Source organism: Pseudochaenichthys georgianus, chromosome 14, assembly GCF_902827115.2.
Source record: "Pseudochaenichthys georgianus chromosome 14, fPseGeo1.2, whole genome shotgun sequence".
NCBI classification, from domain to species: Eukaryota; Metazoa; Chordata; class Actinopteri; order Perciformes; family Channichthyidae; genus Pseudochaenichthys; species Pseudochaenichthys georgianus.
Window position 1 is genome coordinate 33,604,131 of NC_047516.1, and position 72,089 is coordinate 33,676,219.

At 41.5% G+C, this 72,089-nt stretch overlaps 1 long non-coding RNA gene across 1 annotated transcript; it reads right to left on the minus strand.

Annotated features, from left to right (window-relative positions):
* Positions 1 to 4,097: 4,097 nt before the first annotated feature.
* Positions 4,098 to 54,892, minus strand: LOC117458192 (uncharacterized). The gene is made up of 4 exons (XR_004553416.2): positions 54,421 to 54,892; positions 20,467 to 20,515; positions 20,311 to 20,394; positions 4,098 to 6,374 (listed from the first exon to the last, which is right to left on the minus strand). It is a non-coding gene; the product is annotated as an uncharacterized lncRNA (long non-coding RNA).
* Positions 54,893 to 72,089: the final 17,197 nt, after the last annotated feature.

Sequence of the window (72,089 nt, forward strand, 5' to 3'; positions counted from 1 at the left end):
AGAATGAGAGTACGAACTACAAACTAAGATGCTTGTTGGAAGATGTTGAAATAATAAGAGGGAAAGTTAATATTAACGTATTGAATTTGTTGTCTTTACAATGTAGTGATTAAGTAGGCCGACTTAGTGCATACAGCCATGCTAGCTCTAAGCTAATACTGTCATCAGCATGCTAACAGTGACAATGCTAACATGCTAATGTTTTTTTCAAGTTTAGCATGTTAGCATGGTAACATTTGCTTAACACAAAACTGTAAGTTGGAAGTCACAAGTCACTGGAAGTCTTTGTTTATATGTGGAGTGCCATGTAATCCTAAGTGGCTTGGGACATTTCCTTTGTGTAACACAGGAAGAAAATGTATTCAAATGCATTAAAACAAAGCCCTATGTATAAATAAATATATTGCAATGATCAAACACTAAGTACATACATTATTCTTGTGCTTGTGGATATTACAAAAGCAAAGCGTGATCACAGTTGCATATATTCATCTGTTGACACACACACACACACACACACACACACACACACACACACACACACACACACACACACACACACACACACACACACACACACACACACACACACACACACACACACACACACACACACACATGTTTTTTTGGGATGTGAACAAATGCTCACAAACATACTTTCAGCCAAAATCTGTTGCTATATTATGTGTGTTTTCAAGCCTAATTTGCAATATATGAGAAGCCTGTGTTTTTGTTCCCAGTGTGCGGTTCCCACAGGCCTCTGACAGAGGCACAGTCAGCAGGTTGTGGTAACATGTACAAGCATGATGTTTGCTTTACTCATCATCAATCAAAACCAGTCAGTGTTCCTAGAAACCGTTAGACTCCCAGGCCTCTTTGGGCTTTCAAAGCCGTGATAAAACCGTCACAAGATTTCAAAAACGCTTGGAAGCTCCATCCAAAATACAATACGGCACCGGATCTGAGAAGGAGCGGGTATTATTATATGGAAAGTGTATATCAAGTTAGAGCAGGTTATTTCCTCCTGAGATGCTCTGTAAGTTGACATTTGGTGAGTGACGGCAGTACATTTATTATTTTCTTAAAAGGCAAGAACAACATATCTTTATTGTAAGACTCAAAGCTCTAAAACATGCATACAAAAACAATGCTGGAAAGTACATCTACCCAAGTACTGTACTTAAGTACATTTTCGAGGTACTTTTTCTTTACATTACATTCCATTTAGCTGACGCTTTTATCCAAAGCGACTTACAATCAGTGCGTTCGACCAACAAGATACAACCTTGAAGAAAAAAGAATCATATAGTACATCAGGTTTCATAGAGCTAAAACATTTCAAGTGCTACTCAACTGGCTTTAGATAAGCCAGTCCTTTATTAGTATAGAAGTGCTTTGTTTAGCTGAGTATTTCCATGTTATGCTACTTTATACTTCTACTGTACTGCAATTTGTAAGCAAATGTACTTTTTAGGCTGCAGGTTAATATTATTAATACAAAAGCCAAATCATCTAATGGATTTTGATGTTCTTCTATGAATTAAGATACCAGCAAGTGTTAAAAGTCATAAAAAACAGTTTACTGCCTATACACGCTAGGGGATTACATGAAATGATACTAATGTGTAAATCATTTGGACAGTAAAATATAAATTCCTTACATCATTTGCTTTGATATAAGTGATGATTTCTTTGACTGTTACTTCAGACTTGATCATAACATGTATTATATCTAATATATAATACATTGGAGACATTATATTGGGGATTTTGGTTCAACCTTATTGAATTGTGATCTGCTGTGCTAAAACAAGAGTGTAATCAATCATCAAAAATCTAAACAGGCCTTTTCCTCACAGCTTTCATCATACATGCACAAGTTTCAAAATAAAAGTATTGAATCTTCTCAAATGTTATATTCATTATTACCACTTTATTATCACCTGCACTTCAATATTCTTCAACATTCTTTATTATTATTATTATTATCCTATTTTAAATGTCATCTAAATGTTTTGATATTTTAATAAAGGTAAACATTATTCATATTTGTATGTAGTATATTTAAAAGATGGTACCCCTGAATGACTTTCCTAATATCATCAACTGGCTAGAGAAAACCCTCATGCTGCATGTACAGAGCCTCTGGTGAACTACGTCCGTTAGCCAGGGACAAATGTTGTAACAGCATTTCAATCTAATTGGCCAGAAAATGATTTAGAATAATATCTCAGTGAGTATCAGCTCAGTTTCTTACAGCTGAATGTAATCCTAAGGACACTCAAATCATAAGTGAATTGAAATAAAACATAACACGCTTTACTCATCAAGTATATTTACCTTGCACAATGGTAATAGAGTAAGAAAAGTAGATTAGACATATTGAGCATTTGTCATGAAATTTACCAGAAAACATTTTGTTTTACACTTTACTTTCTTTCTCCTCTGCTGGGTAATCCCCAATATATCAATATTCATACATGATTTCTGCACTGATATATTTAGTTGGACTCAGGTGAGTGCTCAGAGACTGTGAGTCTTATTATTCATTATAAATATTCCCTAATGTGTGACTTTTTTCATTTCCTGACTTTAGTGAAACTACGATCCAGTTACACACATTTAGCCTGCATGTCAATGTTTATTGTATGCCTACCAACAGATATGAGAATTAACACTTAGAGGGATGGTAAATGCTGACACTTATAACAAAAGCTATAGAATGTCTGACAACAGCTCTAACACACTTAGTCATGGCTAACAATAAAGCATGTAATCCAGTTACAGCTATTGCCAGGTGGATTTTTATTTTGAAAATGCACTTTACAGATGAAATCCCTGCAGTGTTTTAAATATTAGTCTACTGACAGATAATATCTGCTTTGAAAAATCATTTCCTAGCGTTCCTCTGTATGCGCCGCTTTAGCATGCGATGTTTGTGTGTTCTTAGTGTGGAGTTCATGCAAAGTGTGGCTGCTCACGGTCACGGCTGGTGCATGATGGGAGCTGATGCGCCTTGCAGCCAGCAGTGGCCCTGTGGCTGAGCTCTGTGCTCTGTTGGTGGATGGTGGGGTTAATGGTTATCTGTACTGGGCGGGGGTAGATGCCCAGGGTTTTAACGCATTCTGTGTGTCGGAGAATTAGGATGCCGCCTCTGCTTCAGAGCGGGAGCTGTCTGCCACTTTCCCAGCAGCCCCTGGGCCGCTGACAGGGAGATGGATGATATCTGCAGCCTGCACTGCTCCCCCAACACACACACACACACACACACACACACACACACACACACACACACACACACACACACACACACACACACACACACACACACACACACACACACACACACACACACACACACACACACACACACACACACACACACTTACCGAATGTGTGAGTATTTGTCAAATACACCTCGCTGTGTTGCCTCTGGCTACAAATCCAATATCCTACATATCAAGAGAAATGAAACCCTCACATGTGAAAACAATGAAAATGTTTGGGGGGGAAATTGCAGGATTTCTTCATTATTTGCTCACACAGAATAGACCATTATAATTCTAAATAACCAAACACAGAACATATTTAATGGAGACCTTTATTGAAATCACAGCAATCACAAAATGAGAAACATATACAAATATGACATTTACTGTTAAGAGAAAATACATACATTCATGGCTTTTGGAAACTGCACCAACCAATGAAATGACAGGATATTTGAACAATAAACATACCTGCAGACGTGTACTACTAACATTCCTCCACCAGCAGCAGATGCTGTTCAAACACAACAAACACTTCCACTGGCTCCGGGAAGGAGGCGGGACTTGAATGAGAACATATGGGTGTATTACAGCAGGGTAAACGGGGGTGTGTGTGGGGGTGTAGTCAAAGAAGACCAACCCTTGCCTTCCTTACTTGTCTTGTCTCCATCACCCTCACCCTCTCTCCTGCTCTCTTCCTCTCTGCTGATGTTCCTCTGACTCAATCCACAGGCCGTGTCACCTGAGCAACAGCCTGCATATAACGAGAAGCTGGATAGGGGGGTTGGGGGGTTCTTGACTCTGCTCTGACTCTGCTCTGAACCCCCCCCCCCCCCCCCCACATTGTTACATCAACAATGTGTGAGGCATTTCTAAACGTGAGGGATTACCGGCAGGATTACAATGTGACAGAACAACTGAAAAGAGTATATAGTGTTTGTTGTAAAAGGATCAGATTTTATTTATGTTATGTAAACTCTACTGTTCTGTAGGCTAATACTTTAAGTGTGAATCTATACTATAATTTTTGATGGCAAATATCTTGTTTTTTTCTTTTCTAAATTACATTGTTCTGGTGTCTTACATAATAAACTTAAGTAAAAAAACATGTTATGGATATTTCCTTTCTCTTTTATTTATTTGGATTGCATTTGATATTACCAAGAGAAATGGAAAGTAACCAGATTACATTACTTGATCTGAAAACTGAAACATAGACTTTAATTAAATGTATTATGTCAACCGATTTCCCATAGCTGAATTAGGTTAGTTGAAAACAAATATTACATTTAAATGTAATTAAAGTCAATGTTTCAGTTTTTTCAGTGTACATTTTTGTACAGGTAAATAGTCATTGTAACAGATTACTTTGTTAAAGGTACCCTCCCAACCCTGGAGAGGAGATGGTACAACGTAAGGGTAGAGTGGTGTTAGAGGAGAGGGGAGGAGGGAGGGAGAGGGAGGGGGAGAGGGAGGAGGAGAATAGCAGCACTGGAGCGGGTGTTAAGGAGGAACATCCATCACTGTTTTAAGTGAGTGCAGTGGGACGGAGCAGAGTGAAAGGTCGTCTCTGCTCCCTCTGCTCAGCGGGCTCCGGGCAGCCTGCGGGTCACGAGCGGGCCGTCTGTCTCTCGCTGCAGCTGGAAGAGTGCACGCAAAACAGGGCGGTCGCACAACAACAACGCTTCACACGGGACATCAGCATCAGGATTCCTTTCTTTGTCAGGGAAATGTACGACAACAGCAAGAGTGCAGGTTCATTCAAAAGAGTAGACTTACACATTATATTAAAAAAAGTAGGCACATGTTATTAGTAATATAAACACAATAAGTCAAACACAAAGAAATAACAGAAAATAACAGATCGAAGTAGCAGTGTAGTTAAAAAAAGACCATATCAAAATATAGAGTAGCTGGTACTGTTTACAGATTAAAAAATACATTTAAAGAAAAATTAGAGCGTGCATTGCACAGGATATTTATTGCACATGATATTGCACACATTTTTATGAATGAAAGTCGAGACTAACATTTTAAATAAAGAGCACACATCAAATAAGCACACATCCAATGAGGCAGCGTTATAAAAGTAAGCAGGTTTGGGGAGTAACAGATTACGTAATCAGGGTACAACAAAATGTAATCCCTTAAAGTTATATTCAAATAATGAGATGACTGTTATTTTTCCAAAAATTGGGATTACTAACAGGATTACAATAATTCCTTACATTTATTATAGCGCATTATCAATGACTCAAAGCGATGTCACTAACAAGTTCAAAAGAGCATCTGGCGTTCGTTGTAAAGGATCAGGTGTTCTCTCTTCTCTGTCAGCTGGTCCGTAGGATATTACTTTCAGTGTGAATCTATACGCCCCCTGCCTGAATCTGCTTTATGCTTTTCACTTTCTTTGCTTCATTTGTTCTGTTTTTAATTCAGCAGGTTCATATGTTCGTAAACTAGTGTGTGTGAGCTTAACTGTGTGTGTTAAACTAAAACGGAGCATTTCCTGTCAGCTCAGACTTGATTTCTGCTTCTTTAAACTGTAGTGTGTGCTCAGCGTTGGTGTATGGCTGCTGCCTGGATATGCTGAATGATAAATACATAAGATCTCCCAGCAGAGGAAACTTTCATACTAAATAAAAAAAAAAAAAAAAAAACATCTTATTGATATTTATTTTCTCTTGTATTTATTTGCATTGCATACATCCAAAATCAACAGAATTACTTTCATTTTGTATACACAGATTAGGTTACTAATCCAAAGACCATGGAGGCTTTTAAAAAAGGCCTCAACACCCATCTGTTCAATAGAACCTTTTATCTTATTTATTACTACCCTATTATTTTTTTTATTGTTTGTTTTTACTGCTTTTTATTCATTCAACCGTGTTGTGTACTGTTTTTATTTTTGTTCCATGCTAAATGCTTGTAGCACTTCGGGATCTGAACTCAGATATGAAGTGCGTTTAAAATATTATTATTATTACTGATTACACATTTTACTACAGGTAACTATTAATTGTAACAGAATTTTTTGAACATTTTGTTAAACAAGTTGTGACAAATCTTACCTTTGAGTGTGGAGAGAGACAGACAGGGCTCCTACACAAGAGGAGATAATGATAGCAGTTTAGTTTATGTACTGAAGTGTTTCATATTAGAAAATACAGGAGGGATCACCATGTCACTGGAAACCATTATAGAACAACTGTAGCAGAAGGTCTACGTGAAACATCAACTCTCTAGTGGTGATTCCTGTAAAACACACCGTGATCATTGAAGTGTCCACCTGCCGGGCTGAGAGGACACACTCGAGGACTCAGCAGGAATGTGGTCATGACCCATTTGATGGACACAAAGCAAATCAGCAGAATGTGGCGAGGTGAGCTGAACATACTGTGTGTGTGTGTGTGTGTGTGTGTGTGTGTGTGTGTGTGTGTGTGTGTGTGTGTGTGTGTGTGTGTGTGTGTGTGTGTGTGTGTGTGTGTGTGTGTGTGTGTGTGTGTGTGTGTGCTACAGCGACCACTAACATCTAGCCAACATGGTGTGAACAAAGAGGTTGAGTAAAGTGTAAATAATACTCGTAGACCAACAAAATGAGAACGGAGGAAATTGTATTTGGTCCCCCATCTGATTCTCACAAAGTCCCCCAGACTGAACAACTAAAGCCGGTAGTGTCATATAAACACTTGGGTGTAATGATCTGCTTTGATGGAAAGACCACATTAAGTGCATTCATTCATTATTTTCCATGCCTTAGGTCTTTTAGGGAAAGTAGACACGTTTTTCTTCAGTTTTGTTTACATCTGTGATTATCAGTGTTCTACAATATTGCACAAGTATTTGTCAACTGCTGAAAAGTAAAAACGGCTATAGTAAATGAAAATCTGCTCAAAGGTTGTAGGTACACCCTTTGAAAAACTCTATAAATCAACATGCTATAATAATATACTGAGGCTTGCGAGCAACATTGTCTCTGACCACCACCATGTCCTGAACAGAGAATATGACAAGTTGCTGTCAAATTAGAGACACAGGGTCCCACGATTTAATTAAGTTAGAGCATGTGTCAATCCTTAAATTAAAAGCCGAGCTGGGAAATATCCCAGGTCCTAAACACATTTACTTCCGTGACTGTAATGTGTCATGTTAAATGTCTGTTTCCGTGTTAATGTTGCGAATGGAGCTCCTGTGATGCAAGAAACCTTTTATGATAAAGCTCTATCATATGATAACAAGAGGCCATCAAATGTTTACAACATAACTGACTTCAGCACTAATGCAGCAGCAGGATGGAAGTAGACACTCTGATAGCTGCCAGAGCCACTGCAGTCCAACTGTCCAGTGTCCGAGGGGTTAACAGCGTCTGTTCTGCCTGTGGCGACAAAGCTACGCCGGCTATAGGTCACATTTAAGTCCCAGCCCCTGGACGGCCAGACTGCAAGACAGAGCGTAATTATCCCAGCCAGTTACAGTTCAACAACTCCATCAAGCTATTAGCCAGATACCAGGTTTCCCTGGCAACGCCTCCGAAGTGATTCACAGACCAGAGAGAGAGAGAAGGGGATATAAGACCAAACCTGGAGAGGACTGACCATCACACACACACACACACACACACACACACACACACACACACACACACACACACACACACACACACACACACACACACACACACACACACACACACACACACACACACACACACACACACACACACACACACACACACACACACACACACACACACACACACACACACACACACACACGCATTGGGAAGGAGTTAGCATTTAGCTTTTCCGGGCTTCCTCATCTCGAAGTCAATGGTTTTCCTGAACGTGTTTTTGGTTAGATGAAATAAGGTCTGTGGTTAAGACAAGCAGAAGAGGTTTTGACATCAGTAAATACCTTACTGGTGCATGTCTGAAGTTTTTAAGTATCACAAAAAGGGCAGTATTTGACCAAATGAGACGAGTCCTAATCACGCCGAACATTAGCCACCTTTAGCTTAGCGAAGGTGAACTGAAGTCATGTGACCATGCTGTTTGTTTATAGACTGATGTTATCTTTTTACTTCTGGTGATTGCATTTACGCTTAAAAAAAATCATAAACGTGGTTTTAATATTTAGTAATTATGTGTCATAAATGTGTGTTTGCCACTTGTCTTATTTTCCACACTATTCTAAAATCTAACATATCATTTATTTAGTTCAGGGAACACTTGCTCTGCTAACTCCCAGTCCCCCTACAGAGAGACGACCCCTGCACCTCTCGCTTCCAGTGGGTCGGATGAGAAGAAAAGACTAAGTTGTTTGCTTTTGATGCACGGGATAATTACATTAGGTCAAGCACAGTGTATACCTTTGATTTAATAATCAATCAATAATTGAGTTAGCGTGTGTGTGTGTGTGTGTGTGTGTGTGTGTGTGTGTGGGGGGGGGGGGCTTAGCGTATACAATATGTGCATGCATGCTTTGCTTAGGTGTGTGTGTTCAGGTGACTGTCTGGCCTCCTGGCGCAGTGTCTGGAAACTCACCTGCCCCCCCCCACTCCATTCCACGCTGCTCGGCTATCAGGCATACCTGAAGCCCCCCCCCCCCACCACCCCCCATATTCCCCTCCCCCCCATCCTGCTGTGATCCACTGAACACTAAGCTGCTTCAGCAGACAATGCAACATGACATTAAAAATAAAACAAGCTAATTCAATCAGATCCGTGCCATTCCCACGTAAGCTCCAGCCCACATCCAGATTCAGAGGATCAGCGTTAATCTGTCCTCCTATCTGGGGTCGACGTGGCGGCGCGGAGTGTTACATGACCACCTCTGAACAATGGAGTGGAATCTCTCACACACACTCGGGTCCATCAGCTGGAGCCTTTGGTTTGTCTATTCACGGTCTGAATCAATCTTTGCTGCAGGAACCTGACGAGTAGAAACCGCATCGTGAATTTGGTTTATTAAGCTCAAGTGAGGATAAAACGTATCACTCCATATTTTATAATACAATAAGGTATACTTTTCACAAGGTCCCGGTAACAAAAAGTCAATCTGAAGGTCGGCTTGGTGATTAGTTTTTATAAACTTGTTTTTCTCGCCATTATTATTTTCATTTGTGTAAAATAATTTGAGTGGCTTTGTCTGAACATACAGTAGTACATACATGGTTGTATTGAAAGACATCATCAGCTGCTATTACACCTGCTGTTAAGTCATTTGACCTTGACAACCACTTACAGATGTTCTAAGAAAGCATCTTATTATATTGAAATTTGATGACACTTAAATAAAAAATGACAAGCGCCGCTGTTGTTTAAAACAAAGCCATTCTGATGTCAAATAAATGTACATTTAACACTCATTACCAACACGTCACTAACTGTGCAGCTTGCAGGAGCTTCCTGGTTGGTTCCTTGTTGCATCAGACACAGTGTGAAGTGTGGATGATGCATTTAGTAGACTTTGGTGTGACTTTGAAGAAAGTTCCTATTCACCGTTCAGCGGACTCACCAACTAGCCGGCAGCTGATGTTAACGGGGTGATATTTATTGGGTCCCTGGCGGAAACATGCTGCTTTGTTTCTGTTCGGGAAGCCGAGAGGATTCCATCAGCTACCGTGTTCCAGACTCTGCCAGACAGACCCTAATAAAACTGTCTGGCTGTTTCTGGGCAGCGCTCCGCTCAGGCTGTGCTGCGTCTGACTGCTCAGCACTTGTCGCACTGTGCCTGGCTGTTTGGTATTCAGGGGGCTCCTTCAGCTGTTGCTGGGGCTCTGTGGCACAGGCACTGATTAGTTGGCATCAGCATTGTTCACTTAGAAACCAAATGGGGGGACGAGAATAACAACAAAAAACATAATTAGGGAGAGAGGGAGACTGGAGACACGGGGGGGGAGAGGAGAGTATTCGAAAGAAAATCAATTGTTTTGAGCTGCATCTGTAATATGGGTCACTTTGGAGAAATAAGGTTTTCAGACAGGCGCGCTGTCTTGGGAACAACTGACAGTTTAAAAACCAGGTCAGGCTGTTATGGTGAGTGAAGTCCCAGCATTGCATCACATAAGGAAACAGAACACTTCCCTTAAAGGGCCTCATTTATTTAAATGGGACTCCTATAGTCATGTTATTATGGAGACAAGTGCAGTTTTTCATTTTCTATTCAATGTTCAATCTTGTCATTGCCACCGGCCTGTGGTGTTGAATTACAATGTCCTTGACATTACATTGCTTTTAGCTGACGCTTTTATCCACAGCGACTTACAATAAGTGCGTTCGACCAACAAGACACAACCTTGAAGAAAACAGAAACATATAGTACATCAGGTTTCATAGAGCCAATCATTTCAAGTGCTACTCAACTGGACTTCACTTTAAATATGTATTTACAACATCGTGGCTGAAACATCTCGTGACAATGAAACATTACAACTGAAATACGTTAAGTGGAACTGATGATCACTTTAAAAGTGGTTTGATTTTTATTCAACATTAATAAATATGACATTTATGATTTGTCCTTTTTTCTTATTTTAACAATGCTTAATTTTCTGGAAATTATGTAAATGTCAATACTTTAAATAAAGAAAAATTAAGCTTGTAAATTCTAGTTTATATTTGGATTAAATAGTTTACAAAAATGTTATCAAATGATAATACATGTTTGGCCATTTTTACCTGAGGATCCCGTATATTTGTAAATGATAAGGTTAAAACTTTGAAACATTAATTTAGATAACTCTTCTGGGAAATTCTGAAAGATCAGATGCTTCATTTTTATATGGATTTTAATAAACAATATGATTACGCACAATAATTTCTTGCACTTTCTGACAGTTTGCAGAGAAATGCTAAAACTCGTTAAGGAGTACTACTAAAATCTATTTTGTGTGAGTGTATGTGTGTGTGAGTATTAAAAAACACATAAATGCGCAAGCTCTGGTCGGGGTTTGAATGAAATGAACAGACTACTGAAAGCTGAATTGGTAAAGTGTGTATCAGTCGTTAGTTTAAGATGTGGAACAAGCGGCGGAGTGATGCAGAACACAAAGACTGTGTTGGTAATGGAGGATCAGATATAGTGGGGGTCCCTGATGCGGACAGGGGTTCATCAGGCGGGGTGTGGTGGTCTAATCAGATCATCTGGAGCTACAATGGTATTTAAACAAAGACGTTGACACAAAGACAGATTACATGTCGTCGACGGCACCGTGCAGCGAGGGATTCGGTTTTATGGCGATGGCACTGTTGAGGTCGTTAACGTCATTCTCGCTTCATCTCTTCGGAAAAGTCAAACATGCACATCCTTTAATATACAGTTCTGTCAGCTCGAGAGGAAAGAACCATTCGCTCTTCATTCCCTCCACTGTGTCCTTAGCGTCGTCTCTACCATCGGTACATTTTAAATCATTGATGCCTCATTTTTCGGAATTTTGGTAGAAAGTCGATTGTGCCCTCCGCCCACGTCCCAAGAGCCTAACCCGTGGTTTTTTATTAAAAGAGCTCACAAGTTAGGGTCTCAGGGAGCAGGTGAAGTACGACAGGGTCTGCTGAGGAGCCGCAGTCAGCTGCAGGGCACCGAGCGCCACCTTTCCCTCCCTCCCTCCCACACACACACACACACACACACACACACACACACACACACACACACACACACACACACACACACACACACACACACACACACACACACACACACACACACACACACACACACACACACACACACACACACACACACACACACACACACACACACACACACACACACACACACACACACACACACACACAACTCCTGCCCAGAGGCATCCACGTCCACGAAGTGTCTGTATTTAATGAGAGATGGGCTCCATCTAAAATACATCAGTGTATTGGACACAAAAAGGTCTCCATGTTCCTCCACTGCAGATCACTTGTGTTCTCTAGAAGGCTGAGCTTGGCTGTGCAAAGGAAAGCATGCAAAGGTAGAAACACACACGTGCTGACACACACTAAATGCCACGGCAACAGCAAAAGAGATAAAAAAGGCAGATGAAGCCGTTAGTTTGTTGAAGGAAGCCGGACTTAAATGGTCTTCACGGCAGCACCCAGACAGAAGCAGAGGCTCAGACAGACCGGGCTGCTCTGAGCCCACTAGCCTTTGTGCTGAAGAGAAAAAAGAAGCCACACAGCCAGGCTCGCCTCTTTGTCCTAAACAGCACCGGCCGATCATCAGTCTGTATTTGTCTCTCCCAGGAAGGCTGGACCCGACTGTTGGAAGCCGAGCGTCCCTTTGCATTGAGCGGAGGACTCAAAGAACTCCATCAGCTTCTGGCTTTACACCGCACGATACGCTCGGTATCTTCAGCGTGGAGGAGAACACAGGTAAAGTCCTCAGTGACTGCACCGCCCTGGACTCCAGACCACACCGCCCTACACTCCAAACGGCTAACATGAGATGACTTGTCTCAGGCAACAAGCCGCAGTCAGACATATTAAAGCCTTCTTCCAACAGAAACATAATGAATTGCCATAAAATGCCAAAACTGCAGTAAATACAAATGTATATCGGTTATATTCTAATACAACGTGTTTGCCTCTCATGTCCCCAAACACACCACTGCCCCCACCCCACCTCCTCAGCCCCCCAGCCTGCCACCCGACTCACAACTCCTCCCCCTCAGACATTAAACAAAAAAATGGATAGATGTCTCTGACTGTCTCCTCTCTGGGGAACGCCGGGCAAAGTGGAGGCTTCCGGAACGCTCCGCACGACCCGACGTGTTGCCTCGCACGCTCGCTCCTCTGTCTGCCCCCCCCCCGACTACGGCTTTTGTTATCTGCCTCTGAGCTGTAGAAGGAGAAGAAGAGGAAGAAGAACAGAGGGGAAAGCGGCAGAAGAAGAAGGGGGTGCAAGAAAGATGGGGGGGGGGGGGGAAGAGTTGTCCGCGGGAGGTTGCAGCCAGACGCAGGTCACTGAGGTGGGACGCTACCCCCCCCCACCCCCACCAGCACAGCATCTTACCCCCCACCACCACTCCTCCTCCTCCTCCTCCTCCTCCTCCTCCTCCTCCTCCTCCTCCTCCAGACACCAGGACCATCAGCCAAGTCTTGACACTGTCATCTACTTTTATATGTGTCCTCTATCGCCACAGGTCCAACACGATGAAAGAAGAAGAAAAACAAAAGCCAAAAATATTCACTGCCGCCGCAACCCGCTACCTTTTCCTCTCACCATCCCCCCTCCCACATTTGACCCTTCCACCCCAAGCCCTACCTCTCCAGCATCTACTGCCCTCTACCAATTGTCCCACCCCCCCCTCGTCCCCTCCCATCACACCAGGTCTGTACCTGTCTGCTTGTCTCTCTGCCTGTTACTCCCTGTCTGCAGCTGCTTGCCCAAAGTGAGATACTGCAGCAGGAGTCTGCAGCGACAGCCCTCTCTCTCTCTCTCTCTCCCTCCCTCTCTCTCTCTCTCTCACACACACACCCTCCATCCAGCCTTTGCCGGTGAACACGGTCCTCCCTGTGCTGATCAATTTCTTCTCTTTTCCAGCCGCGTACACACACACACACACACACACACACACACACACACACACACACACACACACACACACACACACACACACACACACACACACACACACACACACACACACACACACACACACACACACACACACACACACACACACACACACACACACGATGCAGCGTGTGGAGGACGCACCGCAGCCATCCCACTGCCTGTAGCAGGAATTCTGCTCACATGCAAACGCTGATCAACATATAGAGCATGTGATACAAAATACAAACAGTCATCTGACACACACAAATAGTGACTCACACACACACACTGGCTGCACACACACAAAAAGACAGATGCCCGATGCAGGAGAGCGAAAGCAGGACACAGGATGACGCTACAGCGGCTCGGCGCTGTGTGGTCACTGCAAGCATGAACACAAACTGTCACTGTCACAACAGTGTGAGCGAGGCTCGAGACAGTCAGCCACACATCAGTCCGAGTCCGAAGCGAGTGCCTGTTAATGTGTCAAAGATATTATATTTTCTAATTGTCAATTGACATGTATAGTTCTAAACACACATAGCACACACAGGGGCCTTTACATAGAGAAACCATGTAACCATAACGTGGACTACCATCTGAATACTTTAATATACAATTATACACACATCTTCTCTGATATAAGGTCTCATGCACATGAAAAAACATCTTGTAGGATCACATTTGCGTTAAATATAGTTCATTTAAAGTTAATTAACGTTAAAGGGATGACATTTGTTTTGTTCTTTCACAGCAGAATATCCACTTTTTCTACGTACTGCAAATGGGATAAATGTTTTTTTGTAGTGTGCAATATTAATTCGACTGTGGGGCAAGGCTGTAGAAGAGAATAAACAAAGAAGACGTTTCTTGTGTCTGTCTGAACGAGGGCTGCCCTTGACAGCTTGTTCTAATCTCAGAGTTTAATCACCCTCAACACCCCGGATAGATTAGGGTTATGACCCCGTGTGACACGTAGGGGGCAGGGAGAGAGATCTGCAAATGTTATCATTGATTGATTATGCCCTTTAATCTAAATGGAAATGGCCGCTTTTTTTATTCTGCTGCTCCACCAGAAAAAAGACTGCATTTGAAAATGTCTTCCGGTACCTTTCTTCACTACGGAACACGCGGAGAAGAACGGCGAGCCGAGCACCGACGACTTGAAGAAGTAAATCCTGCAGCCAATGTCAAAACCGTGGCCAGGTTGAAGTCTATGGGGGATGGTGGGTCCTGGAAGGTTGGCTCGGTGATGGCGGTGGTGACGCAGAGGCGGGGGGGTATGCAGTATGCTAAAGCCAGTGGGGCCAGCAGGCGGCCATATAGGTGATCAATCAGCTCCATTACAGCCGTGCCACTGCAGAGTCTGGAGCTGTCGCTGCGTCCCACCCATCACCCCTCCACACACACACACACACACACACACACACACACACACACACACACACACACACACACACACACACACACACACACACACACACACACACACACACACACACACACACACACACACACACACACACACACACACACACACACACAGTGTCTAGACTGCAGATACAACCTATTGGTGTGATGAAATTGGTCCAGATGAGCAAATGGCGCATAGGAGATAGGCAATCCAGTATCTCACTCTTTCAACAAAAGCTGTGTAACTTATTACGGTGGGGTTTGACGTTGTTCACAGAGTATCTCAATGTACTCGCCTTGAATTGTCGCAAGACGTTTTCAAAGCACCCATGAAATAGGTCGTGCTCACTTGTGATTGATAAACAAAATGCACAATGATCCATGAGACGTTACGCAGCAATGATACCGTTCCTTTATGAGCTCAAATATCGTTATTCAGCCGAGAGATGCAAATCTGCGCCACAGATGCCGGGCCAGCGTTAGACAGGTATCGGAACAATGGACTTCTCTCGGTCCGCGCAAGCAGCACCGAACGGGAACATGGAGCAGCAGGAGTAGGGGGTGAAGGTGGACAGCGAAGGAGGAGGAGGGACGGGGAGCGGGACATGTGTGATGCACAGCGCCTTGCCAGCCAGTCAGCCAGCCAGCGGGACATTAATGACGATCATGTCTTGTCTCACTAGCTGTCGGCCAGTCAGCAGATCCTAACCTTGTCCCTGCCCTTCTCAAATCAATGCCATTGATCTGTCCCAGGGGTCAAGGGGCAAGAGCGTATCAATAGGGGGAGAGTGGCTGATGCAGCAGGCGGAGACGGGCTGACACCAGACAGATCGATGACACCCCCCGTCTGCCATCGGTGTGTTATGATTATTCATTTGCCATTAACCCCCAGCACATTAAGGGAATATGTTTCCTTTGGAATGAATAGGGCTTGGGGCTGCTCGCTTTTATAGGGAAGGGAGGTTTTATGAGTTAGGAAGCTAAAGTAGCAGTCTGGCCGGAACGACAGTGTTTCTGGTCTCAGACGATTTGTTACCAAGGGTTCCGCCTGTGAGTGACGTCAACAACGAGAGGCCAATGGCTGCACGCACAGCAGATACAGGCGCACGAGGCTATTGGCTGATTTGACATGTTTTTTGTGAAAGATTGCTTCACTTCCTGTGATGGATTTGGATGGATCTCGGACACTTGAGGAAGTTTATGACCCTTGACTGCTGGGTCGATTCCTTTTAAATATGGCTCCCCAGATGTCTCAAAGAAATTAAAGGTGTAATCCGCAATGTGATCACAAACAATGGATCCACTGCACTGACACTGAAATAAAGTGGCTTCAGGGACAGGTTTTTGTTGCTGCATTAGGCTGAGGAGTTTACTTCAGCTGGAGATATAAGCAGTTTTGAATCTTCTCCATCCACTTTTTGCCTTCGCTATAAGAGACAGTAGACTAACTAATGCTGATTCAACAGACCATAGAATGAAGAAAAAAGAGAGGAAACAATTCATTGATAGCGTTTCGTTGTGTCCCTGAGACACTTCACCCCACATTGATCCTGTGGTGATTGTCCACAGTATTCAGTATGTAAGTCGCTTTGTAATGTAATGTTCAAATAAGAAAGTAATGAGATGAGGCAGATTTCATTTAAGAACTTTAGACCATAGATAGCTTTTATTGCTGTTCAAAATAATCAAAGTTTAGGTTTATTGTGTGCCTGTTTTCGTTTGCGCACTGTGACAGTGTTGCACTACAAAATCTCATTGTATATTTTTGTATAATCACAATAAAGGTTTTCTATTCTATTAATGGTTAACTGCTTTTTCTGTTTGTCCGTCGAAAAAATATAAAGGTGACTCATCAAATGATTGTCAAGCCTAATTACGGCACTTCCTGCTACACAAAAAGTGGACTCCAGCTGCCACATTCAATGAAGATAATTCTTATTTTCTTAATGCTTAAAGTCGGCTGAAGAACCTTGAGACTCTTGGCAAACGGACTTCTCAAAGGGGTTGTTGTAGCACTGGAGACAGAACTTGAGCCACCCCTATCTAATCCTATCATTTATTTGTTTAACCATCCCATAAATAAAGGCGCAGCTGGAACCAATTACTTTTAGTTGAGCTGCTGGACAGGGGAGTGCTGAGGCAGCACCGCTCTCCTCCGCACATCTGGAGGAACCATTGGGGCTCAGAGGTGAGGAGAGAGGAGGGAAATCAAGGTTCCTAAAATAAACACTCCATGTCAATTTGTGAAAGCGTAGGTAAAAAACCTAGCAACCATTTTAAATAAACGATGTATTTGTTGAAAACACTTGGAAATTGTGGAAGCAATATATTTTACAGGGACGACCTTCCCTTGTCTGATCGCTCGCTGTTGTATAATCCCTGCTGTTTTTTCCTTTACACAGACAAAGCCCCATGTCTACTGTTTTATTTTCTCTTCAAGTTTTATTTAGTTTTGCTTATTTTTTTGTACTTGTAATTGAACGTTAGCTTGTCTGGTACGTTGACCCTATTGTTGGGTCACTAAACAAAGTTAAACTGTTAACTGACCAAAATGATATACAAATGCTTTGTGACCACAAACAAAAAATAAAAAATGACATATATTTCTGATTATTTGAAGAATTTCGAGCCACCAACTCTTCATCACCAGCAACACTGTTTATGTTGGGTCAAATGATGAGGCGTGAGCTTCCTGACATCAGAGATAAAAGGAGTGCTTGGGTTTCCAGGGATTTACCGGGCTCAGATTCCCTCACAGAAACTTGTTTGACGACAATGACGATGCGAGGCCGAGCCGCTTCAATAGAGGTGTAAGTATCTCTCCAGATTGAATTACTTTCCTGATCTAAAGAAATGACTGTTTCCACTTGATCCCATTCCGTTTGTGCTCTGATAGGAAACACAAATGGGGTTTTCCAGGGCTGTTCACAGGTCCAAGATGATTTCAGGAAATGAAATTCGAAGACTGGTTTGTTAGTCCCATGATGTACGGCATTGGGTGTGTGACCTACATTCCTCACTAACCCTCAGTTGGTTATTATTATAACTTTGAGTTCTTTAGCCAAAGGGAAGAGCAAATCGTCTAGAGATAATTGTATGATTATAGGATTCAGATGGATTTTTAAAGTACAACAACACATCTGGCTCATATGAATACAATGGCAATTTCAAATACCCAAACCCAATTAGAAATAATGATAAAGTTTGCCGAATAGATGTCCACTTAAAGAACAAAAGCTGTGCCATCTCACAAAACAATGCAACCTACTCAAATCCTTTTTTGTTTTTTAAAATAGCGTTGTCTTGAAATGTGTTGCCACTTTTCTGCTGTGTGCTGCTTTGGAGTCATTTTACAAGCCATGGCTCTGTGCCGGAAAAATATGAAGTTGGATGCATTCAGCCGAGTGCACAAGTCTACCAGAAACAGAGGGTGTTTCTCAATGTCGAGGAAGGCTGCTCCAGAGCCACTATTTCAAGCATACTACGTCATCGAGTGCCGCCGAAGGACTGTTCCAATGTCCAGCATACTTGGAATTCTACCGAGGCCGGCGTACTTCGTAGCGAGAAATGTCGAGGCTACACATGTGTCTTATAATCCCCACAATGCTTTGTGCACGGACCAATTTCCAAATCTTTGGCGGAAATCGCGCTCCATTTAAGGCGGGGCCTCGCATATGACGCACACCTGTTAGCCTGTTGCGCAATTCTTCGTTTTCCAAGGCTAGGAAGGATTCTTGCCTCGCTTCTGAAGCAAGTGACTCGGAAGACATGTGCTTCCAAGCAAGCGTCCTCGACATTGAGAAACACCCAGAGACTTCAGAGTCACTGAGTCAAGCCCAAACCTGAGACTAAACCTCCGAACGACAAAAGCGAATTGTTTTGAACTTGAACAGTATATCATATAAGGCCCAGAGACAACATATAAATATCATAACACATATTGCTGAGTTCTCCTGGGGCAACCAGCCTTAAATATGTTTGTTATGTCAATAAAACCAAATCCTGGGGAAATGTACCTCAAGCATCATGATGTTTGGTGCACAGCTCACTGGACTGAAGCTGCCACACTGGCACTGTATTACAGGCCAAAGATGGAGCAACGTTTAACATAGACAGTATAAAAACCCCAGTTATAAGATTGTAACACTCTTTTTACACTGAATTTCACCGTTACAGAAGCAGCAAAAGAACATTTTAGTAACTCAAAATGTACAGCGTGGCTTCAGCAATCATCGTAATTGGGCCTATTTAACAATCTATAATGTTATTAACATGACTTTTGTCGTATGTCATGCAGACAGAGGAAAACAGTAGACTGCATCTAGTTTTGTTTGTGTGTGTCCTGCAGTTAAAGGAACACCATGATGCAATCGATGTTGCGTGGTTACTCCCACTAACCATAATGCATTATGTCTAAAAATACAGCATTCGTCAAGTTAACGCTCATTGAAGGTTTCGAGCCGCAGCAGGCTGAAGGTCAGCTATGAAATCAGATCCTTCCATGGATCCCATTAATACAAAGACCATTAACACGGCATTGAGTCTTTTTAAAATGCAATGCCGTTAACAATCTGCATTATAAACAAAGGACTGATGTCATACGTGTACTCCAAGGAAAGCTAGAAGGTTGTACAGTTAACTCCCAGGATGTAATTCTAAACCATACAACCTACTACCTCAACCCGGATGCACACATTTTCACCTAGGGTTCCCCTTTTTTATTTACTATTCATTGTATATCATTCTTTAGTCATAAGGACTCTTTGTTGTTCTTATCTAACACAAAGCATATAAATATAAATATACAATGTACACTTCATATCATAAATGGGACCTACGTTGTAAAGCGAAACATTCAAAAAAGGGTTTAAAGGCGACGTTCACACCACGATGACAAAGACCCACAGAGGCGAGCTTGTGCTGTCAGATTCGCCACAAGATCGGATCTACGGGTTTGTGCCAAATGGTTATAGCCAAAGTATGAACATAATTAAATAAAGCAAAGTCTAAGCACTGTAGTCTCTGATAATGTGACAAAGAGCTATACACGTTAACAGGCATGACTTACTATCTCAAATGTCCTTCCCGTGGTGTGCGCCGAAAAGTGACAGTGAGTGGAAAGTCGGTTCACTTCAGCTGACATTTAGAGAAACTGCAGAAGGAGCATTTGTTGAGATTCAGCCAAAAAAATGAAAGTTCATCAGACAGATGGTTGATAACTTACCCCTCAGGGAAGTGTCTCGCTCAGGGGGGTTTGCTGCCACGGTCAATCTCTGTAAAAACAGGACAAAGAAAGTTAAAAAACGCACACACACTGATGGATAATAAGGGACAGCACTTTATGAAATATTAGCAACTTTCAGTAAACTGCAATAGAAACCATTCAGAGGTGTGATGTGAGGAAGGAGCATGCTACATGCTAATAACTTCGGACAACACCAGATCCACATGGAGAGGGGGGCGACATTTAAACACAAATGACTGAACATGTATACATTTCTGTGCCCTGTCTGGGAGTATCGCATGACTCAGCAGTTCCTAGATATGAAATAAGCTCCATAACAATAACAATTTTAAGTGTTGCTATGCTAAACTAGCCGCAGGATTGCCATAGCAGTGCTGTTCCTGGCCAGCAGCAGGCTGCGGTGAGAGGTTAGCTCAACTTAGCCAAGACCGCAGAGAGCTGAGCCTGAGAGGGATGCCAGTGAAATCAAGCATGCCACGGGGAGCTGCCATTAACCGTGCCAGTGTCAGAGAGCCGTATTCCACCGGCCGCAGTGCGACAAAGTGAGAGTGAGAATTCCACTTACCCAGATTTCTATTATCCTGTCTAATGTATTATTTCCCTGTCCTTCTGCGAGCGTTACAACCGTTGGGTTTTAATTGAGTTTTGATCAGTTTTTTGGTTATGCAAAGAAAGATCAAGAGGCACTGACATCACAAGTTAACTCCAGCGGTGCTCTGAGCGCCATTTTCTCCCAAACAAACAAGAACAAGAGAAGGAAAAACCGGATAAAACGTCTCGCCGGCATCATTATTCCCTGTTTCCTTCTATTCGCCCTCTGTGTGTCTAACTCGCTCTCGCCTGGCACCATCACAAAATCTTGGCAGGAGTGATCACATGATTTCCTACCAGAAAGCCACAGCATTCCCAGTAAGTATCTGCTGACATTGTGAAGACATCTTTTGTCTAAATCAAAATGTTAGACAGGCTGGGTGAAGGGTGGTGTTAGGAGTCATGGCAACCTCTACCTGGCAGGCTGCCCGGCACCCGAGGTGGGGGAAGTAGCGGCTAATATGGTGTGGAGCAGGAATGCTTAATGCTTTCCAAAATCAACTCTCGGGGCGTGCTGGATGCTTGAGATTTCAGCTCTGATGCCAACAATTACAGTAAATACGAGAGACTGAATGCAAGATGAACTCCTCCAGATTTAAATATATCTGGACACGGGATCGGACCAAAATATTTCTGATGACAGGAAAACTGACATGATCTCCTTTATGATAGCTTAGCTTAAACAGAGCCTTGAGGTCTCTCTCCAAAATGGCCAAGCAGCCCTCTGCTCCAGCCTCCATTAAACAGTCTCTTCGGACACAGTTCCAAAACATTCTCCCATTGAGAGGGTCATTTCATATCCTGAGAGGCAGGGGGCCGGGGTCAAAGTTCAAATGAGAATGAAAGAGGGGGTCTTCCCTTGAGCATTGGATATACCACTGCACACGAGACAGGGGTGCACAAACCAGACAGACCTCTCAACATGGTAATACATGAGATGTGAAAAATCTATAGTCAGGAGGAGGGAGAGACATGAGCTCAGATATGAAGAGCTTCGTCCTTTAAACTGGGGCTCGTTTACAGAAAATAACACTGATCAAAGAATATCTGGAACAACAACACTGAGCCTGCGTCTAAACGTCACCATAGGCTCACTTTTCAAATGACTACATAATTATAGAAATATAATCAGAATGCTGGACAACAAAGGACTGGGAGTATAATTGCTTTAAAAAATGTGCCGTTGTCAATTGTTCTAAAATCACTTTACTGTGTAAATTCATTTATTCTGAGCTTCAGTTAGGGTTGTTAGTTAGCCATAATCACTGTCAATCACTTAATTGATCAGATGAGGGCAATTTACTGGCTGGACGGAGCGGCTGTTCATCTTTTTGAGGCATCATATCTCTACATTTCCAAAGATAACAGTCCTCTGGACAACAAAGGGGTGGCTGAGTATAGCATGCTTAAAAGAGGCCATATTATGCTTTTTGGGCTTTTCCCTTTCCTGTATTGTGTGATATAGGTTTCTGTGCATGTCAATGGTCTGCAAAGGCTAACATCCATCGAGAAGTTCCCTCCAGACCTGAAGCACCTCCATTGGACTCCTTTGTTTACTGCCTTATCATAGTGACATCACTTTGTAACACTCACACTTCTATTGGCTGTCATTCCAACACATTGTACGTGATAGGCTAAGCGGCCGGACATCTCTAAGCACGAGCACTTACAGTTTGGCTGTAAGCAAATGTATCATGTATCTTGCTGTTCTGAGTTTGTATCTTGATGGTTGAGTGCACTGTACTTTAATGTAATGTTGTTTTCATCAGGAGTTGTTCACTCCATGGTTGGCATTTTGCTCTAAATTCAAAAGTTAAACAATGTGTTAAGTCTGCAAAGTGGCAGCTCATACAGAAGGAAGCGTTGTGTGTTTGTTATTCTCCACAGGCACAGACACGTTGTTATGTTTGGCTCAAAACTTGCATCTCCATCAAACTAATGTTGCTTCAAGCTATGATGGATACACAGTCAACAGGTTCCCCCAGACAGCAGTGTGTAGAGTTCAGTGTCATGAGAGACAAACTCATCCAGCCGTTGTGTTGTGTTTCAGTTTGTGACTTGCCAAGGACAGAAGAACACAAAACAGAACCCACAATGCTGACATGAAAAATGTCCTGAATAATATTTTGGATAACTGTGCAGTCATTTTAAATATTGGAAGAAAGGATACTGAAACCACTAATAAGATGGCTGAGGCTGCACAGAATGCACTTTGTTCCCCCAGTAGAGGCTCAGTGCCCAGCCAGCCACGAGCAAGCAGGATTCACAGATACAGAAATATTACTTCAACGCTAGAACAAATAGGATGTGTTGACATTAACAGCAAGTGCATGAACTAGAAGCAAAACAGAAATGAAATGAGATCAGGTTTGTGATTCCATTATGGAACATTCCAGTTTAGTCTTTATTATAGTGATACATTTGAAAGGGGGTTAGGGATTATACGCTTAAAAGGTTCAGGGGCAGGATCTAAACCGACGTCCCGAAACATTCGGTTTTGCAAAATCAAAGGCAGACAAGCTTCACTGAATGTGTAATAAAATACGGCTTAATGAAAACATTCTGGCTTCAGAGGACAGTTGTTAATGCTCACTAATATGGACTCTAGGAGGACAGCATGATGTTTAGGGACGGATACCCCGGCTCTCGTGTTGCTTTAAAAGCTTACAGCCGGGACCTGACCCACCTGTCTGTTGATTCTGCTGCCTAGCACCAGACACTGAGATTTTCAGCCAGGCTTATTGGCTGCAGCTGACTAACCGGCAACCAATCAGAGCGCAGCGAGGAATGGAGGCCATCAGACAGTTGTTGTAGGAGGGAGGGGAAGAGGGTGTGCAGAGACAACCAAACCTCATCCAAACAAGGAAGCCGCCAAGATAAAAGCTGCAGGGAAATCCCATCCCTGAGCACAAAGGCTGTCCTCGCTGCCTCTTCATTTAAAGACACTTGGCAGTAGAAATAGACTTTTGCCAAATGTGGATGCTTCCCAATAACACAGTAAAGGGCATGTGCTTCCGAGTGGTGCAGAATTGATAACCTGGCTCCAGACGAGGCAGCTATCAGACCGTGCGTCGCTAAAAACGGATCAATACTTAATGAATTCCTCACGGCGCAGTTTCAGAAACATAAATGTATCCACACGAGTGCATAACGTAACATCTGGGGATCGATGAATATGACATTACACCCAGCCGAAGGAATGCATCTTCTTGATTGACCTGAGCATTTTCCAATGAATCCAGGCCAGAATTAAAATGGATCGGCCTGGAATCTTTTTATCGTGCGCCCTGCTCATCTGGCCTTGTGTTTTAATTACCACTGTCTCCTATCAGGCAGCTCAGGCAATACGACAACAACAATGGAGAAACGATGAAAGGCTTAGACTGGCATTTTATAGTGAATTAGTGCTCGACAGAGATAAGGTTAGCATTGTCCTGAAATCAAATGTAATTAAAAAGCACACAGCAGCAGGAACCTGTGACGGATCTTCGTCAATATTAATGCTTTTGTTTGATTCACTGTTTATGTGCTTTATTTTCATGGCTTTTAATAAAACCAAATCGATGGTAAAAATAATCATGTTAAAACTGCCTTTGTGGATGCGTTCCTAGAAGAAAGTAGTTATTTTTTAAAGATTCTTTAATGGGAATAATTAGCAATTTTACACCTTATATCAGACCATAAGAACTTAAAATGAAGTATTTGCTAATGTTATGCTCAGGTGACTTGAAAAGTGCCATACGTCATTGGATGAGCTGCTTGTGTGAATAACAAATATTCCTCACATTTTCGTGACTGCAAAAAAAGCGTAACAACTTCTAATGGGAGGCTGAATCAAAGCACGAGTCTGAATGCTATCAGTTCATCCTATCAACAATACCAAACCATGAGAGAATAGGCAGGTGAGCTAAAACTCAAGAGGTTTCTAAACACAGCTTATTTAAAACCCTGACAAAGTTACCAACAAATACGCTACCACACCAGCTAGCTTTTAAAACGCAATCTAAAAGGTTCTTTATTCATTTATTTCCCAAAAAAGCTTTAAAACGGTTTCCAGTTTGTATTTGATACATCTTTAACATCTATCTGAGGAATCCGAACACATGCAGTACCAAGTTGTAGTTTTACTCCAGCAACACCATCAAGCGATCTTTCTGCTAAGATCTTAGCGACAGGTGTGTGTATTCAAAGAAACCCAGAACATTATAGAGCACACATCATTTTCCACAGAGAGACCATTATTGACCACATCAAGGATGACTTCTCATTGAGCAGGCGGTTATCATAATGATACCTTTTCTCTGCCAGAGCTCACCAGATGCTTTCCCAAGGATAATCCCTCTGCACAACCTCTCATTATCAAAGCAAGTGTGTGACAATGGGAGAAGAACACTGGACATTACGTGAATTAGCGCAGGACTATGTGAGAATGATTGCTGATTCAAGGCTTTAATTAGGCCCTTGCAAAACAATCAGACACAATTAGGAGGTAGGAGTCGATGAGATACAACTCAAGAGATTTTGATGATGGTTTTTAAATGCTCGTTTGATGCTTTTTCAGTCGAGTACTAGATAGAGGAAAGTGTGCACCGCTCTTATTGTGGCTAATAAAGCAGGTGACTTGCAGGTAAATCAGCAGGTGAGTCAGCACTGCCTTCCAATACAAATGACTGTTAGCTGGTAAGTGACTTCCAAAGCATCGTCTGACGGGGTCTGGGAACAAGCTCTTAATTCTAAAGACGTCCACAGAGCACCCTGCGCGTCTATCAGGCCAAACAACTGGCAACATGCACACTTGTATGGAAGCAAACGGCTTATTAATGCCAAGTCCTGGAAGTATTGTCAGATGTGTGAAAAACCCAACAAGAAACATAACCATCCATGTACTATTCCATACAAATTGACTCACATTACAAGTGGAATATTATTCATAACTATTTAGGTAATACTAACACTAGACATAGACATTAAAATATTGAATTAACTTGTTTTATTGCTTTTTTACATCCAGAAAAAGGTCCCAGTTCATGTAGAAGACCTACCATCAGGTATGTTTAGTGAAGGTTTGGCCCACATGATCAAGCTTTATAAGACAACTAACATGGAAGTGTAAGTATGAAGTTACTTCACTGTGTCTGGTTGGATATTACCAACAATATCAAGTTTGATTCTGTAAATAAAAAAAGTTTTTTATAAAAAATAATAAAAATATTAGTTAATATAATAAAAATAATAATAATGAATTGAATTGTATTATTATCAACCTTAATTTTTATGGGCAAAAAAAGTGGTATTACATGGTATTTAAATGAGCTGCAGTATACACCGTGGACCATATGACACATGTACGCCTATAGTGAACTGTATTGATACTTCTATATTTGTATGTTTGACAGATCAAGACTTACTACACAAAATCACATGCAGCAGGTCGAGACAATAATTCAAGACATATGTCCAAAGTTCATGTCCATTTGGCATTATGATAATTTACTCACTCAGCTTACAAATGCATATATGGAGGGTGTGTGTGTGTGTGTGTGTGTGTGTGTGTGTGTGTGTGTGTGTGTGTGTGTGTGTGTGTGTGTGTGTGTGTGTGTGTGTGTGTGGTCTAGCATTACTATACTTGTGGGGACCTACATCTGTTTACATAGTCACGTGTGGGGACTGGCTTCCCTTATGGGGACAAATTGGAGGTCCTCATGAGGGGAATCATTAATTTTAGGGTGAAGACTTGGTTAGGTTTAGGATTAGGTTTAGGGTTAGGGTTAGGGTTAGGGTTAGGGTTAGGCATGTGTTGGTTATGGTTAAGGTTAGGATAAGTCTCCAGGAAATGCATGTAAGTCAATGTAATGTCCCCTGAAGTGATGTATACATGGTGTGTGTGTGTGTGTGTGTGTGTGTGTGTGTGTGTGTGTGTGTGTGTGTGTGTGTGTGTGTGTGTGTGTGTGTGTGTGTGTGTGTGTGTGTGTGTGTGTGTGTGTGTGTGTGTAGGCAGTTCTGCAGAGATGCGCTCCAGTTGAGCACATGGGGCTCCTCTCACCCACAGCCATGCCGCCTGGCAGAGCACATGTCAGTGCGCGGGTTGGACAGAGCAGAGATTATAAGGCAGCCTGGTGTTTCCACTGGGCGCCCCCCCGCCGGGCGACATGCTCTCAGCTCCCTTTGTCTGCTCTTAACCCGTTAAATCCTGTGGAAGAGCCCATTCACAAATGTGTCACACACCCCGGGGATGCATTTTGTGTGGAAGAATGATCTTAAAGGGGTTACACAGCGCGGCCACTGACTCCAGCCCCCCCACACAAACACATTCATTTGTTTCCCGGGGTGTTTGCCGTTTCAATTATTGTCAACTCCTAATGAGTTAATTTCTGGCTAAGGCCTTAAAACAACGTGCCCGTGTAGTCAGTCCACACCAACACCCTAACCCTAGGGATATGGACGTTTATTTTTTAATTTAAATATTATACCTCCTATTAGGTTAGTTCAAAGTTTGTAAAGTTGAACCTAATGTTTTTTATTTAATTGTAATATTATTGCTTTCAACTAACCTAATACAGAAATGTGAAATCTGTTGACATTATGCATTTAATTGAAGTCAACGTTTCAGTTTCAGTGAAACCACAATTGGTTGCTGTATTCCAGCATCAGCCCTGCTTCACTGCACCGTTGTGTTGAGCATACTTAGCAGCTGACTACATCGCGACTGTTTGTGTATTGGATGTGTTATGGATACAGATAACACACGCGGTACATTTTGCGGGTCCACTCAGAGGAAGTGTAATTATACTGCAGTAATGCCCTCCATGATTAATGATGTGGGCCTCTGAAACCAAACCATCGCGCCAATGGCAAATTACCACTATAAAAATAAACCATGATCATGTGAGCGGTTCAGCGGGGCCGGAGCGCGGAACGTCTCTGGGTGAGTATTTATTCAAGGTGTGTGAGCGACTGCTCCAGTGACCCGATTAGTGTTGGGCCTCTGCTAGAGACCAGCTCCATCCGGATGATTGGTCCGCAGCCCTGCAGTCTGACAGATGAGTGGGCTTTGTTTGTGTGTTTTAGAAAGGAAAAAGTCAGAGCCTCATATTCCTTTAAATGAAGTGCTAAGATCGTCTCAGCAACACCTTCACTGGGAGAAAGAGGATAAAAAGAAAGAAGCCGTGTCGTATACATGATTGTTGACATTGTGCTGTCGTCACTGCTGTGGAATGTGTTGCAAATGAACAGAAAAAAAGAAAAAGTAGAGTAAAAGTTACAATACCAAAAAGTCTGAATACCTTGTTAAAGGAAAATCATCATCATCATCATCATCATCATCATCATCATCATCATCATCATCATCATCATCATCATCATCGAGTATATTGTTTATTTATAGTAGTATTGGCATCAAAATACACTACGTGGATTATGATTTTGATGCATTAATATGTCTTGTAAAGCCAATAAAAGTGTTTCATTACTTTGTATACTCTATGATATATATGTATACTTTACTTAAATCTACAAAGTAACTAAAGCTATCAAGAAATACAATAATGGCTTGTAGAATACAGTAGAGCATTCAGTGGAAATGCTCATGGACAGTACAGTACTGCAGTCAACTTCACGTTTCTTGTAAAACACTGCTCTGCGCACAACCACATATGATTAGTCCTCCACCCAACAACAACACACACACACACTCACTCACACACAGGCAGGCACACACTCCCTTCTTGCATGGAGAGCACTTGACTCGTTCCCAAATTGAACTCTTACGCACTCTCCTCGTATGAAAGAAAATGTCTTTTTGTAGCCAAACTGCAGCTACATTGAGCGCCGCCGTAAAGTATCAGGGATGATGTGGTTAGGAATCAACGTTTACTGACGCCTGGGCCGGCGTCACAAACAGACTGTATGTAACGAGGCCATTATTGGCCAGCGCGTAACGGTGTGGGTCAGATATAGAGTCTCTGTATTTTCCAGTAAACCAGAGCAAGAGGTAATTCAGCGAGATTAATTTAGAATCGGTCATTAAATCAGATTAAAGTGAGTGATAAAACAAATGTACACAGAACACACACCATCCAAACATTTTTAAAGTACACTATAATGACTTGGTTACGGCAACAACATAATGTTTATAGCAGAGTAAGAATTGATCCATCAACAGCACATGTTTCTTTCTCTGCTCTCAGACCACGGAGGGAGTTCCCGAGTGGTAAATGAAGAGCTAGCTGTCTGGGCTTCACGCTACACTCACCATTACTCCCGTCATGACAGTGATTTTGTTTGGTTTGAACTGGACGTTCACACTTTGAAGCAGTGTCTTCATACATTCCAACATCCTCAAACTTAATTAAATGAGCTAAGAACAATGTTTTAAGCACAAATCCATCTAGTTTTATTGCACATTCAAGCTGATCACTAACGAGCCATTACATGCCAGGCCTGTGGTTTCCTAACGGGCATGGATTTGAAGTGTGCATGCATCTCAGCATCAATCAGATGCAAAGCTGACAAACGGCTCCGTTCCTTTTTTATCAACAATAAATCAGAGTGTGCACACGGCCGTCTCGCTGACGGAGATAATGAACAGCAGAGGGAGAAGTAGCCAAACATCATGTCGTACGTCCCAACAAGCCGGATCAACTGTTTCCAATTAGGCTCACAAAGAGGCGTGCACACACAGAATGAACCCGTCCACCCTGTGTCCTTTTGGACCAACAGCATACTTTACAGGTTGCTGGTACAAAAAAGAATTTCAAATACAATCTCTATATTGAAGAAACTCACACGTTGACTTTAATTAAATGTATTATGTCGACAAATTCCACATAACTGTATGAGGTTAGTTGAAAGCAATAATATTGAGTTTAAATACAAATATATTAAGTTCAACTAAATAGTATTGCTTTCTAACCTAATACAGTTATGTGGAACTCGTTGATATAATACATGTAATTAAAGCCAATGGTTCAGTTTATTCAGTGTTTTTGTTTTACTTCCTCTCTTAAAGAAGACATGAGAGAACGCGTCCACGTGTCTCTCTCCTTTCTCCCCCTGCTCTTTAATCCGGTCACATCGCTGAGCAGGTGAATTCAGCCAGAGACGTTCCCACGGTCTGAGAGCAGATCGCCGCCCGAGCGCTTCCTGAGGGCCGGCCATCTGTCCGCTCCGCTTGGAGTGTGAGTGTGTGAGGGGGTAAAAGCGTCAGCTGCATGACCACATCCAACGTTCCAACACACCCCTCCTTCATGAAGACAAGCCCAAAGCATCCATTCAACTCCACACACACACACACACACACACACACACACACACACACACACACACACACACACACACACACACACACACACACACACACACACACACACACACACACACACACACACACACACACACACACACACACACACACACACACACACACACACACACACACACACACACACACACACACACAGCTTGTGCCCAAACACAACCAAATCAACAAACAAACAGACAGATGTGACTCCTCACCGACAGATTGCGACCCAAAGCGCTCACACACACCGTCACAACGAGTGTGCCTGAACCGATCTGTTAAAAGTCTTTTTAAATCTTAACACCAGCTCACATGTTTATGATAATAAAACACAAAGGAGTCCCGGTGAAAGAGCAGATTTCCTTGCCCCTCTTTTCTGCGTAACACATGAAAGTTTCAGTGTGAGAATCCTCACTAGGACGGAATCGGCCTCTCCACAGAGCAGCACATACACCTTGACCTTTGCCCCCTGCGAGGATAAATCGTCTGACTCCCACAGAACAAAACAATCTCACCACAAAGCAGCTCAAAATGTAGCCCGGCAAATCTGAGAGCGTCATCGCTAAAATCTCACAATAAAAAAAAGACATCTTACTCTGAATTGCCTCGATCATGTGACGCATTTCTTTCTTTCTGGAGCACACTGCCCCCCAGCCCCGAGCGCCCCCCCTACTCTGTGTTCCTTCCCTCCTCTTGCTGATCATGTTGTGCCCCCTCTCAAAGGGCGACTCTGCCGCTGGTGGATATGGTGCTCGCCCCGGCCTGATGCATTTTTAAAATGCGTGACATTGCCTCTGTGGGAGCATGAGAACGGAGCTTCCTCAATAGTAGGGTCCCCATACCCGGCCCGTAACCATGGAAGCAGATGCCTGCCCTCCCGGCCCTCCTTACCTCCTGTCGATCGCAGGCTGGGAGCTGCTCTGGCTGTGAAAAGAAGCTGCGCCTGCCTTTCTCCTCGCTCTGACCGAACTTGCCCCCCTCCTCAAAAGGAGCCATTGAACAGGTCACCGGTCTAGACTTGTTTGCACGGTCCAGGGAGCAGCCTTGATGTAACCCTTGCTCTCTCCTCTCTCTCTTTCTCTCTGAGCCTGCCACAGCAGCCGCCCAGCGACTGCAGACTGTGGAGGGGTGGCGGGGGGACATTGGAGACGTGGATTTGAAAAAGAGCCCGTCCGATTTTGCCATTGTGCCTTTTCATTCATCGATCGAATGAATATCGAACCTTCTGTCCCTGTGTGTGTGAAACGGATAGCTTAGCAAGCATTCCCCCCTCTCCTCGCAGGGCTGCGGGCCAGAGCAGGGATTTCTTTTACCACTAATTGTAAGAATTTTATTTTACACATTTCTTTCCTTTTTGTTTATTCCTGCTGCCTGATGTCATCATTTTGGATCATTTGATGAGTTTTGTTTTCAGCAAACACCTTTTTTTAATTGAATTGAATTCTAAATCAAATTGTTACATCTGTGCAAAATACAAAAAATCATGTAATAGTGCAAACAAACAAACATGCTTGTGTTATAATGAATCCAGTAATAAGCCACTTCCATTTGAAGCAATCCCAAGCAATTATATATATTACATTTTTGATGGATTTGCAACATCTAAAAATAAATTGGAACCTTTTATATGAAATACTGAAATATTACAGGGAAACAAAACTATAACTTTAAACTGATGCTTGATTCCTTAAAGCTGCTCGTCATTTCATCTACCGTTATCTTTCTATAGAGAGAATTAAGATCAACACTAAAAGGATTGCACTTCCTCCAAACTGATTTTAAAATGAAGTCACCAGACCCATACTTATAATTAAAACACACAAAGAATTCTAAGTCTTGTCATCAAGCACAATCACTGACAATGAATGATCAGGCCAGGGCTGATTTGATGATGTGTTTGTATATCATGAAGCAGTAAATGGTGCAGGTGCATTTTACTAAAAGGTGAGATGATCAATGTCAACATATCAATAATGTTCAATGAGCGCCGAGGCCACTGAGACGGCACTATTTTCTCATTCATAACCCAAACTCATCTTCTTGTTGAATGCACATATTATGGTATTACTTAGCACCCAATACTTTTCCTTTAATATTTAAACTGATTTAGAAAGAAACAATACTATTCCATTTTTTTTTTAATAACCTTACACATAACATTTTTGTAAAATAAAAGCATTAATTAATTTCAAATGATTACATATATAGTTTAACCTATATAAATATTTTATTTATTTAAATACCATTATGGTAACACATCTTTATATTTTAACTGAATTTGTTATGCTTTCTAGGAAATACATATATGTATATGTGTGTGTGTGTGTGTGTGTGTGTGTGTGTGTGTGTGTGTGTGTGTGTGTGTGTGTGTGTGTGTGTGTGTGTGTGTGTGTGTGTGTGTGTGTGTGTGTGTGTGTGTGTGTGTGTGTGTGTGTGTGTGTTGAGTTGCATGATGACAGTTACAAAAACACAACTAAATAAAGTTGGAAATCAATTGTAAATCATGCAGACACAATGCTGAGATGAGGAGCAGGTTCAGCTTCCATGCTCCGTTTGACAGGTTGCTATGCTGAGGGGGCCGGGGGGGGCCGGAGGGGCACAGAACGGGGCAGAAAATGAGCAAATTCAAAGGCAGAGGAAGGAAAGCAAAGGAAGCAGTGAAGTAAGAAGGCAGAGGCATTGTGTGAGCACGAGCATCCAGGCTGCTCCCACACTGAGAGCCAGGCCGGCCTCTAAAGTGCATCCACACCACGACACCAGCCCCCCTGCAGAACAAGGGCCACGGCAGGCACAGACATCGCTTCGTGGGAACATGTACGCAATAGTTAAACAGGCAGAAAAGCAGCGTTTCGGACAAGCAGCAAACATAATGTAACATTTAGTCTGAGGTTTAAGTGATGAACATTTACTGGTTCTGATCTGATAAATACAACTTGACACTTTTAATTATTCTTTGTCTGCTAGTTATGTATTTTGTATCATATATTTGTTATATATTAATACAGTGTACTAAAACTAGAGTGGAAATGATTGATATTTTTCATTTGGCTTTAAACTAAAATGATAGAAAATATATAAAGATAAGATATTATATATAAAATAATTGTTATTTGCGATTTCTATACTTAAAAGGAAAATAAAGATAGGATGTAAACAATTATAAGAGAAAGAGAGTCCTCCAAATAATGCAGAACATTATTAGAGCCGGCTGAGAGTAGCAGAACAATGGTGGAGCAGGGTGGGGGGGGGACGTCTCACACACCGACAGCGAAACGCTCAACCTTCCTGTCTCATATTACACACACACACACACACACACACACACACACACACACACACACACACACACACACACACACACACACACCCCCGGCTGGAGACGGTGGCAGCAGAATGCCGTGCTGCTCCACCTCTCCCCGGTGTCAGCAGCACTCACGCATCATTACAAGGCAGAGAACCCCCCCCCCCAAGAGCAGAGTTTGTGGGATGAGGGGTCCCTGCTCCCTAGTTCTGTTGGCAGACCCCCCCCTCACACACACACACCTTAGTTTCTCGAATGCAGAAACGATGTGAACCATATGAATATCACTTACATGGGACATCACTGTTCGTTTGTACATCTGTTCATTATCCTTGTATTCTTATATGAATACAAAATTACAATAAACTGTATTATTTCCAATCCAAAGTATTTCGTTTTACATTCGATTTGAAATGTTCATATTGTATTACTCCTGGCTGCACCATTGTGTGTATTGCATTTCTTCAGATACTGTCCTTTCATTGTAATGATACTGTTGTTGCGTTGTTAGCGGGGCTTTAGAATGAAGATGTGCACTGCCAAATCTACAGCAGAGCTGTTGTGCACACATGAAGCATTTCAATCTTTTAATATTAATCCGTTTTAGCAGTGTTGATTTCTGCTTTGGGTATTTCATGTTTGACCATGAATATAAGATGACATACAAAACATTGATTGGTCGACCTTGGCCTTGTTAACATTTTTAATTAATTTCTGTTATTTTACCAAATTGAATACGATAAGTCATGATCACAAACGTGGAAAGATTATTTTCAGTTGTAATATATTAAAAGCCAGAGTAATATGTCCTGAACAACGTGATGAGTTCTGGGTTGTGAATCAGTGATTAAACATCATTGATATGTTGACATTGATATCTCACCTTTTTCTAAAGCTGTCATTGAAACTCTACCCTGCTCCCTCTCTGAAAAACCACTATGAATACAAAATAAATATAGCATATGCCGTCAAATCTGAATTCCATTAGTGTCAGGGTCTTAAAAATGTCGAAGGCCTCTCAAACAGCATTAGGACTAAAACGGCCCTGAAATCTAAACTAATGACATTCTTTAAGGGTTGTCCGGGGGACGGACTACGGCGATTCAAAGGCGTGAACAAATCCAGAGAGAAATGATCTCTTTAAATAAAGAAATTAAATAAAGTAAATGAATAATTAAACAAAGGAATAAAATGTGTGACGAGATGTTGCTGCAGGCTTTACAAAAAGCTGCTGTGGTCAAAGAGGAACATCTGGATAAGATTTCATTTAAAATAAAAGGCCAAGTCTACCCCCACAGCAACAGATCAGAGCACCACACAAACTCAAAATCTGTCCAAGTATATATATATATATCTAATCAGAATATGTCTGTACACTCGATTTAAGACATAATGACTTAAGAAGTAACAGCGAGATAAAAGGCCTTATTCTCTTTAGACAATGCATCTTAAGTATCTTGAAAACATCTCATTCTGAGTTGTATCTCAGATTTGTTATTATTTCTATTGGAAAATCACAAACTACATCAGAAGACAAAATACTTTAGATCATGTGTGGGTTATTTTGTCACACAACAATTCCTGATTCTGTTCAAATATATTTCAAAATAGGTTTACCCAGCTTATTACAAGATCTGATTTATCCAAATCCATACCATTTAATTCCAAGAGATCTTACCAAGCAAACTCTCACTTGTTCTATTGGCAGATTACTTTACTTATTACAAACAAATTATGTTTGTTATTTTCTCGAGCAGCATTTCCCCAGTGTCTGGTCCTTTCAGTGATCTGTGTCTCGGGGCACAAAGGCCTGTCTCCCCCTCAGGTCAGGCCCGGAGGCTGCTGCAGACATCATCAACATGTCCTCACCTCCCTGAATCCTAAACATCTTCATTACACTATCATGCTCCTACTATTCCACTACGTTTAGCGACACCGGCCCCTCGTGTAGACCCCAGCCGGGGACCAGAGGCTCCAGTTGTTTGTGTCGCGGCGCACCATCGCTGTCACTAAAGTCAAACATTAAGCCGCGGAAGGTGAATTGGAACAAAGGGCCCCTCACCATAACCACTACTTGAAGCACTGTTTAATTAGGTGTAGAGCAACAAATCCTCCCCTTTCAGCGGCCGGACACTTGTGCTGTTGGAGTGTATGGTGGCTGAAAGACCCCCGTCATAACACTTAGAGGAGTGTCCCCTCCCTCACAAAGACACACACTGATTCACTAATGCGTGTGTGTTAACAAGCCCATCGTCTGCTTCTCTAACGCATTGTCTATTGAATGGGTGCTAATGGAGAGACAAAACAGCATGCACACGCGCACACACACACACACACACACACACACACACACACACACACACACACACACACACACACACACACACACACACACACACACACACACACACACACACACACACACACACACACACACACACACACACACACACACACACACACACACACACACACACACACACACACACACGCTGCTCTTTTTATAGCCTGAGATGTTTCTATACGTTGAAACATACCAGGCTTCAGCTTGGCAGATATGTATGTATACCTGTATAAATGTAAAATGACTAATAACAAAGAAATAACAAGAATAATCCTTTAAATAAAGAGAAAATAATGTCTAAAGCAATTTTGAGACGGAAATTTGCCAGACAATTGTTGTTAAATGTAATATCATTTAATATTTAAAACTAAATAAAAATATGAAACACAATACTGTAAAATAGGCTGTCACGCAATTCCTGCAATCTTTGAAAATTAGGAATGTTTTCTTAAAATACTTCCCTAATTTTGACAGCAGGTTGGTATTTCATTTACTTGAATAGGAAAAGCAAGTTTCCCCTTTTTTGTTATTTTGTGTTTTTTTAAATGTAGCAAATCACTGAAATAAGCCAGAGATCATTTCAAATATGCTGGAAACAAAAGAAAATGCTTATTCTTTACGATACGAATTGAAACTCTTCAGGCACACGTTGGGCAACTGTGTCTGAAACACAAAGTCACTGAGATTGGATTTGGGTGGTGGGCTCTAATCCTGAAGGACAAAACAGGAATATCCACCGAGACAAATGCGGTTTGATGGTCCCCCATTGCTCGATGCAGCCGCTCCGGCTCGGTCTGGGAGGCCCATTGTGTGTGAAGGAAACACACTCACACTGCATTAGAAACAGGACTCCTCACACACTCAGGACTCACAGACCGCCGGGAACCTGATCTGCATTCTCCCAGGGGCAACGCACAGCCCTAACATCACTCTGACAGTATTTATGTGCTGCAAAACCACTAAAAATAACATTCAACCTGATTTGATTGCCCACGTAGAAATTGTTTTAATTGCTGCTGTTCTAAAAAATATATAAATATACATTTTATGGCACTCTTCTTTTAATCCAGATGAATACACTAAAGTCACATTTAAATGTTAACTGTAATAAAATAAAATGTGACTCCTCTTTAAAATTTGATGTATGTGTGTGTTACATCATGTTCTGGCCTTTTCAACCATAACTCGCATTTCAATAAACTTGCGGTCAAAGTTATCGAGCATCATCATCTGGGTATGATCTTTTTTCTTTTGTTGGGGGGGGGGGGGGCAAAAGAGTGAAGTAAGGGTTGATCAAATAAAGGATCTGAGAGGGGAACAGAGGAGTGTGTTGCAACAGCGGCCTCTCTCTGGATTAAGCGAGGCGGTGTGTGAGACAGAGACTGAGACTGTGTTCACAAGTCAACTGTATCTAATTGTGTGAGTGCAATTATGAGCATCTGCTTTTTTCATCTCTAGTGTAAGCTGTGTGTGCGTGTGTGCGTGTGTGTGTGTGTGTGTGTGTGTGTGTGTGTGTGTGTGTGTGTGTGTGTGTGTGTGTGTGTCGCAGCTGAAATGTGCCATGCTCTCAGCTCCGTGGTGCGGGGGGGCCGAGGCCGGGCAGTGCCTTTAAGACAGCTCGAGGTCAGCCCAAACACTGGCAGCTATTCATGACCAGATCAAGTTGATGTGAGATTCGGTCCCTCCTCTGCCCCCCATTTCCATATGAATGTGGAATATGCTAAAGACAACAAGCAGGATCCTTGTCCCATGCAGGGAGCCGCGGCAGGCTGAGAAAACACCCATTTTGCAGGAAACACTGTACATCCTCCCCCCTGGCAAATAACAGGCATATTGGCATCATAAGCACATTTTGATAGAATCATTTAAAAAAGGGGGAAACGGCATCCACACACACACACACACACACACACACACACACACACACACACACACACACACACACACACACACACACACACACACACACACACACACACACACACACACACACACACACACACTCTTTCTCTCTATCTTCTCTCCACACACATTTAAACTCAGCCAAGGTCAACACAGCTTATCCAGACAAACACAATTGCTTACAGATATTTAGAAATGCTTTATCATGAATAGACACACGGGAACAGCTCCATGCAGCTCCTTCCAGCCCCGGCAGAGAGGCGGGAGCTAGACAAAGGGTTCGTCCTGAAAGACTAGCAGCAGGGAGCTGAAACGGCAATGACCGTGATGCACAGATGTACACATCGAGAAGAAGCATGAAGCTCTGATGGAGAAACAGCAGACATGAGAGTGAAAGTGAAAAACAGATCTGCATACCCTGAGAGTCCTGTGTCCTCGGCTACCTGCATCAACACACCCCCCCCCCACGTGCTGCTGCGTGATGTGGGCCTCCGCTAACACTGACAATGTCACAATATGTAGCTGTTTAAAGGTGGGCTCAAACCCAGAGAGGAGGCCATCTATTACCAGGAGGGATGAGGGGGGGTCAGAGCACCCTAAAGCTACATCAGCTGGGAGCCCCACACAAAGATACAAATGAACATCCAGATGTACTCATGTTTCCTGTGAAATAAGAACAGGGTTTTCCTACCATTTATGATGTCCGAAATAATAAGTATTTCAAATATCTTTTTGCAGATGTTGCAGCAGTTATTGTTCACAAACCAGAATCATATTCCGTTTGTATTGGCGGTTCTTTGACTTCTGATAAAAAATTATTATAATGTATATTACATATGTTTTGAAACGTAACTATCATAAACGTTGCCGGTTTTTCACCATCAACCGAAATCAATGTAATTGCAAGAAAAACGTATTAATTAAATCAAAAATAATCAATTTGTTACTGATGATAGTAACCAGTTTTTTTTTTTAAATAAACAAACATTGACATCTTAAAACGTATTTAAATGAAAGAAAATGAAATGCATACCAATGTAATTTTGGAAAAAGGAAATAACCCTTCACTTTGTATGAGAGCCCAAAAGAAAAAACAGAGGTTCAATAAATGCAGGGTCTTTTTCCAAAAAGACTTTGGCATCGCTATTTTGACCTGGAATCTTACTGGATTAACAAAGTAACACAAAGGTAACCCTAGCTCTCTGAAACAGAGAGTCAAACAGCCTGCTTTTCTGAAACAGCATTCCTAAGTAATTGTATTACGTGCAAGTAAGTGCATTAAATGCAAATTAAGTTAACTCTGTCAGAGTAATGACTGACACTGTCTCTCAACTGAATCATGGTACAAGATCTGCATCCCTGGGGGACAGACACATGTGCATGTTCATGTTTTTACTTTTGGAATAGCCATTTAGAATGCAGGGACTTGATACCTACAGTACCTGATGTAACACACAGGTGATATGTGTAACATCCACAGAACCTGGTGATATATAACACATTTGGACTATGCTTAGTTACAGTTTCTTTTTGTGATATATTGTGGAGCTAAAATAATCTGTCAAATAAGAGACAAGTTGATCCATGAACATGTTTGGCGTCCCTCCCAAACTAAGCTTAAAGCCAATTCTAATGTATCTTATGATTGTATGCTGGCTATTTTAAACAGTGGATGCATTCATGAGGCATTGAATATCCCATCTACATTTTAAAAGGTATTTTTCAATTGTTTGACTTTTTGTAGCCAGATGATTAATAAAGAAAATAATTGGAATCATTGAAAATGAAGGATAGTTTCGGCCATACTGTGAAATCTGGAACAAAAACGTTCCTGTTTGATGTTTCAAGGACCCTGACAACAGTTTGAAAAAAGACTTTCTGTGATGTTACAGCAGTGATTTATTTCACTTGTGCAGACACCAGTCCGGTCTGGTTAGCATCAGCCCAGCGGCAGCACCTGTGCCCAGGCCTTACTGTATTTACCCTGTGATAATCACAAAGGGGATCGCAGATTGTATTTACAGTGAGCGCTCTTTGAAGATAAAACATAAAGTCTTATCTACAAAGAGAGCTCACTCCCGGACGGATCAAAAAGTTACAAGAGAGTCAAACAGATTAAAAACATGAAATGTTTGTACAAGATTTTAAATCATCATGTCCAAACACAATCAAAGAGAACCCGCAAAAAAGATTGTGGAGGGACAGAAAAGGGAGTCTTGATTTTACCCTGGTCTTTGGACAATGTCCTACTGGGCTGTTCTGGTCTCCACTGAGTCATAGTGTCGACCTCTGCCAGCTACACAAACAGTGAGAGAACATGACATCAGCCCTCTATCATGCACTGGATACACCCGAGGCTCACGGTTCAGCCGGTTCAAAGCCTTCCTGCAGATGGAGGCCAATCTAACTCCCTGAGAAAGATATTTGACTATTAGGGTTCACATCCTCCTGTATGAAGTATTCTATAACAGGACACTGAACATGAGTTTCTCTAAATGGTGTGTTGCTTTAGTGACATATTGTTGTAGATCGACCCAGAAGGGATTTTAATGTAATTTAGATTACTATTTTGATGCCGTTGAACAAAAGGTGAAAATGTCTTCAGCTTTAGTTAAACACATATCTTATTTCAGGCACCTAACCAAAAACCGATAAAAAAATTGACAAAGGAAATTGGAAATAGTAAAATGCAAACTCATATCCGAGTTTAAGGATATTTAAGGACAAATCAGTGTATGTGTTTGTAAGTGAATGAGAGGCAAAAAATGCAGTTAATGTAAAAATGGTTATCAAATCAGTCCATTAACCATTATCCTTCATTTTACAGTTACATTTTTAAAAAGTCCCCCAAATTGCCTGCATGCCTAACACACTTTGAGTGTCATAACAATTACATGGGGATCGTGTTACAGTTTGGTCTTAAGCAGATTCCTTTGGGACACTATGTTGACAGGGAGATTAACAACGTTTCACCATGCTGGATTTGAATAATAAGAGAATAGCGTCTCTCTCCAGGCATGTGGAAAACGCTGCTTGCTGACCTGTAATAGGTACGACTAACCTCAGCAGGAGTAAACACAAACACAAATCTCTCTTCCCTTCGGCTGTCCAAGCAGGAGGCATTAATTCCAGACAATCACCACGTCTGCATTTAAACACATCTCATTACTACCACCCAATGTGACACCCTTCAACAGCTAACATGCAGAAATGATTTTTGTTTCAGTTCAATAACCAGCACCCAACAGATTCTATGATTGTGTAGTGTTTTTTTAACTGGTGAATGAAGTGTCATTATCACAACATAAAACCCATGACCCTTAAGGGCAATTCTCATTTGACCTATAACATGAAAAACAGCAGTTTGTGACAAATATAACCTTGTCTAACTGAAAGAGTGAAGGCCGGTGGAAGAAAAATAAACGGTAGTCCGCTACGTACAGTCACGATCTATTCATTGCTCCCGTTTAATTTATTTTGGGTGCATAATCCTTTCAGTTTCAATGGCAAATTTAACAGTCCCCAAGGCCTTAGCACCAGACTGGTCAATACAAAACCAGACAACTAATTACTGAGCGCACATTGCTCTCCTCTACCTCCCCCCTTTATCTCTCACTCATTCCTCCCTCTCTCCAGCAGCTGTGGGGTTCATGTACACAAGAGCAGCAGTCCGCCAGTATTAGGTTTCCACTTCCCAGATCTCGCTTAAAAGCCTGTCCCATAATGGCCCTTCAGTCACACAAACACGCATAGGGTTTCATACAAAAAAAGCACACAAAGTTGGACAACCACATGTAAATATGTACAGACATTCACTCGAGCCATATTGAAGATTTGTGAAATATTCTGCCTACATTTGTTTTTTCTATGAAAAAAACACATTGGATTTCCTAGTTGTTTAACAACGCTGGCGTAAATTGTCATGTTAACAACCAGAGGCAACCAAACAAATCTCCATAATGTCTAGCAGTAAAGCAGTAGATTTAATGGCGTGTAATTAGCACGTAATTGAAGCCTTGTTTTAAGGTCATAAATGAGCACAACTTGACAGGCTGTTCAGCTAATAGAAATACAGCTGACCTACACCTGAGCTTGAGAGTGGTTAGAAGAGAAATAAATCCATCAGATACAATTAATCGGCAGCTATTTTGATAACCAATACAGTAACTTTCACCCCTAAACTAGCATTTTGGCTTTTTTAGTGGATGCATACAATGTGAAAATTGAGCCTCTGACATTAAGGCTACGTTTACACGGAGACGAAAACGAACCTTAGTCGATATCAAAAAAGTCTTCCGTCCACACGGAATCGCCTCAAGAAACGTGTCCGTCCACACGAGACACTCGACCCGCTGGAGACGCTGTAGTACATATGCCGGGCCTGTAAGTGGCGCTGTACTTTTGCCACAAAATACACCTGAACTGAATTTCCAAATAAAAATAACCGGAAACAGACGTAGGCATTTCAAGCGATTACCCAAGATCCTCAGCTATGGTTTAAGCTCGTTGATTGGATGGTTTAGCCGCAATGCATGCGGAGATTTGGTGTTTATGTGATGTGAAATCTGAAAACGTTTTTTAAAAATAAAATAATACTTTATTCCGAGTGTTCTTGCTTTTCTCTTTGAAAGTCATCACATAACGGCATTGTAATACACGGTTCGGCTGCATTACATATTACAGATCTGCCGTAGTTCTTTATTTATAGAGCCCTGATGAGAAGACCTTTGGACAAACTGGAAGAAATGCCACTGAAACTGAATACTTGACGTGGATCATAAATATATCAGCAATTAAACAACATCTTCAATTTCTTTTCACACAATACGTCTCCTTGCAGTATCAACACTAATTCGGCTGACTTTTACATTTGATCTAATTCGTAGATAGGTTATATTTACACCATAACGGTGCACAGTTGATATAAAAGGACTTGTAGTTTTTAAAGATATTACTGATTTTCTTTGAATATAAGAATGTAAATAATGAGTCTGAAATAATATAGCAATATGCTGTAAAATTATGTGAAAACATGAATAAAAATACACATCTTCAGATGTTGTACATACATAAGTGTCCTACACTAATAATTCAAAGTTACTAATGGCTGTGTGTACCTTGTGTGCACCGCCTAGTGGTTAAAGCACGTGATTGAATTATTGTTTTTATGTGTTATATTTGATGAAAAAAATATTAAGAGTACATACTTTCATAGGGGGAAATTAGAAGGTCTGTGATAGAAATATAGAATATAAAAAATCAAGAAGATACTATAAGTGATCTCTACAATAAAACAGTTTAGTGCTGGATACAAAGATATTAATAGGAGGATGTGCAAAACAGACAAACTAATTAACCTTTATTAACACATTAAAGAATACTTTAGATTAAGGTCTTCTTTTAAATAAGAAAACAACTTTGGGGGTATCTATCTACAGATAAATATTAAGCCTGACAAAGTACTTAACGTCTAATATATTGCTTTCCTGCAATGTTAACTATGTTGAAGTACTTATTTTAACTGCTATTATACATATGAATTATACTCTTATGTATGTAGATAGTATAAGAAATGTGCAGAATATGACAGTTTAATGGTGGAGGTATACATACATATTGATAGATGTCTTGTAATGCACTGTTGAGGAACCTCAGCTGCTTTATTACTCGTTTCCATTCATGTCAATTGCAGATAAATGTTTAGTCTTCTCAAGCACCAACTATCAAATATCTCTCCTGATTGTTGGCACTTGACAATCACCTTTCCCTGAATTCTACTCGGGTGTAACTAAAGTCTGATTTAAGGGTTGTTTATATTTCACATCATTAATCAGAATCTGCAAAGTAACTCAAATAAATGTAGTGGAGTAAAAATACCAGGTTAACCTCTGAATTGTAGTGGAATAGAATTACAAAGTAACAATGACCTGTCATGTGGGTATATATTAATGCTGCGCATTATGGACACAAGCGATTTTCAGCCATTTATTAATTATATGTTTTACATTTGATAACACCAATGTGTTTAATGCTGGCAACTTCTAATTGTGGGAAAAACGAAAACGTTCAGTAGAGACGTCCCATAGAACATTTTGCGAAACACAATGGCCAGCATGTGTAGTTCTGGGGGGGCGTTCGATTCCAGTTTTGGATAGTCTGGCGTGATTTCGTTCCATTTCAAACAGCTGTTTGACGCTCGGCGTAACCTTGGTGCACTGCCATTCCAACATCCAATCCCAGAGCTTGAAGATTAATCACGGGGATAAACGATAGCTGGGGATTATGGGTAGTGTAGTGTCTTCGGCCATTCTAAACTCAGAAATGTTTTTCGGATTTTATATGGCATTAACACCATATCCCTACATGCATTGCGGCTAAAACATCCAATCAGCGAGCTTAAACCATAGCTGAGGATCTTGGGTAATCAGTTCAGTGGCTGGGTATCTACGTCTGTTTCCGGTTATTTTTATTTTGAAATTCATTTTCTGACGTACGCCAAACAAGCCCGAGATTATGGAATTAAACAAATAAATAAAAACAAGGATAATTGTGTGTTATTGGTGAGTAAATAACAGTGTGTTATTTAGAAAAGAATAACAAATTAGAAGGAAAAAAGATTTTAAAAAATACAGATTTCAGTATTCTGAGGCTTTGAGCCCCATTTATTTTCCTCACAGACGACAACAAAAGTCAGACATTATACGATTTAAAATAAAAAACAATAATCGTGGCTTGATATTGAGTAAGAACATGTTTTTATGAACCACACAGCTTCCGGTCTTCCAAGACCCGACCGGACAAAAAGACGTGCTGCAGGCACGAAACATACTACCAATAGAAATACATTGCTTTTAAAATCGTTCTGTGTGACACGAAAAAAAGGGGAAAATCGTGTTGGTGAACACGAATCAATAGATTAAATGTTGTGACTATAACACGAAATGCCGTGAGACCGGGTTGTAGATTTTGCACTAACATCTGTAGCATGGTCAGTAGCGTCTGGAGCACGAAAGCAACCCTGTGATCCGTCATTGTTGTTGTTGTCGGCGAAACACATCAGCAATGACGCGGGGGTGAGCAGCAGAAGTGGGGGGAGGCGGGGCTATGGCGTTATCAAGAAATGATCGTATAGGATGTACACACGGAGCCGATTGCCACCCCAGAGCGTTTCGTCCGCAGATCTACCCACCTTGGGAGGCGTTATCGTTTGAGGGCTCCGTTTCCGCGGTTCCGTTATGGCCTCGTGTGGACGAACCGTCCATCCATACGATAGAGAATTGTAGCGGATACAACCCGTTTTGTCTCCGTGTAAACGTGGCCTCAGTGCTTATTGTGGTTATGGAGTAGATGAGAAAGAACTTGTCCTGTGCTTCCCATGAGTAAACACCCCGGCTGTGACAATGATAACACGGCCATGATAGCATTGCTCTGTGTGTTGTGTGGTGTTGTGACTGCTGTGCTTTACAGCCGCCCTCTACAAACAGCTTTGATCACGAAGCAGCTCACAAAGCTACTCAGCACAGCCCCTAATTTGCTGGTGGGTTTAAAGAGTTCCCCAGTTAAGATCACTTCCTTAGATAATGGGAAGAGTCGGCCCCCCTGTGACCTGAGTGGAGTGTCCTTTGTCTCACTTCTAATGTTTGCCTTAGCCCATTGTGTCTGCATTATTCAGCACCTCCACCCCCCCTCGCAGCACAGCTTTGACGCGACAACCCCGCTGCACCACACTGGACTTCCCTCAAAATAGAATCACTAAGTGTATGGAAGCCATTTCCCAGTGTCCCCCACCCCCACCGAGAGGTTGACATGGTTAAAGAAGCACACACACACCACTGATGTGCAAAAATATGTAAATTGGATGCACCAAAGCAAAGCAGAACAAACGGATATAAGAATTTAGTAAAATATGGTAAAGTGGTGCAGTGTTGACGCATTTTAGTAGATTGACCCCGGAAATTAGTATCACAAGGGCTCCCTCATCAAAAAGCAAGGGACATTTTGATGAAACACATATTTATGATACTTCCACGTTTCTTTCAGCAGGATAATCTCCACATATTAAATCCACTTTTATGACTTTTGAAGCTTAAATGCTCTTCAGGACGGTCACGTGACTTTGTATCGCCAATGCTAAGCTAAAGGCAGATGTGTGTTTGGTGTAGTTATGTTTAGTAGTCTCATTTAGACACTTGTTAACTTATGCCGTTTTTACTTCTAGCTGGCAAATATTTTATGTGGCAGAACAAAATGTGAAACACTCTGAGGCTTGTTATACCCACTGACCTTATCTCAGGCATCTAACCAAAAACCCTTCCAAAATGTTTTGACTTTGAGAAATGCTTAAATGAGGAGGCTAGAAATACTGGGCTTTGCACAAATACACACACAAACATACACGCATGCATAGCGCTGATAAGCAAAAGAAGAATGTCAGCATTTTGTAAAACAAGGTGTTTGAAATTTTATTTAGCATCGTTTCACTTACCATAAGAACAATTTAAAGGCAGAGAAAAGGGTGTCTTAAAGCAGGTGGGGGGAGGGACAGAAATGGAGCTTGTCCACTTTCCTCCTTTTCCTTTCTTTCTCTCTGCTTTGTGTCAGTTAGGACAGCTGGATCAGAAATGGATCACTGGCAAGTCGCCTTCACAGACATGACATCACCCCCTTTATACCAACCCATTGGGGGCCATTTGTGCTAGAATTGAATGCTGTGTGTGTGTGTGTGTGTGTGTGTGTGTGTGTGTGTGTGTGTGTGTGTGTGTGTGTGTGTGTGTGTGTGTGTGTGTGTGTGTGTGTGTGTGTGTGTGTGTGTGTGTGTGTGTGTGTGTGTGCGCACGTGCGTGTCCATGCATGCAAGCTGAAACTTTTTGTATCACTTCAAAAGATGTAGGTTGTTTTACTTTTTTCTAATTCATATGTTCATCATAAGTTTAATTGAAAAATGTAGCCATGGGGTATACATTTATTACAGAAACCAATAAACATCTGGGTTTTTTCCACTGACAAGGCCCAGGACTTGGCTCGAGTCATCAATAATTCAATGAAGAATATGACTTATGATGAATATTATATGTCATCATTATCCTAGTGTTTAATTACATATTGCATCCATCTGTCCTTGATCAAAGTAATCAGAGTAAGTTGTGCTAATGATCCTTAATGTCATGACTGTTTATCAGCATATGAATTACATTTTCAAGTAAGTTTTTTGATTTAGGTTTGAAGTAAGGTTTCAGCTCTATGTTTAGGTATCACTGCGTCTACTATCTAAGTTGGTTTCAACCACCAAAATAACTTGTTTTGCTTTTCTAATGACCAGAGCCTGAGAGAAGTTACGTCATGAGTCATGACTTCATCATTTTTGTTGCTGCAACTAAAGCATGAATATCCCTGACAATAACGACAATGGCGGACTACGATGTGCTCATGTTGCTATTGCCTGGTTATTGTTTGTAGCTCAAAGCTACTGCTTCTGCAACAACTTTCTACTCCCAGCATATACGGCAGAATGTTTGTGATTCATTTTAACCATTGTTAGAGTGCAGAGCAGATACCGCTGCTTTTGAAACCCAAAAACCTGGTTCGCATTTGGGCACTGTTCCCTAACCAGCCCTGGGACCACCTTGGTAAAGAGGTATTATAGGCTGCATGTCTGTTAGACTCCTCTCATCACACACAAAGGCTTCCGTCCTGGTCAAGTGAACCACAGCACTGCTCAGAACTGGAGGGAAATAAAACCGGAAGCTTGTACAAGTCAATGGTGAGCAAGTGGGCTACTGTAATTGCTGTAAATCAGAAAAGATGACTAGCTTAGAGCAGAAAAAACGTAGACTGTAATAGCAGATCAAATATTAACTATGACACTAATGCTACTCTTTTGTTAACCACGTTTTGACTGGACCTTCTGCTTGAGCAAAAGGATATGGATGACAATGTTGGGAAAACGCTTTGAGAAGGAGCTTCATCAAGATGGAACAAGATGGACTCGGTGGGGCTCTTGTTCTCTCGTCCTCCTCGGACTGCATGAGCAGCTGCATTGTTGGAGCAGTTATTCTCAAAACGATTCACTTCGTATTCCTTCCTAGAACAGCAGGGATTCACAGTCACACACTGTGTTCCCACATTAATCAGCAAAACTCAACATGAGGAAAATCCCTTTGTCCAGTTTCAAGACTAGGTTGTGTCTGCCAATAGTCTACTGAAGTGGACTAGCATGTGGCAGCATTACGAATACCTCACATGTTCTTCCCATTCACAGCAGAAAAGCCTCACAGAGGGAACTCAGAATTGGGCCTGAAAGTATTCCTTGTTCCAGAGGAAGGGTTTTCCTGCATGAATACTTTTAGACTAAAAGATAAAAACGACGTGGTCACAATGTTTGTTCGTCAGTCACAAGAATCTCCGTATTGCCTTACACGGGTTGTAATCGAATTACTAAAAAGCATTTAAACCCAATGAGAGAGAACCCTGTTTGTCTCTCTTGTTATGTCACTTTAAAGACCTGGAAAGGGTTATTAACGCCTTTGTTACCTCGAGGTTGGACTACTGCAACGCGCTGTACGTGGGTATGGACCAGGCGTCAATTAAACGCCTGCAGCTAGTGCAGAACGCAGCTGCATGTCTACTCACTGGCCACAAAAAGTGTGACCACATCACCCCAATTCTGGCCTCACTGCACTGGCTTCCAATTCGGTTCCGAATGGATTTTAAACTCCTTTTATTTGTTTTCCAAGCCCTAAATGGGCTGGTTCCGGCCTATATAGCTGAACTCCTCCAGCGCTACACCCCAGCCAGAGCTTTAAGGTCTGCTGACCAGCTGCTGCTGGTAGTGCCCAAGACCAGGCTCAAAACCCGAGGGTACCGAGCCTTCGCAGCTGGCCCCAGGCTCTGGTACACTCTGCCCCTCCATGTGAGGTCGGCCCAGACCCTGGGGTTTTTTAAATCTACTCTTAAAACACACTTCTTCTCCCTGGCCTTTTAGTCAGAGCGGAGCACGACTCCTGACTTTCCCCTGTGTTTTTTATATATCTGTTGTAATTTATTGTCTTTTATTTAATGATAAAATTAACGGTGGTAACGGCGGTAATTAATTTTTTTAATTAATTGTGTTAATATATTTTACGCATGCGCAGAATGGCCCGCCCCATACAGTACATCCCAGTGCCAGGGTATGGCTGGGGTAGGCTACAGCCCCACCATGAAAAATGATGTTAAAGTAAGCAAAATAAAGTCCGCCAACTCGCGCGGAGTAAATTGCACAGACAGCAGTTAGTAAGATTGATTTCAGTAGCCACTTGTCTGGAAATACCGGACTAGAAACGGTTTTGAAAACTTTTGTCACGTAGTGATCGTCTTCTCAATAGAACATCTTTGATAATGTCTTCTGGCCAATCAGAATCAAGATAACGGCGTGGTGTTGTTGCAGGAAGTCCCGACAGAGAATACTTTTGCTGTAGTACATCTCTATATACATCGATACAACATTACGTGTTGATAGAAATCAACACGTAGGCCTAATAAAATAAGACCCTACGGTGTGATGATTGATAGGTGTGTCTTTCATTTTGACACACAGAACAATGTTATAATAAACATACATAGGCCTACATACTGTATGTTAAATGGATATATCTGCCTTCTTTCATTTATCTTTCCATTCCCACAACAATATACATAAATAAATGGCATATTTTGGACATAGTTCGAATGGTGATTAATCATGATTAATTCATTTTTAAGCTGTGATTAATCTGATTAAAAATTGTAATCGTTTGACAGCCCTACTTTTATTGTGATTGTAGTAATGTGTTTTTATTAGTGCTGTCAAAATGATCGCGTTAACGGCGGTAAATAATTTTTTGAATTAATTGCGTTAAAATATTTAACGCATTTAACGCATGTGCAGAATGGCCCGCCCCATACGTGCCACCAGTGGCAGCGCCAGGGTATGGCTGGGGTAGGCTACACCCATACCAAGAAATGGCTTAGCCCCACCATGAAAAATGATGTTAAAGTAAGCAAAATAAAGTCTGCCAACTCGTGCGGAGTAAATTGCACAGACAGCAGTTAGTAAGATTGATTTCAGTAGCCACGGTTTTGAAAACTTTTGTCACGTAGTGATCGTCTTCTCAATAGAACATCTTTGATAACGGCGTGGTGTTGTTGCAGGAAGTCCCGACGCAGAATACTCTTGCTGTAGTACAGGGCAGAGCCATATAATAGTAATAATATGGCTCTGGTACAGGGGTGCACATAACTGGTACGCAGGTTATGTGCGTAATCTGAAATGCGTACCGTCACTTGTGTCACAAAGCGCATTTGCGTACCGACGTACTTGTGAAGCTTTTCCAGAAGGCGGTTAGATCACCGGACGACAGAGTCGGTCTCCGTGTGCACAGACAGGGCTGCTGTTAACGTCGGTCTGTACAACGGAACTGTGCCAAAACTACGCCAACCGGCTGCGGAGGGAGACTCCCCCCCTTCACTGGAGAACTGCGCTAAAACAGCTGATCACAACGTTCACACTCTGTGGTCACGAAGTACTCCACTAGCGCGCCCCCCCCCCCCTCTGTCGACTTTCCTGAAGTACTCCCCGTTGATAGAAATCAACACGTAATGAATTAAGACCCCACGGTTTGATGATTGATAGGTGTGTGGGTTGTCTTTCATTTTGACATGCAGAAAAATGTTATAATAAACATACATAGGCCCTACTGTATGTTAAATGGATATATCCGCCTGCTTTCATTTATCTTTCCATTCCCACAACAATATACATAAATAAATGGCATATTTTGGACATAGTTCGAATGGTGATTAATCTGATTAAAAATTTTAATCGTTTGACAGCCCTAGTTTTTATGTGATTGTAGTATTTATTACATGTACAGCACTTTGGCCCGACCAAAAATCGCTTTTAAATGTGCTTTATAAATAATTTGATTTGATTTGTGACATAATGATCTTACTTGCATTAATGGGGTAATTTGGAGAAGCCACAACTATACATTTTCAGAGATGGATTATTCTTCCCATTTTCAAATGACTCAACATGTATGCTCCATTTAGTCTTTCAACTGTAACTGTGCAGATTTTGCACACATACTATTAAGTCACAGAGTGAACCACATGCAAAGCAGTGTCTTTAAAGAAAGAGCCTAAGCCGTGATAAAATAAGAACTTTGTGTTAACGTCATGTAAAAGTAATGAACCCAACGTTACTTTTACATTCCAATATCTCTGTAGGTGTTCACAGCTCCTTATGGCTATCAAATAACTCCTGGTCAGTAGGGATTTGCACTATTAACATGCTCTCTGCACAACCTAATGTATTATAGAAGGAATACTAAAAGTTAAATTGTGCTTTTTTTCTTTTGCTTGAGTGGCACTAAAGGAAACCACCTCCTATTTCCTATAGAAGTCAGATCCCGCTTGCTTTTAGGGTTTCTGTTTTCACCGTGAATGGACCTCTGTCATTCACTAGGCAGCAGGAGGCTAACAACTAATACATCACTGCTACTAATGGCGCATTTCCACTGCAGGGCCTCATACGGCTTAGTACGGTATAGTTAGGCCTTGGTAGGCCAGGCTCACTTTATGCTGCGTTACCATTACAGTTTAGGAACTGAGGAAGTAACTATAGTAACGCAGTGTAGGCGGAGCCGTGACGTCATCTTCAATGCGAAACACAAAACCAGCAGTTAGCTGTTAGCCCTCAGAGCTCACAGCTCCTCATATCTGTTCAGAAACTAGACAAAAGTTAAACAAGTACAAACCACAGACTGCCTGTGTCATGGTGAATATAGTCGCTGGTTTATTTATGTCTGTAGGCCGTTGTTGTGAGTGCGGACGGTCGGAGCATATACAACGTTAGCTTAGCCGATCTCCATTCAGAAAACACGCATCTTAAAAAGGTTTTTCGCCTGCCGTCTGTCTGCAGACTTGTCAAAGCATTAATTCACTAACCGGTATCAGTATGTTGTTACTTCGGCATCATTTTGAAATGTGTCTTACAATTAAATCATGGTAAAATATGTTCATTTTGTAGTTGCCTGCGATTCTCTTAGTAGTTTAGCATACTTGGCCCGGAAAGAACCTCGATTTTGGAGAGCCAGAAAAACTGTGAAAAAGTACCTGCTAGCTGGAACTACGCCTAGTGGAAACGCAACCAAAAACGGGCCGGGCACGGCACGCTTAAACCGCGCTGTAGTGGAAATGCGCCATAAGTGAGCTTTTCCTTGCACTGCTTGCAAACAGCAACCAGGCTAATTTATAACCAGAGGAGGCATGAGGGAGAGGCTAAAATAAGCGAAGAGGTCAGGCAGGTTATCTTGCAACATGTATTAATTTGCATAAAGGAAAACCAAAAACTAAGATGATATTTAGACATACACTGGATGACCATTATTATTAAAATCCTAAAATACATCCTAGAATGAAATAATCCAGTCATTTTATTTAGGCAGTTATACTGCACCTAAATGTATACGTTAGTAAGGCTCTCACATTGTTCATTATATTTTAGAAAAATGTAACTGATGAATGTCCCTCAAAATGAAATATACAGTATATAAGCAATGCACACAACAAAACATGTAATTCTCTAAAAACACGGTTACTTGGCAGAAAGCTTTGGGATGGCAGTGAACACAGAAATGTTCCTGATTTCATTTTGATTCTTTATAACTGTTCAAATGTTGTGAGAGAAACTATTTGAAACTTTTTATCAACAAACAGTAATCCAAAAATACTATTTTCCATTACTGTGCAGGCAATCTATGCTTTTATAATTTATCATGTCATATCTGTGGCAGGAGCCAAGACTGCAGCTCTTTGACAGTGACTTCACTAGTTCTCATTAGGAAGGTATGCAGTGCTGCTTCATTAGCTTGTGACCCACATGCCCAAATTAAAGAACTAGATTCAGCTGCAGACAGAGTTTGAGTGTATTTAAGGATAGACTGAAATCCAGAAGCTTCCTGTGCATACTAGTGAAATTAATTATGGTACACAGAGAGCAGACTAACAATGAATTCAAACAGCGAAAACTAACCTCAACCATTTGTGCGTCTATTGCTGCCTTTAACAGAAGAAAAAAAGTATATTGAGGCCAGTGAGGACACTTCATTCCCATGTCAGTACTATGTCTAATGAACAGAGGGACTGAGGGAGGCACAGAAAGGGCCGGTCAGAGGGACGGGATCTGATTTGAAGAGTCCTGGGAGTTAGGTCAAAACCTTAAACCGCTAAAGAACCACCGAGGGAAGACGCATAAATCAAAACTCTCAAGTTCAAAGCTTCCTAAAAAGAGAACAAATACTATGAGGAGAGAAGACTATTCATTATTTCTTAGAATTAAGCCTGCAAGTGTATTTCAATTTATACATTTTATATTAAAGATTTTTGTGAGGTAGAGGATAAGACTGGTTGGTTGTTTAAACAGTTGTATCTTAGGGAATGATGCTTTGTGCACAAACCTAGACTAGAGCCTAGTAAAAAAGGTATTCAATCCCATTAAGTCTTTAAAATTGAATGAAATAAAAATGTATGGGGAATGTTGCAATAATTCCTCATCAACATTAATGTAAAACAAACTTTAATGGTTGTATGCGAGTCCAGTGCTAAAGAGGTAAAGAGTACATTTATCATATAAGGCGAATCAGAAAACCACAGAGACCTGTTTCTATGGAGATGAACCTACAGCTAATAATCTGCAACAAGTAACTTTTTAAATCCGCTATCCTTTACATTCATGAAGCAGTGAAACGTGTCCTGAGGAAATATGGAACATATTCCACAGATAACAGAATACGTGAGCAATGCATTTCTCATCTTTGAAAGTCAGTGTTCACCTCTACGTGTGCCATTTCTCGAAATAAATTAGGTTAAAATAAAATTTGACATTCAAAGTTCTTAACAGCTTTGTCAGATGGTATGGGTGAGTCAACATTTTTAATGTCTCAGAAACTGCACTCAAACAAAACTTTAAAATCTCAACCATGTGAAAAAGTGAGACCGCCGAGCAAATGATCAATTTCATGTCCTAAATAAATGATCTTTACAACAAAGCTCCAACAAGCCGGCTGAAACAAGAAGTAGTTCCAAGGCACATTTTCCGCAGTGACAATGTCATACTAGTAAAGTTTCGGAGCCTTTGTGCTGCCTGGTCCAAGTGCCATTCTCTTTGACCCCTCCAAATTCCCCTCCCCCACTCCATCTCGCTCTACCTTGACCCTTACAAATTTGAGCAAAATCAAATGCATAGAGCCCCTTTTGTCACAGCTTGCAAATATTTTGTAGCAATGAAACATATGAAGTGAAGGAAAAAAAATGTCCCCTTGAAGAACTGCCAATTAAACAATAAAACTCAAAAAAGGTAACTGCATTAATCAAAAGCAATGAGGAATCAACGGAGCGGGAACCCAGGCATACAGAGATTCTTGGTAGAGGAGAGAACTTCCAGAAAGTGTTGAGTGAGAGAAAGAGAGAAGCACTTACCACGTCGAGCCCGTTATCCGAGACCGAGAATGAAAGATTCCTCTCTTCTATCTCTGATCCACTTCCATTTTTCTGAGCTCCCATATGGCACCCCCCACCCAGAGAGGCAGAAAGAGTGCAACAGAGGGAGAGTCGGAGAGAAGGAGAAGAGAGGGGGGGTGCATTAGACCAAGTGTAGAGATGGAGGGGACTGTTGCAGCTGTGCACCCCCGTCAGTATCTCCTCAAATCCAATCCTCTCCTCTACGAGTGTTCTGCAGCACCGCGGAAAAAAGACAACGGAAACAAAGTGATCCTCTTACACACAGCCCAGAGAGGAAGGGAGAGGGACGGGGGGAGAGGAGCGTAGAGAAGGAACGACACAAAGTGAGGTGGTGAGGAAGGCCGAGGCGTCTGGAGAGCAGGTTCAAGTTTTGAGCATTCCCCTTTCTGTCGTAGGAGTGGGAGGGAACAAGAGGGACCTTGTAGAAAGCCGAGGAAACAGTGCATAATACCTTCCAGCTTCTTTCTCCCCCCTCTTCTCTCTCTCTCTCTGTTTTCTCTCACTCTCTGGTAATATGCCTGGCTGCAGCCCCCCCCCCACCCCTCCTCCGGGCGCTGGAATGCAAGGCAAGAGTTTCAAGGGGCCCAGTTAGACAACCCTCAGAGTCACTGCACCTTGATCCCCGGGTCAGACGCTGTGTGTGTGTGTGTGTGTGTGTGTGTGTGTGTGTGTGTGTGTGTGTGTGTGTGTGTGTGTGTGTGTGTGTGTGTGTGTGTGTGTGTGTGTGTGTGTGTGTGTGTGTGTGTGTGTGTGTGTGTGTGTGTGTGTGTGTGTGTGTGTGTGTGTGTGTGTGTGTGTGTGTGTGTGTGTGTGTGGGTGGGTGGGTGGGTGGGTGGGTGTGTGTGGGGGTGGGTGGGTGGGTATGTGTGGCCTAGCATTACTATACTTGTGGGGACCTACATCTCTTTACACAGTTACGTGTGGGGACTCGCCTCCCTTATGGGGACAAATTGGAGGTCCCCATAAGGGGAATCATTAATTTTAGGGTGAAGACTTGGTTAGGTTTAGGATTAGGGTTAGGGTTAGGGTTAAGGTAAGGTTAAGGGTTAGGGTTTGGCATGTGTTGGTTATGGTTAAGGTTAGGATAAGTCTCCAGGAAATGCATTTAAGTCAATGTAATGTCCCCTGAAGTGATGTATGTATGTGTGTGTGTGTGTGTGTGTGTGTGTGTGTGTGTGTGTGTGTGTGTGTGTGTGTGTGTGTGTGTGTGTGTGTGTGTGTGTGTGTGTGTGTGTGTGTGTGTGTGTGTGTGTGTGTGTGTGTGTGTGTGTGTTTGAGGGAAGGAGGGGTGGGTTACTTTTGTGTCTGTATATACTTACATGTGTGGGGCAGGCTTTGCCTCACGAGATCACATGACCGTACAGTGATTTTACTGTGGAACATGTACTCTGCTGTAACAAATCACAATCAATGTAACACTGATTGGTGTTACACACACACCGTCGCTGCCTGCGCTCCATAAGAGGAATTTGAATTGAGCTGTTTTATATGTGGAGAGGATAGTACCAAACCCGATATTTCACTTTTTAAATTTGTTTTTTTTAATACATTTTATTGTCGTTGAAAGTAATTGAAAAATAGTTTGGACGACATACCTATGTATAGGCCATCATGGTGGAGATACAGAGGCAGGTTGCAGTGTTTTTTGGCCAAACACATTAGGATTTAAAAAAAATCTTTATTTTGTTTTAATGTAATACATTTGTATTTTCTCATTCCATGTTGTGTTGTGCCACATAATAGCATGGCAATCATTTGTGCACAATCATTTGACAAGAGATTGGCTTTGCAATGTACTTTTAAGGTACCTTCATTTCAGATAACTCTTACCCCTCGATTCCACCGGGTCCGTCTACCGGGCGTGTTAGAAGCATTTCAAAAGCGGAGCGTCTTGCCTGCCGGCTCGCATTTTTTGTTGATTTGGGCATACAGTATTTCCTGCAAAGGCTACTTTGTACAGACAAAGTTAATAATAATTGTAATATTCCAGTTATAAACGACATGAATCAAAGATGTGTTGCTGTATTTTAGTGGTAAAGAAATGCATTCATCATCATAATTATTCTATAAATATAATTTACACAGTGCCTGTAAACCGGAGGAGAACGCTGGCATTTCTCCTCCTACTTGAAAGACTACGGAGGGATAGGGTCTGCAAAATTTGTTTATTTTGGGGATGGGCCGGATGCTCTGACCGGTCCACTTACTGCCCGGCACCTCTGCAACGCCTCGCGTCGAAAAATAGACTTGAATCCTATTTTGAGGGGTGCCCAGAGCCGAAACGCTTCTGGCACGCTTCTGGGATGCTTCTGAGCCGCAACGCGGCGCGTCTGGTGGAATAGCACCCATTGACTAGAGTGGCCGCGATCTTGGCGAACGCCGCGACGCGTCCGTAACGCGTCCGTAACGCGTCCGTAACGCGACGCAGATGGACCCTGTGGAATCTAGGGGTTAGATTGAGTATCTTCCCAAGAGAATAATTGTATTTATTTATCTGTGGACAATTTTCAAACTTAACCAAAGTCAAACACTATAGTTAAAATGTATGATCAATATTTAATGGCTTTAGTCCATTTTGGATGTTGGTCAACAAGCTTGCGGCATATTGACAATAGAAAAACAAATGTAACTGAATGTTATTATTCTCTGTAGATAATTTGCTTTCCTACAAAATCACTGTGAAACATAATACTGATAAGAAGGGAAGGAAGAACTCGGAAGACCAAATCACCTCATACTCATGTCTTGTGACAGAGTTGACAACACATTCAAAGATTGCATCTTAGACGCTTAGAATTTTTTTTCTAATAGGCTCCGTTTTAGCCGTTCAGTAGCAGTAAAGCTTACACCACTGGACTTGGTTTTGTTTGGGCGATCTGTTTTAACACGTTTTTGAATCCCTCCAATCAGGCAGGTTTGCATCGTTTGAATCAGAGAAGTTGGAAATGTCTGCCAGTCAGAGCCAAGTATTGTGACCTATTCTTCAAATTCATTCAAGTGTCCCAGCTAATGCGGGTCCCTTTCTCTCTGTCTGTCTCTCACATTCAACTTGCTGTATTGGCTTGAGCATAACGACATCCCGTATAGCCAAAGCATTGTATGAATGGTGACGATTACAACGTACATCTACACATTTGGAATATACCGTTAATATACCGTTGAGTGTATATACATTTGAAATATTGTTAAAAACTTTAATACAATAATTAACATGTTTCTTTACAAGAATTCAAGGTGCTTTTTAAAAATGAACAAAAGATTCAACAACAAAAAAACTTTTTATTTGCTTAGTCAGTAAATATAAGTGTGAAAGACTGCTTGTTTAAATGTAGGGTACCTTGAATGCTCTATATTTGCAGCAGTTCTTTCACACTTTTGGCACCAATCCCCAAGTAAAGCGTGCGTAGAATAACAATATTGTAGTGGACAAACGGTGGGATTAAGAATTCTGTTTTTGTCATGTGTTTACAACATTTTACAAGCTACAATGCGGTATTTATCAACTAAATTTGGCGATAATATTTAATAATTCTGAAAGCCAAGACTTTGTTTTTAATTGAAATGTGCCATGGATGTATAATAACAACTGGATACAGCGTGGGTGGCGCGGTCTCGTTATTTCCTATGGCTGCTCATTGGCGCATGAGAACAAAATGGCCTGAGATTTTCGAGAGCAAAACGTCACAGATTACCCGTCATACCTGGCTGTCAGAGCAGAAGTACCCGTATGTGTGCTCATCGAGCAGGGATGGGCAACTTCGATGGTGGTGGGTTAGGGTTAACCCTAACCCTAACATGGACAAATTCCATGTTGTGTATGTAATTATTAACAAATATACTAAATCTGACATCTTCATTGACATTTTGCAATCTTTCAGGGAACATCCTAATAAGCTCACTAAACAAATATCAGTTCACAGAAATGTTATTTAATTTTTACAAGTGGCATGTTTGTATTGAACAGGTTATTAAACAGTGGAATACAACTATTTTAAACTATTGGAAAGCATGGAAAATGTGTGTGTATTGAGATTAACCATGAGATGACATAAACATGAAGTCATGAACACTAACCCAGACATTAGTTGTCTAACTTGCACCTAAAACACTTGTAGCCAGTCTCTGCATTCCCCTTATTCCACAATAAGGGGAATGTCAACACAGACACCTGCCAGCCCGCACTCTGCTGTTCCTCAGCGCCGCTCCCCCTCCCTCCCGCTGAAATTATGAATGAAAAGCGTATAGTAATCATAGATAACACGGAAGGGTCGTGACAGTTTGTTTTCATCTGATTTCAAATAAACAAAGTCTTGGTTTTTAGAATATTAAACTTGTTTCGCCAAATGCAGATGATAAATACAACTTTTAAACTTGTAAAGGCATAATTACAAGCGGCAACTTAACGTCACAGCAGGCATAACAACAGCCGGTGTTTCTTGTGAGGGTTTCCCCGGGAAACAAACACAATACACACAAACGCGTCACAGATTATTTTGCAGTATCTGGCTGCTGTTACGATCGTTAACATCAGTGGGCCACATCAAATGATGGTGAGAAGCTAAACTATCTATTAATGATGTCAATTACAGGGAGTGTGATTGTTGAAATAGGGTGTTAGCGGTCTTGCTGTTCAAAGAAGAATGACAACACTGTAGATCACCAACACTATGGTTTATTTTTTATTCACAGGCAAGTCAACGTTGTTGCAGTAAAAGTCCCAAGATAGCTCCTGGTGCAATACAATTTTCCCTTTCAGTGTTTTACTAGTATGTCTGATGTTTCTCTATTAATATTGCTGCTGCATTCATGTGTATGTTGCATGTTACTGCTGTAGATGTGTTTCCTAGCCGCTCCAACGAGAGTTACAACGAGAACGTGATGTCATATTTACACATGACGGATCCTTTCTAGCCATAACCCTGTCATAGAGCATGCGCAGTTGAGTTTCTCCTTAAAGTGGACCTATCATGCTATATTTGAAAAATATATTGTAGGGCCATACCTATATAAAACATGTCTGTGAAGTTGTTTTTTCAAAATACCAAACAGATCATGCATTTTAGCCATGCCTCATTTCGCTCTATATGCCCTATTCCAGCCCTGTTTTTGCAAGGGCTGATTCTGTGACGTTGCTTTAATGCAAATGATCTCCCTGCAGGAGAGGGGGGCGTGCTCAGAGATCAGCTGCTGGGCTCTCAGAAGATGGGGAGGAAAAGAGAGGCTCCGTCCTCCGTGTTTTATTTTATATGATTATATAGAGTCATTATTCATTTGTTTTAAAGCTCAATAAATAACAAAGAAGACCTCTGACTGGCACTTTTCTAATTTTGTCCGGAAGATTTCAACTTTAAAGGACATTTCTTAGATAACCACAACATAACAAACGAACATCCTGTAACACCATAACTCCTGTGAACAATTAAAGTTTGGATATCTACACCCCCTGGATTGCTGCAATCTTTCTGACAGAAGATTTAGGCCAGACTTGTATACACCAGCATTCTTTATTCATAATTTCACACTAAGTAATAGGCTACCAAGCTTTCCGTTGTCACCCTGCCTCTCCAAATGCAAAACTGTCAATAAAAAGTATGCAATAATGCAATTACAGCTGAAAAAGTACTTGGGTGTTGTGGAAATTGATGTGAGATATTGTACCGAAGAAGTGTGTTACATTTGAAATGGCAGAAAGTCTTGTTGCAATTTCCAGATATTAAAAGAGGTCCCTTTGAGTTTATCTGGTAATTATCAATAGTAGCAGTTAAGTGAATACTGTTCAAACAATACCTGTGTTTGTGTTTTATATTGATTTCTCTGTTTTATCCTTTCATAAATGTGAGAACTAAAATGGCTATAAACAAAGGGCTGTTTAGAGTAAACTGGGTTTTATTGCCCTGTGGGGGAGGTGGAGATATGCAGGACAGGGTGCTTGGTGGGGGAAGAGTATATTCTGCTTAAGATCTCTAGCATGTCATGTTTCAGGGAAGTCTACATATCTTGAATAGTATATGTGTGGGTTTATACATTCCTGTGTGTTAATAGTTGAAGGAACAAAAAGTACATTTTTCCTCTCAAATATAGAGAGGTTTTTTTTATAGATTCCTGAAACAATGTTCCCTTTTTCTTAAAAGTAGATTAGCGCAATAGTCTTTTTCTTTGACTTTTTACCTGTTTATCAAAAGAGTGTTTTAAGCTATTTGTGAAGAAGGAAGATGCAGAATTAATGGTGATTTCTGTTTTGAGTGAAAAGATTATCCCTTAGTGTTTTTCTGGGTTAAACCATCGATAGGCTTTGCAAATTGGGAGGGACATTTTCCCTGATTTTAATGATGTGCATCCTGCAGGCCTTCCCAACACCTGTGGCTTTCATAGCTGCCCGCGCTGATTCCCTGTGAGACAGCGTTTTGGTATCTCCCAAATGAAACTCCACCCCTTTCTGTTGGTTTTGGGACATGCAACTTGTTGTTCGTCCTCTCTGCTCGCGCCGCCCGGACCGGAAGGTCGTGGCAGCCCGTGAACAAGGGCCAGGAGTAGGCATACTCCTGACATTACGCATACGATATGGCTTTGTATGGTAATGTATTATATTGTATTGCATTATTACCTTTCATGATTGAAACAGATTTTTGTTTAACCCTCGTCCTGGTTGTTTTGAGTGTTCCTTCTTTTAAAGCAAGCTCATAGGAACGGCGCGGAGAAAAGTAGTACCAACTCCTTCAGTGTGTGTGTTTTTTTATATATATATATTTACCATTCAATAACGCAATCGCTGCTGTCTGTCTGTCCCATAGAAGAACATGACAGCGCAGCGCAACTATACTACGGACGTGACATCAACATAGCCTGCTTGTGCTACCACACTTTCCCCTCGAAATATCGTTAAATAACGAAACTTGTAAATAGTGCCAATCCATACAAAGTGTAACCACATCATGTAAATATGAAAGCAATCTTTAAAAAATAACAGCTTTGGTTTAATCTATGACTATTTTTACCATGTTTGTGCTGTTTTTGCCATAGAGAAGCATTGCCACGGAAGTGCGTTTGGAACTATCCCGGCATACATAAACCACGTGACCGGCTGGCGGCGACATCAAAGAGTGTCGTAACTCTTATCTCTCTAGGGCTCTGGGCCTGGCCAGAGGCGCAGGAAGGTATTGAGTGGGGGTGCTGGACTCCAGTGAACACTATTACGGGCACTATAGATCACGCACAAAAGCACTCCCCACACACAGTACACCCGCGACTGTTACAATGAAGGCTCGATAATCCCCTTGTCCGGGGCTACAGAATTGTAGCCAACAATGTGGAATTTATTGGCTACATATTACACAGATTATGCACAGCGGGAGCAGCAATAACCGTCAAATAATAATTCAGACAGGGGAGCTCTGCACCCCCTGCCTGCCGCTAGGGGGTGCTGCAGCGCCCTCAGCACCCCCCTTCCTGCGCCCATGGGCCTGGCATATGTACTACAGCGTCTCCAGCGCTATCGAGCATTCTCGTGTGAGCGGACACTATTCTGGGCTGACGTCAGCTCGGATGGAATCTGTATCCGTTCGTTGTAGCCCCGTTTTTAAATGAAGGAAAAGAGAGAGGATTTTATTTTTCGAGTTCCCCGACGCACCAGGGACACATATTTATGTATAAAAGACATCACAAAGTGCATTTTGCATGATAGGTCCCCTTTAAGTCCCGCTCCCGCTCTCGGCTCAGTAGAATGACTGGAGAGAGAAAATAAATCTAGATTCGGCTTTTAGTGCATTTTACAACTTTAAGACCTAATGATTCTAATAAGGGCTATAAAATAGTTCATACTGGGTAGTCTATTTAGTTGTTTTTTTTAAATCCGCTGATATACAGACGTCTCTTTCCCCATGTTAGTCAATGGGAAAAAGTCTTTCTATGCCCAGTGACGTCACGGACTGATACGGAAATTGTAGTACCGCCGTTTGGACACAACACATTTTTTCCTCAGAGTCCGGCGCACTCCCTGGGGGCTTCATGCCAACGCATACAATCTTTCAAACACTGAAGGATTTAGAGGAAGAGTTAGCAGACGTTGAAGAAACAACGATCACAAAGTATATTGTGTACAAAAAGGAACAGGTTTTCAGGGAAAATAGTAAGTGTGTAAGGTTAGATTGGAGGTTGAAGAGACAACGATGACCAAGTACATTGTGTCAGTAATCAATAAGTATATAAGTATAAGTATTAACGGCCGGTCATCAGCGGGCTGGTGCCGACCGGCTCGGTTCTGAGTTTTCTCAGTGGTACTGCGATGTCACTGAAGTTCGGTATGAACTTGCTGAGGTAGCTGTAGTGAGGCAACGTCTGTGGGGACTGGCATGTTAATGATTGCATCAGTCCTAGAAGGGTCTGCCTTTAGGCCTTCACTTGTGAAAATGTGACTTACATCAGGGGTATTCAACTACAATTCAACGAGGTCCAGTTAGGGAAAATCTCCCCATGCAAAGGTCCGGAACATCAAAATATCTAACTTGCTTTATCAATTAGTGTGATATATATTGAAGTAGCTGTAGCTTTATCAACGTCTGCCTGTCATCAACAACTGACTGCCAATCAAATAAGAAAGTACAATTCAAAAACAACAATATTTATTGTCAATTAACATTGAACTATACAGATATACAGTAAATACTGTGGATATATGTCATGTTCCTCTCTGGCTGCATTTAAAAATAAAATAGAGAAAATAGCTTTTGAAAATATGTGCATCTTAAAAGTGCTTAATTTTAGATAAATAAAATAAAGTGTAGCAGCAGCTTGAGTTTCCCTTTTTCTTTGTTAACCATTTCACATCATGACTTAACAGTTTCAGATGATTATAGAACAATATCAGTCTTTACACATCATAACAATTGAACAGTTTTAAAGTTTCTCTTTCTTTCCCTCTTATATTGCATCCCTCACTCACCTTTTTTTTTAATTCAGTGCGAGAATTGAGCTGGAGCTTGTCCTGCCAGGAGTTTGTAAATCTGGGCTGAAATTGTGTCAGGGTGCTTATTGGTTAACCTCGATTAGCCTGCCCTGGAACGATATTTAGTTTTAATTTGGATCCTGGTCGACTGATCATATTGGGCTCTGAGACTGCTTATTTTGTGTGACCTCAGATCTGACTTGAGAGGGAATGTTTGGTCAAACACTATTTGTTTTGTCTCATAGTGGCGTTTTGGCACTTTTAATGAGCGCCACGGTCTCTGAACAAATGAGACACTGGTTCTGTGCTTCCAGTGGGCAGGATGAACATGAATGAGTCCACTCAGGGATAAAAGCTCTGTTCTCACTGTCCACTTTCCTCTTCCTGGAGAGCGCCATGTGTAATTATTTGTCTCTCCCTGTCTGCCGCTAACACGCCTGTTCACGCTCCTCTAGGTCTTCTCTCCCTGTATCGCTAATTATTCTCTTCACTCATTGTCTTCTCCGCTTCTCTCTGCCACGCTCTCATCTCTTCTTCTGTGTTTTTCTCCCTGTATCGCTCACTCGTTTCTTTCGCCCCCTGTCGGCGGCAGTTAAAATAGAATCGCCCCGTCAAAATTGAAATCCCCTATTAATGTATTGATTATAGGTCCGGGTCCGTATAGGTCGGCGTCTGGGTCCGGACCGCGGTCCGCCTGTTGCCGACCCCTGCCCTACATGATCCAGGCGAAACGTGCACTTCGCTGGATTCAGCTTGAGGTTGACTTCTCTCACTTGTTCCAGCACCTTCTTGAGGTTGGCATCATGCTCAGCTACTCCACGGCCACCAATGATGATGTTGTCAACGATGACTGAACATGGGTAACCTGCAAACAGCTGTTCCATCGAGCGTTGAAATACCTCACTAGCAGAGATAATGCCGAAGGGCATCCGTAGGAATCTGTACCGCTCAAATGGAGTACTGAAGGTTGACAACATGGAGGATTTATTGTCAAGACGTATCTGCCAGAAGGAGTTTTTAGCATCTAACACAGAAAACACTTTTACAACTTCTTCTACTGTTCTCATAGGGTGATGTGGTCTTTTCAGCACTATGTTGAGGTCTTGTGGATAGATACAGTCCTGTTTGTCTTTTTTGTGTGCTGCCACCATAGATGAGACCCAGTCTGTGGGCTCAGTAACTGGTATAATGACACCTATGTTTTGCATGCGGTTAAGTTCAGCTGTAACTCTGTCTTGCATTGCAATAGGAATGTGGTGGGCAGGTCTAACCACATGTTGTACACTAGGATCAACTGAGTGATGATGAACTCCAAGTTCATCATCAAACAGGTCTTTGTACTGCATGAGTGTCTGTGTGGTGAATCAATCAATCAATGTTTATTTATATAGCCCAATATCACAATATTGTCTCCGTGGACTTCACAGTTTGTACAGAATATCAGTATGACAATACGACACCCTCTGCCCTTAGACCCTCACATCGTACAAGGAAAAACTTCCGGAGAAAACCCACAGTTTAAAGGGAAAAATGGGAGAAACCTCAGGGAGAGCAACAGAGGAGGGATCCCTCTCCCAGGACGGACAGACGTGCAATAGATGACGTGTGTAAATTGAAAAGATAATACATTTGCAACATAGGTAGTCCAAATGTTTGGAAATGCATGTGTGTATAATAGGAAGATGAATCCACGAGGATATCCATCCAGGACTTATGATCCAGGACCACAGCCACGACTCAAGATCCAGGGCACAGGACCGCAGCAACAGGATCATCCATGACTCCGGATCCCGGCATATATAGACACCAAAAAGAAAGACATTTTGGGAAGCTGGGTTAATCGGAACATGAGAGTACACAGGTATAGACAGAGAGAAGGAAGAAGTAAGATGTCCCCCGACAAACTAAGCCTATATCAGCAAAACTAGGGGCTGAATCTAATCAGCTCTAACTATAAGCTTTATCAAAAAGGAAGGTCTTAAGCGCACTCTTAAAAACGGATAGGGTGTCTGCCGCCCGAACACAAACTGAAGCTGATTCCACAAATGTGGAGCTTGATAAGAAAAGGCTCTGTCTCCCATTGTACTTCTAGAGACTCTAGGAACAACCAACAACCCTGCATTCTTGGAACGCAATGCTCTAGTACAGGGGTCTGCAACCTTTTTGACCAAAAGAGCCATTTTGCTCCTTTTTCAAAAACATTTTTTTGTCTGGAGCCGCAAAACATATTTCATAGTTTTTTATTGTTGTATCAGACAAAAACTACAGGTTTTTTTGCATTTATTAGGCTATTTATTACATGATATAAAACTGTTAACCTCTAATAAGAAACAAAGAACTCTTATAAGGAGAATTAAAAATAATACACAGGCCTACTTTAAAATAAATTAAACACAGCACTTGGGGAATCCTCTGCACATTTGAAGTAAAAAAATATATTATTAAAATGGGCCCACTTTGAAATAAATAAAACATATAGCTGCACCCTAAAAAGAGTTAAAGGTAGGGTAGGTAAGAATGGAGAAACCAGCTCGAGTGCGCTAGAATTTGAAAGTACACAACCGGAAAAAATATGCCTCTTCCTTCAGACTTTCTTACAGAGTCCCTCCTCCAACACACACGAACGCGCACATGACCAATGAGGCCATCCAGTTACTTTAGCCGGGCCGGCTCAGATGATTGGTCGTGCTTTTTACAGCGCTACGGCTTCCAGAGATTAATTTTTGTATGTATTTATTGTCAAAGCATTTAATATATTCATTGCTATCGGGACGTTAAGAGCATTCCATGGAATATAACAAAAGTGTTTTCTGAAATAAATTACATACCCCATTGAATTATGACTGAAGATCGTCAGCTGTCTTCCTCTCCCGTGTTGTTCCTCGATACGTAAAGGCTGCACCACCGTTGACAACTTCTCTCTACATATCAAACATACCGGTAAACCAGCATCGTTTGCTGTGAAAGCATATAACTCTGTCCACACAGAATTAAATCCTGTGTTCCTCCGGTACTTTTCTTTGATTTATCCATAGTTCGCTCATCGAGCCGGGGGTCAGGTTATTCGCCTCCAAGAAAAGGCGCTCGCGCGGGACCGTAGCAGGATGTGACGCATATTTGAGTTGACCTAATTAAAACCGTTTTGTTTTTTATTTATGTGTCACGGTATCACCTCAAAATACAAGATACGAAACATTTTCAACCATGCATACAAAATATAAATAGTCCTACAAATACTTTTATTTTATTTCCTTCTTATTTTTGTCTAAGCTCAAGGGAGCCAGAGCAGAGGGCTTAAAGGGCCGCGGGTTGCCGACCCCTGCCCTAGTAGGACAGTAGGGTATAATGAGTTCTTAAAGGTAAGATGGCGCCTGCCCATAAAGGGCTTTGTAGGCGAGAAGAAGAATTTTAAATGATATCCTGTGTTCTATAGGGAGCCAGTGTAAGGCAGCCAGAACTGGAGTAATGTGGTCCCTTTTCCTAACTCTGGTTAGTACACGAGCTGTAGCATTTTGAATCAGCTGAAGTTATTTGACTGACTTCTTGGTACACCCTGATAATAAGGAGTTACAATAATCCAGCCTTGAAGTAACAAATGCATGGACTAGTTTCTCTGCATCATTTTGAGGCAAGATATGCCTGATTTTTGCAATGTTACGTAGATGGAAGTAGGCGGTCCTTGAAATTGATTTTATGTGGGCGTTAAAGGATCAATCCTGATCAAATATAACACCAAGATTCCTTACAGTCTCACTGGAGGCCAAATGAATGCCATCCATAGTTAGTATATCTTTAGATAATTTGTTTCGTAGATTCTTCGGGCCAAGTACAATAACTTCAGTTTTGGTCGTGTTTAACATCAAAAAGTTTAAGGTCATCCACGTTTTTAAGTCCTTGAGGCAGTCTTGAACTGTATTTAGATGATTCATTTCATCAGGCTTGATTGATAAATATATTTGAGTATCATCCGCATAACAATGAAAATGTACAGAATGATTCCTTATAATATTACCTAACGGAAGCATATGTGAACAAAATAGGTCCGAGCACTGAGCCCTGTGGCACTCCATGGCTAACTTTGGTTCGCATGGAAGATTCATCGTTGACACGTACAAACTGAGAGCGTTCAGATAGATATGATCTAAAGCAGTTCCCTGTATGCCAACTAAGTGCACTAGTCTTTGCAATAAGATGTCATGGTCAATAGTATCAAATGCAGTACTGAGATCGAGCAAAACAAGAATAGAGACAAGTCCCTTGTCAGAGGTTATTAGAATGTCATTTGTGACTTTAACCAGAGCTGTCTCTGTGCTATGATGTGTTCTAAAGCCAGACTGAAAATCTTCAAATAAATCATTGTTTTTTAAAGGAGACCTATAATGCTATATTTAAATGATATAGTGTATGACCATACCTATATAAGTTATATTTATACATTTAATTTTTCAAAATACCAAACAGATCATTTTTTAGCCATGCCTCGTTTCGCTCATTTTCGCTCTATTCCAAGCCTGTCTTTGACAATTCTGAGCAGCAGCTGACCACGCCCCCCTGCAGAAGAGCGGGGCATGAGCCGGCGAGAGTCACGTTACCATGCTTGCTGTGATTACGAGTGTGTTATAAACATGTCATCTCAGAGCAATGCATGTGTTTGATCCAGAGACTGACTCTGAAGCAGCGGAGGTTTTGGTGGAGGTGCAAACATCTCGGTTGCAGCAGGACGTTTCTGAATGGTTAGTTGACAAGCTGTTGTCCCTATTTATTTTTACTCTGTTACGATGCTTGCTACTTATTCCATTCATATTTTGGCTAATTAGCAAGCATGCAATGTGTACAGTTTATAACTTAGAGCTTGTAACGCAAAAACAGCGATACATATATATATATTTATAAAGGGAGACATTCATATTTTCAGCATAGCCTATATACAATTGCCTCATTGCGTTTATTAATAGTTTACAGTCCTTTTCTTCCAACATCGTGCAACAACCGTTGGAAAGTTCAATAACTTAGGGTGATAAAAAGTATAACTCCAACAACACAACAGCAATGTGTGCAGTTTCATGTGTTTTTAAAAGCTCGGTTGTTGACTTCTTTCTACAGGTGTACATGTGCAAATTGCGCCACGATGCCTTCTGAACGGAGAATGTGTGCTGCATGGAGATACCACAGGTAACATTTTTGATAGCTTCACTAAGTTGTCTGTTTAGAGAATACATTTTTCACATGTCATTCAATATATGTTTATCACACTAGGTGTCAAGACGGATGCAGGAACTTGAGGACTCTGTAACCTGTATGGTGGACCATCCTGGATTGGAGCCTGTGTGCCCCCTGCAGAATGCATTGAATATTTACAGAGCTGAACATGGTGGACTACAGTTGAGGCAAATAGAGCAGTGAGTGGTTTGTTTGTTTTGACTGAAATTGTAAAACGAATGCTAATGTTGTTCATGGAAATAAATACTGGTGTATATGGCTTTATGCAATCTTTCATTCTGTCATTGTACATGTACTATTATATTATATACTACACAGTAATGGCATAACACACCCATGTGTACGACAACCAAAGTCCACACACAACCTTATGCTTTTGAAATCAGAATATTCTTTACCCATCCAAACATGAATAAGCACGACGGAACTTTATTGTCAAAATCAACGGTTCTTTGAACCCATAAAAAAAAACTAAATGTACTTGTATTTTGTATAAATGACACTAAATATTTTGTTTAATGATTTCAGGCGTCACATGTATCTAGCCAACAGAAGCTTTGTGAGCTGGTGCTGGGGCTTCCTTGGACGCAGGATCAGAGTGGTGATTCCGGCCTGCGTTGTCCTCAGGATTCGCAGGGAGTTTCCTGATCTGCGAAATGTCTATGTTGGGTTCAGACAGCAGCCAAATTGAACCGTGTAGCATACCCGGCGATGACCTCCTCCCTGTCAGGTCGCTCATAATGGTGCAGGGTCCACAAAGACTTGGTCGAAGATGAGGTCCATCAAGTTGGCCACGTAGCCTGTGCAATGTTAAAAAAAGCACAACAAAAAATGTGGTTTAGATTAGTATATGCATGTAAAAAACTGAAAGTTCTTTCGAATTTTTTTATTTTATATTTGTAAATAGTTGTATAATAAATATTTTAAACACTTACGGAATGTGGGGTCAGTCTTTACTGGTTTTGCTCTGCCTTCTCCCTTCCTGGCCTTTGGGAACTGCAGTTTATACAGAGGGTTTCCAGTGGATTTAGTGGCTTGTGCACGCTCAGCATTTTCATTGTAGTGCAGGGCTGCCAGGTACAGTAGTAGTAGTAATGATGTTCCTTTCGTCAAATTAGTATGCATAAAAAGTGACAGATGGACACGCCCCCAATTATGCAAATGAGCTAAGTCCGTCTCCCATTGGCCAATGAGATAAGTCCCGCCTCCCATGTCCCGCCTCCCATTCTTTGATGTCAGATTGGCGTGAAAGGCCCCCTGGCGTGATTCTTTGTTGTATCGATTAAGATAGTTAAGGTATTTGACCCCTGACCCTGAGAGTGGAGTAATTAGACTGCAATTAGATTAGCCCCAGGCACCCCCTTTGTTGTATAGGTCTTTTGATGTATTGATTAAGATAGTTAAGGTATTTGACCCCTGACCCTGAGAGTGGAGTAATTAGACTGCAATTAGATTAGCCCCAGGCACCCCCTTTGTTGTATTGATTAAGGTAGTTAAGGTATTTGACCCCTGAGAGTGGAGTAATTAGACTGCAATTAGATTAGCCCCAGGCACCCCCTTTGTTGTATAGGTCTTTTGATGTATTGATTAAGATAGTTAAGGTATTTGACCCCTGACCCTGAGAGTGGAGTAATTAGACTGCAATTAGATTAGCCCCAGGCACCCCCTTTGTTGTATAGGTCTTTTGATGTATTGATTGAGATAGTTAAGGTATTTGACCCTTGCCCGAGAGTGGAGTAATTAGATTAGCCCCAGGCAGTCCCTTTGTTGTATAGTTATTTGATGTATTGAATAAGATAGTCTCTTTGACCCCTGCCCCTCAGAGCCCTTTGTTGTCTAATCTGTTTGCCCTTTGATGTGATGTGTAATTTCACATTGATGAAAGCCTCTGGTGTTAATCTCTGTATACATGAGCCTCCTAAGGCTATGACCAGTGTATAGAGATATTCTCAAAACTACATTTAAAAAAGACAGACAATTCAGCTTACCAAATCAACCGTCTGAAGCGCCAGTCAAGAAACTAATGCAGCATCGGGGGATGGGTTCAGAGTACAGCCTCTTTCTGGTCATGTGTGTTGGAGGAGGGGCTCTGTAAGGAAGTCTGAAGGAAGGGGGATATATCCACCCCCCCGTTTGTGTACTTTCACTAGGATTGTGAACTAATGTATAATTACTTTTATTTATTGCATCCATTAAAAGTGTATCTTACAGTTCCTTTGTGAGTGAATTACACACAAATCTGCAGAGTGTCACTAAAAAAGTTTTACGCAGTGACTGACATTCTGTATGGGAGTTCACACCCGAGCTGCTGTAGGGGGTTGAGTATGTGTTGGCTCTCGGGGGATGGTGGGTTAAGAGACAGATTCTTAACTAAATCTTTACACATAAATCTGCCGAATGTCTGTAAAAAAAGTCTTTAAATCAAAAAACTTGCCTTTTTAGAGTCAGAAGCCTAACGAAATATCATCAAACAGAGTACTTTATGTTAGTGGTCCTCTTTTATACACAAAAGTGTATATTTTCAGTAACTTTCTCAGAGAATTTAAGCATAAATCTGGCAAATGTTCAAAACAGCCTTGTTTTTCACTGAAATAGCCTCAAAATCACAAACTGACATTAAGAGTCAGTGGGTTAACGAAATGTACTAAAACAAAGTACTTCATTATCTACTTTTTTCAGCTTTTATACACAAAAGTGCAGGGAAGGTAGGCAGATTTAGAACACTATCTGTGCAATAGTGTTAGTGTTCCCTACCCTTAAGAACAATTAACACACACACGAGCTGCAGGGGGTTGAGTATGTTTTGGCTCTCGGGGATGGTGGGTTAAGAGACAGATTCTTAACTAAATCTTTACACATAAATCTGCCGAATGTCTGTAAAAAAAGTCTTTAAATCAAAAAACTTGCCTTTTTAGAGTCAGAAGCCTAACGAAATCTCATCAAACAGAGTACATTATGTTAGTGGTCCGCTTTTATACACAAAAGTGTATCTTTTCAGTAACTTTCTCAGAGAATTTAAGCATAAATCTGGCAAATGTTCAAAACAGCCTTGTTTTTCACTGAAATAGCCTCAATGAAAAAGCTACAAAGCTTAAAGAACTTTTTAAACAGAGTCAGACATCGATGGACATTATACTGGTGAAAAAGAATCTCACCTTTACAGAGGACTCTGCCTCCCACTCAACATAACAAGTCACACCCTCCTCACCAGATAATTTTAAACTAAGGACCCCTCAAAGAAAAATATTGTGTATTCTACCTATGTAAAAAGAATGTTGGGGTTGTCTTGTGTAAATGTGTTATATCTGTATCAAGATTATGTGTTTAAAAATGAATTTTGTGAAAGACGTCATAAAGACACTCATTTTAACCACAGTGTTTGTTCTCTACAAATGTTTTAAGATTGTTACAAAATGTAAAAAATAAAAATAAAAGGTATGGAGACAAAATTAATTCAGGTGACTCT